Consider the following 72,089-nt stretch of genomic DNA (forward strand, 5'->3'; position numbering starts at 1 on the left):
TCAAGTTCAAAATCTATGCACTATGTTATATTGTAAAAGTCTTCACCTTCACTTAATGATTCAGGATGAAAAAGTTGCACAAAGCTACAACAGTAAAAATGTGAATGTTGTAATTAAGAATATTTAAAGGCTCAGGATGTAATGAAGCTAAGTAATTGGGTATACACAAGTGAAGCCCAAACTGAACCTGAGTCCAAATACATAATGAAAATACAAAGACAGTGTGCTGGGAGATAACGTTGGCATAAAGTCAATGATCCTTAAGACCAAAAACAGACACAAACATTTATACACAGTGTCCTTCGACTGTAGATGGACTTGGAGGCTCCTGAGCACATTTTATTGGCCCTTCAAAGCTCACCCTTTCTGACTCATTCAAGCTCTACACCAAGTCTCGCACATTTAAACCTGACTCATCTGGCACTAACCATGGCTTTTTGTTGGTATTTTCTACAGCACCAAGTTATCAACTATTTCAACCAGTGTATATCAATTATTCAAGAAAGAACTGTATTTCAGATGTTCTAGTTGGCACTATTTGGTAGTAAGTAACAGCCTCCCAAACTTAAGAAAACACTAAAGGTAGAAATGGGAGAGTTTCTGTACAGTTTGGAGGGTATCTTAGGGAACCAAGACCAGGAAAGGCACAGGCACAAAACACTGGAACACAAACTACAAAGTTACCAATAATCAAGGCAGCTGCTCTCATCTTTTTCTGCTGGGATTGTACAATCTCTCATCTTTGATTTATTCTTTCTGCTTCACATTCAGGTTCCAAGTGTAACCACCCAAGACATCAGTTTTCCAATTCCAAACTCTCAGGAGACAGCATCTAATTGGCTCAGATTTGACCAGATGTTCACTCCTAGTCTGATCATCTAAACAACATGGCCCTGAAAGTGGCAGGAAGTAATACTCAGAAAATAGGACATAAGTTGGGACAAATTTCCTAAAAGCTACCTACTCTTAACATTTCCTGTATTTCACTACTGCCTATTAATTGAAGGCTTAGACTTTTTTTTTTTTTTTTAAACAAGCTGCATTTTTTTGATGGCCTTTTCCAACTTTAGGTTGGAACTGTAAATTCTAAATGTTATCTTTCAATCAAAATGAACCTAAATATTTTTTGGCTGATTCCTAGAAATGTTGAAATAGGTAGAATCCTCTATCAGGGTATAATTTCTACGCTTGATTCTTTTCTTCATATTCCATCCTTTCTGATGAGGCAGCCCCTTCAGACACATTGTTCACTATCAATTTAGAAATCAATGCATGAACCATGTCTAAAAAATGCAAACTCCAAAACCATTGGTCCCTTCACTACAGAAAAGTGAAATCTCCAGTTTATAAACAGATGTTGGAATGTGGGGGGAAATACCATTTATTAAGTCCCTACTAAAAAGCCAGTAACTATGTTAAATGCTTACATTTTAATTCTCACAACAATTCTATAAGGGATACTATTGTTAGTTATCCCCTTTTTATGGATGATGAAAACTAGTTTTTAAGAAGATAAGAAACCTACTCAATATTACACCATCTATATAGTATGTAACTTAACATGGATTTAGGAGAGAACCAAGGTTGTTAAAAAGCTGGGGATGGGGAAAAGAAGGCTAAAGGAAATAGACTCCTATGTCACCACATCATTTTTAACACCAAAGAAGCTGTATCTTATTAAATATACGATAAAATGGTATAAATCACATTGCATGACAGCAAATCATGCAGCTTTTTAAAAACTTCAACTCCCAATTTTGATATTTTCAAAGGAAAGAAGTTATCTCTGGGTAGCTTAGAAGTTACTTAAATTCCTTCATGCTCTTATTTTTAAATATTTATCAATATAAGTTAAACTTTTCCAACAATTTCAATCCTGACTCAGCCATCTTTCTTTTCTTCACCACTAAACTTAACATCCTACACTTGCTGTCTCCACAGTCCTCAACCCAGTCTTTTACCCAAATATTCTCAACAAAGATCAGCTGGCAACACCTTATTGCAAAAATCAAGTCTTTTCTCTTTCATGACTTAACCTCTCTACCACATTTGATGTTCGTCACCATCTTAACACTTGGAGCTTCTATGTCAGCCTCCTTGAGAACTCTTCTTCCTTCACCAGTTCCTTAAGGGTGGCCATTTCCCAAGGTGCAGGCTTCAGCTGAGATAGGTCCCCATGAGTGTTGAAACATTAGAGTAAATGAATTAAATTTGCATTTTCTAAGACCTATGATCCCCAAAAGATCAAGAACCACTGGTAAAGATTAAACTGAGTCTTTTTTTTTTTTTTTTTTGGCTTTTCTAGGGCCGCACCCATGGCATATGGAGATTCCCAGGCCAGGGGTCTAAATGAAGCTGTAGCCATCGGCCTACACCACAGCCACAGCAACTCAAGATCCGAGCTGCATCTGTGATCTTCACCACAGCTCATGGCAACACCAGATCCTTAACCCACTGAGCGAGGGCAGGGACTGAACCCACAACCTCATGGTTCCTAGTTGGACTCATTAACCACTGAGCCACGAGGGAAACTCCTGAGATCATTTTCAATTTGATAGCCACTCCTCCAAACATCCCCACTCATCGCTTAAAATTTCCCCTATTGTCCGTAATGAGTCATACTGTACCTTTGCTAAAATCATTTCCTCTGCCTTAATTTCCCAAACTTCTCCATGCGGAATTCTCCCTCTTCTAAGTTTCTAGAGTACTTTGTATCTGCCACCAGCATATATTTACAATATATTTGATGACATATAAATCTGTGAACAAGGAACCCAATCAGTATTGTCTCCAACACTAAACAAAAACGAATTTTACTAAACCATCAAATCTTGTTCCCAAGAAATCAACCAATTTGTTTTGTGTTAATTACTAGACAGGACTTACTACTCATTCATGGCAAAGTTTTTAAAACACTTGTTTAGGGTATTATGACCAACACATGTATTTTAAAACCAAATGTTATTAGTAATAATAACCCCAAATTTCAAACTATATTGAATACAATTTGTAACAAACACTTTGGCATCACAAGTAGTCAGTAATAGGATCCTAACTACAATCTAGATACTCTACTACAAAGGGATGGTTGATCTAGGTAAGTGATTCTAACCCAAGTGTTTATCAGAACCACTTGAGGAGCTGTTAAAAATACACAGTTGAACAACACTGGGGTTAAGCCACATACAACATAGCTGGCCCTCTCCATGCCTTGTTCCTCCACATCTGTGGGTTCAACCAACCATGGACTACGCTGGTACTACAGTATTTACCATTGAAAATTATCCATGTGTAAGTCAACTTGTGCAGTTCAAACCTACCGCTGTTCAAGTGTCAAGTGAGAATTATGACTCTACAATTCTCCAGAATTTTAGATTTAGGTCAAGGATAAAGCTAGGCCTGTGGGTATTTTTGAATGTCCCCTGCATTTATTTTCTGGTGAAAAATACTGGCTAAGAACTATTTTCTATGAAATATGTTTGACATGCCTTCAACTTATATGTATATGTATTTTTATTATTTAAGCATTTTCATTATTCTGAAATAACTTAAGTATTTTCACTATCTTACCCAAAGTTACTTATAGGGCACCGCTTTCTGCAATATGTATACTCCTTTAAAGCTTAATGTGCCTCTTAATTCTCAGTCATTAAGTCTCAATCTACAGAAAATAAATTTCCTTACATGGTTTTTTTTTCTTTAAATTGAGGTATAGAGAATGGACACCTAGTTCACTAGATGAGTATGTTTTGATAGAGGAATTATTTGTATGTAAATATATTGAATATGCACTAACTCCAGCCTTTACAAAAATAAAAGCAATTGTCACAAACACCTATTATACTAACACTAAGAAATATTATATCCATACACAATACTAATAGATTTTATAACTAGAAAAAAAAATTACTTCAGGGTAATTCTTCAAATATTAAGTTTCCAGAGGATATTCAACATTTTTAAATACAAAAACAAGTACTTAAAATCACCTAGGTCGAGGTTGAATACTTTCATTTCTTTGTTAGGTAAAGATCCAAAATTCACTGATATATTCCAGGTGGTCAATTCAAAAAAATCTAAAAACTTATTTAAATAAACATTAAGACTACTAACTTTCTTCATGGCATTCCTATTCTAGGAACTGATAAAATTTGCTTGGAAACTCAGGGATCAAAAACTCTCTATAAACTTACCACAAATTTTCAATATTAAAAACATCTTTGCTATCACACTTGCAAGTTTTTCAGTCTCTTGACTTAATGGGTGTTTTGCTCAAGTGAGTAACCTCACATAATCTTCTTCATACATCCTAAATACTTTTTAAAACTCTAAAAATTTAAAGGAGTCTGAAGATTCAAATTTTAACCTTGTAGCTTCAAAATAAATGTACATTCCATTGATTTCTATAATTCCAAGTAATTCTTAATTCACATCACAAGCTTAAGTCTCACATTTAGAAAAACTGTGTTTTTATGTGTATCCAGAGTTATCCTATGCATTCAAGATATTTATTGACAGTGTCAGACTGGGCCTGGAAAAAAAAAACAACGGAAATCTTTAATCCCACCGTATCCTCGTAGAAAGTAACTGGATTTTTAAAAAACATCTCAAATGCTCATATTAATATTGTTGATTTTTCCTTCTTTTATGACTAAACATACATAAATTCAAAAACAAAATCTTTTCAAATAACTCTTGCCATGGTTAACAAAACTTGCCTTTTATCAAGAACCTTCATATAAACTCACATTTCTGATAAATCAAAATATTCTGCATTGCTTTAAAAGGGGAAACAAAAAACAAGGTTTGTAAAATGGCATCGATAAAATCCTTAGTGATCAACGTGAGCTAACAGTTACAAGTTTTTTTCCCAAAAGTTCTACTTAATAAGAAAAAAAAAAAAGTAATCTGCTAGAACTCTACCCTTCCTTTTTAAGTAAATATACCTCTTTATGGTAACTTCAGTATCTGAAATTAAGAATCGCCAAATAAAATGCTAAGAAAAAATAAATCACACAGATTTTCCAACCCCATATCACTGCAATTATTTTAAATGCATAGGAATACAACAAACTCAAAAGAAAAAAAAATAGTGTTTTATTAACTACCACACTGTTATAATACACTTTAAACGTACAATAAGGTAGCCTTTAAATTTGAGGTGGTCTTAAGAATAACAAATGAACAGAATTCCAAATTTCTGAAATAGGTGAACTGCTGCAGTTACAGGTATACATTTAGGAAACTTGTATAGCTCTTATAAGACCAGCAATGAAACTTTATTTTGTACATTTTTTAATAATTGAAAATATAAACAATAATTAAAAAATAAAAAGAAAATACAGCATAATAAAAAACATACATTTCTCAATTAATTGTATTGGATACATATAAATTTTAAGGAAAAAGCAAAAAAGAAAATGGTTGATATTTAAGTGCAGACTACCTAGACCAAAAACAAACAAACAAACAAAAAAAAGACTTAAAAAAATATCATAAAACCTCTAGTTTTCTATGACTAATATCCATATGGTTGGAGTATCGTCACTATGGAAGTAATTTTGTTATGTTTGCATATGTTATACTTTATTGGTAATTTACATGATGGCTTTTAAGGCCCTGGCAGACATATGGGTTTTGGAAACAAGATTGGATTTAAAAATCACTGCTAAGACGCAATACACCTTATTTTTTGGTCCTCCAATATTCAAGAAAAGGGATAATACACTATAACATTTTCTTACCACCCAAATGCCTCAACCTATACATTTTAAACTTTTTTAAACATTGGTTATATTGCCCAACTTCGTTACTGAAAGAATATTAACAAGACATTATTTTGGCAAATTAAATCTTAAACATGGCTTTTCGACAGGATTTAAAAGGTGACTATCCCTAGAGTTCCATGTTAAAATGTAGTTTTCAAAATCTTACAAGAGTAATGCTTAAAATATTGTACATAGTTAACCTAATTAAAATAATTAGCTTCAAAATGACAAATTGATAAGCTAAGTAAAGCCTACACTATGTAACATTTGCTTGGAAACTTGATTTGTCAGTTATGCATAATAAAAATTCCAGTCATCAAGAAAATTACAAAAATTTTTATCATAACATGATTTCTTTCACCCACCAACTTTTTTTTTTATCTTACAATAGATAAATACCAACATGTTCTCATTTTTACACTAAACCACACAGGATTGATGCATTTGGTTAGACTACCATTCGCATTGTTAAATTCAATTTTCTCTTTATATAACTTGGTAAAATTTCATTTCTTCTAGATTCCAAAAGTACCTACAAAACCCATGCAATTTTACCATTTTTAATATACTATGGAATATCATACAAAGTAAGGCATTTCAGTGTCATGTATAACCAAGTTACTGTCAATCCAAAAATTTTTGCACATCAATAAAAAGATATCTAAGAACTTAGGAACAATATTCTTCTCACTACTGTATAAAAATAACCACAATGAATAAGTATTTGTGTAATATTTACTCCATTGTCTCATTTCCAGAAACTGTGACAAGCTGTAAAGGTATTTCAGTGTTGGTAAGGATATCTTGATTGCTGGTGGTGGAAGTATTAACAGTTCCTATCCCTGAAACAGAACCTTGTTGAATATTTGCAAGGATAAGTGTTGTTCCTCCTGCAGTAATCAAAGTATCATCTCGTGCAGCTTCCACAGATGCCAGCACTGTACTGCTAGAGTGAATACCTTTCTTATTCTGATGTGTTTTAATATGTTTGGCAAGGTGATCACTTCTCATAAAGCGTTTTGAACATTCTGGACAAACAAATTTCTTCTCACCTGTTAAAAAAATTAAGTTACTTAGTTTTAATTCACCATAAACAGACTGATCATTTCCTGAGAAAGAAAATAAACCATCACTGACAGTTAGGGACAGGGAGCAGAGTTCAATTAGAATTGTATTAGTTTCATGAGCTTATCCCTACAAAATCTCTCATAGAATATTCCTCCTCAAAATAAATCTGTCAACTCTATTTTTAGGGGAAAAGCAATCTTCAAACTCATTAGACTATACACTGATAGATAAGAATTCAATACCTCAACTAGACTAGTTTGTTTTGAAACATCTGTCACAGGATACCAATTTTAAAATGACCATCTAGAACATACTTTCTTCTTTAAAGAAAAATACAGTTTTAAGGTATTAACATGTCAGAGCTTTGCCACTTAACCTTCAACCCTTACTATGAATTCAAGTAACTACACAGAGTACTTCTAGATTAAAACAAAGACACAAGCTTAAACTCCAATAAGGACTGAATAATCGCAACAATAATGGATATGGCTGGCTGACTCAATTTCAGCTGGAATGATCAAGAGCAAGCCTAATACATCATAATGTTTAAGATAATAAGGCTCTTTTGCCTAAATTTATTGCCCAGCATGACTAAAATGCCTTTTTAAACACAAAAGACAGAATGAACTTCTATTATGGTGAAGACCTACTATGTAAAAGGGTTACTGGAAGACAAGGCAAAGGCCAACCTAAAGGAATCCAGAAAGAATTCAATCAATAGACAAATCTAGTGTTTTCTTAATTTATTTCAAAATGTCTTCCCTATTTCTTATTTCAGCACCCTTTCTCTGAGCAGGTCCCTGTCAGACCTCATACCTGAACTATATTTCAATGACATGCTAGACTTTCCCTCTCCAATCCAACAAATCAGTGTCAAACAAATCTTCCTTAAATAACCAATTTTATTACAGTACAAAACTTCACCATGGTACTAAGCAGTACGGGAATGCAAGAGTAACTAAACAGTTTAGACTCTCCATTACCTAACTTATAAGGACTTCTATAATGTGGCTCAATCCTACTTAACAGAAATGTTTTAAATAAAATCTCATCTTCAACTCATGACAAATTGTCTCTCACTCCATCTAGTCACATACTATTCTATTCTTCTGGGAAGGCACTTCCCAAAGTTCCTCTTGAACCATGAGTCCTGAGAGATGCTAGCATGGCAAAAGGCACACTACCTCCCACAACTTAAGAGATTCACATTCAATCAAAGGTCCTAAGAGGCACTCCTTGAAGGTACTTGTATCTAATAACCTTCTTTAACACAGTGTTTCCCACACTTATTTTATCAGACCTTTCCCCTTCTACACTTATTTTATCACAAACCTTTCCCCCTTCTACATTATTTCTTTTTATATCCTGTTGATCAAATTCCACTGCAGAAAATTCTATCATAGGGCCATCTTAAGGTCTATCCCAAGCCCACTGCCCCCAAATATTTTACTATCCCAGGTAATAATGACCTCTGCCTCTGAGCATACTTTATCTAACTTTCTTATATTGTTTGTTGCTAGACACATCAAACAGGTTAAGCTTATCTGATGAGACAGAAATTAAAACAAATACAGTATATGTGTACTACAACATTATTTCATAGGTTGTTTTTTATACATTTAGATCTAGGAGACTTCAAAGTCCATACTGCCCTCTGTTTCACCATGGTTCTTTCTTCTAAGCTCCTTCAACACTGTACATGCATTAATACATTTTTCAATTCTTCAGTGCTGAGCACAGACTGATGAACGACTTGATCATTAAATGGCAGTGGGAGAAAACGAAGTGTATAAGTTACATTAAATTAGGATTCAATTTGGGGTCATTCCTAGATCCATTTCATATAACCACCACATAAGACTATGCAAAAACAATTAAATGAAAGAGGTCTGACATCAACAATGCCTTGGTTATTCCTCAAGGAAATGTCTTTTGCTTATCTCACAGACATTAAATGGAAGAAAAGGTGAATTTATCAGAGGAAAAGGAATTATTCTTTTTTCCCCTTTCTTTTTAGTTCCCAGGTTAGGGGTCAAATTGGAGCTGCAGCTGCGAGCCTACACCACAGCCACAGCAACACCAGATCCAAGCTGTATCTGTGACTTACACTGCAGCTTGAGGCAATGCCGGATCCTTAACCCACTGAGTGAGGCCAGGGATCAAAACCAGCATCCCCATGGATACTAGTCAGATTCTTAACCCACTAAGCCACAATGGGAACTCTGAATTAGTCTTTATTGTAGAGGAAGAGGAAAATAAGACACACCAAGACTAAAAGCAGACAACTAATTTAAAACGCTAACATAATTAATAATTAGTGCAAGTGTGGCTTAAGACATTCAACAATGTGAAAACAAAAACCAAAAAAAGCTAACTGAAAAAGAAAAAAGAAGTTAAGCAAAGTCTGCATAAACAAAACATTTTTTAATAAGATAAGCCATAGTAGCTTGTTCGGAATTAGTAGTTTTAAATTGGTGTAAGTTGATATAATTGGCTATATTTTAAAAGATTCAGGTCAGTAAGGTATGCTTTAAAAAATGTAAGGTAGTATGTAGTCTTATACTTCATTTTTGTCTGTTAAAAGTAAATATTAGTAACCTGTATGTGTTCTTCTGTGCCTCTGTAATTCATCACTTCGAGTAAATCTTTTACCACAGAACATCCAGTTACAAATAAAAGGGCGCTCCCCAGAATGCCAACGCAGATGAGCTCTCAGATGTGAGGTCTTCCCATAGACTTTACCACATCCTGGTATATGACAAATGTGTTGCTTCTTTTTCCCAAGATTGGTACCTCTAAAAAACACACACAGAATAATATACACTTATATGATAATATTCAAATGGACATTACCACTCATATAATAAATATTCCCCATGCTGAATTTCAAATAAAGACATTATTACCATGAGGTCAATCAGAAATGAAGATCATTTAAAATCAATTTAAATAAAAATTTATAACATTTACATACTAATTTTACTCCAAAATTAATGTGATTGCTGTCCAAATGTAAATTTGCTCAAGAAATATATAATTTAAAAGGATATTTCATACATAAGTAATGTATAATAAAGCTATTTATTATTCTGTCAGAACCATTCACAAATTCCATGCATAGGCCCAATTCAATTAAGTCAGTTACAGGGGAAACTAAACGGTCTACTCATAGTCATGATATCAGCTAATTTAAAAAGTAAATAAAGCAATAATAAATGCATAACAGGTACAATAAGGGACCTTAAGCAGACTTTAAATTAACATGATTTTAAGCATATTTTTTCATATATTTATATGGCCACACTCTGAACATAGACTGACTTGGAGAAAAAAAATCAGAAAAAAATCTAGACAAAGCTATCATCTTAGATCCCTAGCACTGTATGAAAAAACAAACAAACAAACAAAAAAACTATAGTTAAAATTCTCTTCATATTAACCATGTGAAGATAACCAAAATTATAAATCAGAGATAATAAAATACAGTTCTCCACACTACGATACTTGACATCTGATACATTTCAGTATTTGATACCAAGAATAGGGTTTAGAAGGTATGTGCTTATTAGATAGGTGAACACAGGTATCTTAGCGTAAGCAAAAAGAAAACCTTTTTGATTTCAGAAATGATATTCAAATTTTATTAAACATTACAGAAAATGTTATTACCCAACCTCAAAAAAATTAGCTAGTTACTGAATAAAAACAAATGAATTTATTAAAAAAATGACATTTTAGACTCATCAATCGTCAAAATTGTATTATATAAACTGTGCAGTTTCTTTGAGATTTAAAAAAAGGTACATTTAAGACCTCCCCCCAACTTTCCCTCCTCCCACAATCTCACAGTCCAGGTATAGTCTGCAAACCTTCCATAAGCCTGCAAATCTTCCTGTATAGAATATACCTATCGCTTTTTAAATTTTACTGGAAAAAAATGCATATTTCCCCACATTTATATTTTAATGTACTCACACTCAGTAGCATGTGAAATTGCCATAGGACAAACAGTGCTAAACGGTGCAGTGCTGGCTGTTAGATGCAATAGGTGTTCTGAACAGGGAGACATCAATGTGGACTCCAGTAGTTAGAGAAGGCTTCGTGGAGGAGGTGGGTAGGATTTAGATAGAAAGGAGGGAAGGCATTCCAGGCAGAGGAATAGCATAAGTAAAGACAAGGAGGAGTCATGCTGTTGTCTCAAGGGCAAGGACGTCATAATCTAACACAATTCTAGTTTCTGCTCCAGTCCACCCCCAATTTCTACAACTCTCTTCAAAGAGCTGAGTTGAGTGAAACAGGTTTTTCTGGCTCACCTGTGATGCCAAAGTCTTATTAACCCAAAGCCAATATTATTTCCATTTAATTTAGCTTTTTAAAAAGTTTTATTCTTAAACAGCCCTAAGAAAAAGAGCAATGTTTGAGGCTATTAGTGTGTATCAACCAATTTTACATATTGTGTTCACCATAGCAATTTCACAGAGAACCCAAGTCAGTCCACTTTACACTCATAACTTCTTGCCTCTCTTCTAAGCGTACCACTCAGGTGAATCAGTGTGCTTTTTATAAAAACTGCTTATTCTACTAACAACAAAATTTAGCTTGAGAGCATGAACAAAGCACAAGATTGTAACAAATTATAGCAACAAATCTGAGTTCTCAAAGAATCAAGAATCCAAAGGAAGATGTTTCCAAATGAATTATAAGGAAACGAGACATATTCACTGTTTGAAAATGAGACAGGCATCTAAGAAAGAAAAAAACAGATGGAGAGTGTGAAAATATATAAGAGAAAAAGCTTAATACCCAGATCCAAGTATCTATTAAAAAATTTTTTTAGGCAAGATAATATCTAGATAGGCTAGATATGAAAATTATGGCATGTGATATGAAGGAAGTAAAGAACTGAAGTGAATTTCTCAGCAAACCTCAAGTAATGAAAGATTTGCCATGTTTTCTTCTTAATTTATATAGTCACAACACTAATACCTATATATGACCTAAAAAAACTAACAAATTTAAGTTTCTGTTTTTCACTGATTAAACTTACACCCAAAATTTTAATAATTCGAAGACAGTAACAATAAATAAAGGTCACTTCTGAGTAGAGGAGTTAATAGGGAAAGTTAAGCAAATTGAGTCCTTTCTTTTGCTTGGGGTAGAAAAAAATGAAACACAAACTGAAATGCTGACATGGGAGAAATTAGATTTTGCAAAATGACTTAATTTTTAAAAAATGGACTGAGATCTAATTCACACAAAACCCTTATAATAGTAATGGCTTTAGAATTTTTACTTTATAAAATGATTTGTCTCTTCTATTAGAGTAAAAAGGTTCTTAAGGCTGGTCCTACTTAATAAATATTGGCTAAATGCTCAAATGAATACAATTTTAAAATATTTAATTATATTTTCACCTTGCTCACAAGGTAAATAAATAAAATTCCCTAAAATGCCACCTTTCACATATTCTTTTATTATTTTTTACCCAAGAATACTGCTGAGGAAAAAAGGCCAATATTCTAAAATGTTTAAAGTACCACCTACCTCACTATTACAAAATAGGATGTACTGTATGTTATGCTTCTATTAATTAGATGTAGTAATTGTCAACGACACAACTGTGCCTACAATGTATGGTTTAGTTGAATTTTGTTCAAATGAGCTTAAGAAACAATAGTTTTTCCTTAAGAACTTCAAATTGCTTACAGTAAATTATTAAAAATGAACTCACAAAATTCTAGAAAAATATGAGTATTCTTATAATCCTCAGGATAAAAAAGACTTTTAATAGAATAATAAGGCATCTCATAAATACTGAACAACTATTATTTTTGTGCTTAAAAAAAGTTTGCAAACTTTAAGTGACAGAAGTCTTTCTTTACTTATATAAATGCATTTTGCAAACCAGACAATGTATAAAACTAGGAAAAAATACCTGCACATATGACAAAGTTAAACACATAATTAACATTCACAAAAGACCAAAAAAAAAAAAAATCATGAAAGAAACTCTGAAATGGTCAAATAACACACTAAAAATGTTCAATCTCACAAGGTAAAAAAAAATATAGTAAATAAAACAATAGTGAGGTACTACTTTTCATCTGTCAGACACTAGAAGATTTTTAGAAAGGATAAAATCAATTGTTTCCAAGGGTGTGGGAAAGCAGATACTCTCATATACCACTGATGGAGTATAAATTGTCACAAACTTTTCCAGCAGATAATTCTCTTTGATCCAATAATTTCACCTCTGCCAAGTTATACTGATGAAATAATCAGACAAATGTGCAAAGATGTATGTGTAGGATTAGAATGACAACATAAACTCAAAAAAGATGTTAAATTCTTATATACTCATACAATAGAATGCTATACAGTCATAAAAAATTGATGCAGACTCTACATAGACTTTGAAATATAATCACAAAATTTTTCAAAGTAAGAACAGACATGTAAAACAGTGTGAGTAAGATGATTCTATTTTAGGGAGTTCCCATTGTGTCTCAGCGGAAACGAATCTGAATCTGAGTAGCATCCATGAGGATGCAGGTTCGATCCCTGCCCTTGCTCAGTGGGTTAAGGATCTGGCATTGCCATGAACTATGGAACAGGTCACAGAGGCGGCTCAGATCTCGCATTACTGTGGCTGTGGTGTAGGCCAGCAGCTACAGCTTTGATTGGACCCCTAACCTGGGAACTTCCATATGCTTCAGGTGTGGCCGTAAAAAGACTGAGGAAAAAAAAAAAAAAAAAAAAAAAGATGATTCTATTTAAAATATATTTAAAGTCTGGAAGGATATATAAAAAATTAGTCATCTTGAAGCAGGGTAGGAGTTTGGTATCCTTTTAATACTCTTCTATTATTTTTGCATTTGTATGAGCATGTATTAGTTTAATAAACATAAATTTAAAAAATTTTCAATTTAAAGAATAAGCAAAATATAGACAAGGCCTTGACCCTCAGATTTAACTTTCATGAACACCTTATCTTTAAAATCCCTCTTTTCCTTTCAGGAAAGTTATTGCCTAACCAGAATTCCACACTAATTTATTTAAATTGACTAAAACATTTCAAAGAATAAATAAAATTTCAAACAACTGAATAACTACCAGTAGTAAATACAAATGCCTAAGGGTCAGACAAAGAAAGAAATCCACTTGGGAGGCAGTACAGTATAGTTGAGGTTCTGGAGTGAGAAACTGGGTCCAAATTCCAGTTGTGTGTGTTCTTAAGAGTCATTTGATCTCTCTATGCCCACTTTCAAGACCATCCAGAACACAGTAAGCTCATAGTTACAATATTATTATTATGAATGGGCTAGCCAAGGTACAAATCAACTCAAAGGGCAGGTATCTATCTGATCAGGCTCTATCTGATCAAGCTCATTAATTATATTAATAGTTTGGGGAGTTTGGGGGAATCTATTTAAATAGTTCATTTCTGAAAGAAGTATGTTAAGGTCTTTTACAATGACTGGAGGGTATGGTTACAGAATGTCTTTAGAGTTCCATCAGGTTTTGCTCCATATCTTTCAAAGTTGTGAGGGAAAGGGACCATGGCTATCAAAGCTTCTTGGTGAAAATTTCACATTATTAAGAAATATATCCCTATCTATCTATTTGATATTTTCACTTAATCTTACCACGTCTGATATTAACACTAATATCTAAGTTTTTTCTTTTTTTGTCTGCCTTTTCTAGAGCCACTCCTGCGGCATATGCAAGTTCCCAGACTAGGGGTCCAATCGGAGCTGTAGCCACCGGCCTATGCGAGAGCCCCAGCAACGCGGGATCTGAGCCGTGTCTGAGACCTACACTACAGCTCACGGCAACACTGGATCCTTAACCCACTGAGCAAGGCCAGGGATCGAACCCGCAACCTTGTGGTCCCTAGTCGGATTCGTTAACCACTGAGCCAGATGGGAACTCCTCTAAGTTTTCTTTTTGTTAACATTTGCCTAATAAATCATTTCCATCCCATTATTTTCAACATTCCTGTGCCAATTTAAGATGTTCCTTAGAATCAATATAAGGCTGTGTTTTATGTTTAAGTATGATCTGAGTCTCAATCTCTTCATTATTAAGCCTAATGCATCCACATTTAATATAATTACTGATCTGTTTTGAGATTTTTTCCCTATCATCTGTTATTCTTTCTTAATATTTATCTTAAAAAAAACCCTGAACTATTAGTTGTACTTTAAAAAAAATTCCATCAAGCCTTGTTATTAATTTCTGTTGAAAATGGAAAATACTTATGCTTTATAAACTCTCCTGAACTTCTAATTTTTATATTATATAACTGTGATTCTCAGGATAAGAATCAACTTTTTAATCAGTATTTAGCCAAATCCCATTGCTGGTTTGAAAATATACTAATTTCTGATATGGGCCTGTTGCAATGGCATCTTGTTATACTTTTTTTTAACATAAAACTAAGTAACTTCAGGGTTTTTTTTTGGTTTTTTTTTTTGTTTTTTTTTAAAAAGCATTTAGGTCGGAAAATTTAGTTTCATATATTTTGTTCTCTAACTTTTTCTGCTACACTCATAGAGACAAACACATAAAATGATCATGTAATGAATAATTTCCCATAATTAAGTGACGTGCATGAAGCATTGCAAAAATCAGGATGATGATATTAACAGTCTTAAAAAAAAAAAAAAAGTATGTTTCATGTGTGCATACCTCCCACCACCTTCTTTACAGTTGGGACAGGTGCAAGCTACCCTCCGAAGTCTTTTTCCTTCTTGATGTTGTTGGTCCCCTTCTTCATCTACCACCTGTACTCTTAAATGTGTTAGATCATTGGTATTCAATGTAGAATCACCACTGAGCTGCCACTCTTCAGGATCAGGTTCTTCTTCCTTGATCCTAATATCTAAAGAAAAAAACAAATACAGATGAGAAGCAGCCCATTGGCCCAAAAAGATAGCATGAAATCTGAGCCTCTCTAAGGTGAAATGAATACTACGTAAAAGTCAAAAATCATCTGTCTGTGGAGCATAATCATTGCTCCTTGTTGTGACTTTTTCTTTTAAAACAATCTATTTTATTCTAAATGAGATTAAGCCAAAAAGGGAATAAAGCCAGCATGAGAGCTTGCTTTTTAAGATTAAGAAAAACATTTTTTTGAGCAAGCTGAGTCATAAAACAATCTGAAACTCAAATTTTAATTGTTCAAATAGTCAATGAATTCAATGGTCAACTCAGATTGGAACAAATTCTAATGCTTTAAACTTCTCTTTTACAGACTGCATCAATTATGCCTGCTTGTACTATGGGAATGCAATTATGCCTAAATGTAGGCACCATGAAATTACTACTTACAAACTTGAGCTTTAAAGTCACATTATCATTAAATATCTATAATGGCCACACTACAGTATCACTGCGGAAGGAGGTGCATAAGTAGAGTTTCTATTTTCAAGTAGTTTTACTATAACCCAGACGGGGAAACAAAATGAGCATGCCATGGTAAGGAAGTGTGGATATGGCAGGAAGCTATGTCATTGTCTCAGTATAGCCAAACATCTTTCTTTAAATCAATAATGATATAACATCATTTTCTAGGTGAAACTAAGAACTTCTTTCATCTCAGAAAACTAATTCTTTTTTTTTTTTTAAATGATACATGATTTAGAACACAGAATATAACTATCTTTGGTAAAACATAAATTCCTGCAAATTTTTATTTTGATTTATGTAAAGTAAAAACCTCAGTGGAAATTTATTAATTTAAATGTATATTAGTCACTAATAATTAAAGAAAAAAAGTCAAGTGTGTTCTAATTTCTGAGTTTATGCTAATAAAAACTAGAACGTACAACCATGAAAAATGCCTCAAACATTTTAAAACTAATTTATTTTATCAGATAAACTACAACTAAGAAAAAAGGAGGTAAATGGGAAGAAAGGTGACTCTGGCCTGGGCAACAGGGTAGATGGTGGTACCATTCACTAAGATAGGAGGTACTAGAGAGGGCTCAGGCGGAGGTAAAGAAGGGCAAAGACAGTTAATGCGTTCAAAGGTGAAGGTCATGAAGGCTGAACAGTGTGTGAGACGAACCAGCAAAAAAGCTAGACCTACACAGAAGGAGCCCACCTAGAGAAGTAGGTTAGATCACTCAAGGGCTATGAGTAAAATGAGAAGAGAAAGTGGCCTGTGAGGAATATAGACATTCAAGGAACAGGCAGAAGAGGAGCCTGATAAGGAAAGGAGTACCCAGGAAAACATGCAACATTAAAGAAAGGAAAGAAAGAGGAAGTGATCAACATCACACACTGCAGAAATATCAAAAAGGAAACTAAGTAAATGGGCATGAAGTAGAAAAGTGTTTAATAGAAAGGAGAGATAAATTTTTCAAAACATCTAGCTTGAGGGAGACAGAATCATGACAGTAGAGGCTAAAGGGGACCAAAGAAGAGAGTCTGCAGGAGGGAGTGTTTTGTTTTCTTTTTGAAGATAGGAAATTCTTGAACATGTGTACATGCTTGTGAGAAAGGTGCATTACAGAGGGAGAAGTTGAAAACACAGGAATGAAGTCCCTAAGAAGTCAGAAGGGGATGGTGATCCGGAATATTTACAAGTTTAGCTGATGGAGCACAGCCACCTCTTTCTCTATTACACGAGGGAAAAAAGATATGGGCACATTCACTCAGTAATTAGCTACTATGTGCCACAAACTGTGCTAGACTCCAGATGCAGAGAGAATTTGATGGCTAGAAATTAAGGGAAACTGGTTTCCATTTCCCCAGTGTAAGGATGAAGAATTAGATATGTATAGAATTCATCCAGATACACAACATAAATGGATATTGACCTCTTTTTCTTTATAATCAGGTGTCTACCAACATCATGTCAAAACATTTAAGTACTTGCACAAATAATGCATAGTAATAGCTTTTTTTTTTTTAACAAGTTATATAAAAGACATAACGTATGGGTATCACATATCCAGATTTGGATAATTTTAAGTCCATAAAATGAGAAATTTTATTAGAAGTTTTGAAAGCTGCTTATCTTTATACATTTGTGACAAGACAGCAAGAAAAAAGGAGACAAAATACTATCAAGAATGAATAAAATTTTCCACCGTGGCACAACGGGATCAATGGCATCCCTGGAGAGCTGGGATGCAGGTTCAATCCCCTGTCCAGTATAGTGGGTTAATGATGCGGTGTTGCCACTTCTGCGGTGTAGGCCAGAAACTCCACATGCTGCGGGCGGCCAAAAAAGGAAGGAAAAAAAAAAAAAAAAGAATAAAGAATGTACAGAGATAGAAGAAAGACCTAAAGACAACAAAGAGAACAAAACAAAACAAAACAAAAAAATACAAAAAACAACCAATGAGAGCAACAATGAAATGCAACCTGACTGAGGAGATAAAGATATTATAGGGCATGCCTGCTCTTACTGCTAATTCTCATACTGGAACCTAGAAAATATTCTCAGAGTGTGTCATGGGCATGGATACTTACAACCTAGTTCTCTTTCTTATTGAATACAAATACAACATGGCACATAGAACTCAACATGTCCAAACTGAACACACCTTGTTCACTCACCAAAACCTCTCCCTGCATCCATTTAAGTAATAATTACAAGCCACCTAAGTGCTCAAACTATCAACTTCAGATGGAGTCCTGTCAGTTCATTCCCAGCCTCTCATCACTCTTCTGCCTATCAATCCATTTCTACACGGCTTCCGGGATTTTCTTCCTAAATAAAAATCTAACGCAACACTTTCCTGATTCATTACCTGCATTAATTCTCTATTTTCTACAGTATTGAGCCCTAAATCATTAACTTGGTATTCAAAAACCTTCTCAAGAGCCTCAACCTGCTCTTCCAACTTCAGTATTAAAATACTGAAATTCTCATCATTTTCAGAACACAGTCCTTTCTCAACATCACACCCTCTTGCTTCTTGCTTGGCCTGTTTTCTAGCTCTTTCCCTTTTCATCTAACTAACCCCTACTATCCTTCAAGATTAGTTCCAATGTCATCTCCTTTATTCATGATTATAGTAGAATTAATTCTATTTGTTGACTCCTACATCCCTTTAGATAATGAATGCTTCACACCAAAGTGCTCAGAAAACACAATCAGGCTAAATGAGCAAACCCTTCCCTAAGGAGGAACTTCCAATATAGGTAATAATCTACCTAGAAAGACTTTGTCCTCTACTTTTCTATGTTCCTTCTATCTGCAAATAATACATACAGAGATTTTTTAAAAATTAAGTCAGTTCATATGGATAGGACCACAAAGTGCTCACTTAAGACAGCAAATTTATTGCCAAACAAGTGTTACATGCAATTTTTAATCATTTTTCTTGCTCATAAACATCTAGATATTCTAGATGTTATTCTAGAATCTTAATCATAAATTTAACTAATCTAGTAAATCCTAAATAATCCCCCTTTGCCAACTTGCACATAAATTTAATAGACACCTTGAAAATGAATTTTCAGTATGAGACAATTTATATTTTCCTCAGTAACTTAGTCCAGATAATATGAAGATATTTTTTACCATGCTACACTAGTATCCTATATAGCACCTAATTATTCTTAAAAATCTGTTCATAAAGCTCAGGAGAAGGGAAGTAATACCCATCAAAAAGCCCATAGTGTGAAAAGGTATTCAATACTACTAGATATCAGGAGGGTTAAAATTAAAAATCACAGTGAAATATCCTACACATATACCAACATGACTAAATTTGAAAACAGACCAGACCAATTATTCCCACAAAAAGTAGCACAGCAACTATTCTCTACGACTGCTGGTACTCTCCCACACCACTGGTGGGTGTATAAATCGGTATAACAACTTTGGAAAATGTTCTAACTGTATCTTTTCAAGAAAAACCTATGTATACTCTATAATCCAAGCAATCTCACTCCAACAGAAATGCATACATGCATGACACCAAAAGTATAAAAACCCATTCTAAACTGGATGCAACTCTCATATTATCAGTGTTGGAATAGAAAGTAAATCACGATATATTCATTCGTACAATGGAATATGTTAAAACAATGAAAATTAACAACTTATATGCAACAGGAACATCACACACAATTTTAAACAAAAGAAGACACAAAGTCTCTCATATATATCCCTATCTCTCTATATGGATAGATATTCCATTTAAATAAAGCTCAAAACAACAGAAAATACTACTATATAGTGACTGCCTACTTTCATGAGGGGTAATGACTGGGTACAGGGAGACTGCTGAGTTGCTGACAATGTCTTTTTTTCTTGATCCAGGTGACAATTTTCCCCATGTGTTCATTTTACAAAAATTCATCAAGTTATACACATGATCTGTACATTTTCTGGAATGTATACTTCAATATGACTGTTCTAAATAAAGTAATCCAAGATTACTTAGGATATGCTAAAGAAGTCAATCAATTTTTGTTGTGGTTTCATCTCTAGTTCCTATATAATCAACTAGACCCTTGCCCCACCACTGGAATTAAAAACAAAACCACAAACCAAAAGAAAAAAAAATTTAAGATGCCTATGCTCCAAAAAATTAAGTCCATAATTTGAAGTTTAGACTATAATGTTATTTCACTCAACAGATATGTGAGTGACTACAATATGCTAGTCACTGTTCTAGGTTCTAAGGATAAAAGTTAACAAGAGTTAGGCTCATGCCTTTATCAAGTTAGGCTCCATTTTAGTTGGAGAACAGAGAACAAATGTACAAGTATATATGGCCCATCCTTAAACAATGCAGGGCAGGGGTTAGGAGTGTCATCCATCTGTTTAACTTAACAGTTGCCCTTCCATATACATCGGCAGATTCAACCAAATAGTACTGTTGTATTTACTATTGAAAAAAACTGCATGTAATGGATCCAAGCAGTTCAAACTGTGTTGTTTAAGGGTCAACTGTACATGATATTTCAGGTGGCAATAACTATTATGGGGAAAAGCAGTATAAGGCCAGATAGGAAGTGAAAGGAGAGAAGTACTTGCTGCTTTAAATAGAGTGGTCAGAAAAAGCTTTGCCAATATGGTGACATTTGACCCTCAAAGAGGAACATGAAGGTGGGGCAGAAGTAGAAGAAGATGGATGTACACTTGGTTTGTTGAGAGAAATAAAAGGAAGCCTGTGTGGATAGAATGAAATGAATGAGTAAGAAGAGTAGAAAGTGATAAGATAGCAGAGAAAAAAACGTAATGGTGGGATAAGATCATGAATATGTTATACATTGTGCATTACTTTGTAGGCCATTTAAAAAAAATTATTCAGTGAGTGAAGCCACTGAGAGTAGACTAGTGATTTAATGGCCTAAACTAGCTGTTAATGAGGAAGTAGTGAGAAATGGTCAGTCAGTAGATATATTGTAGGTACCATCAAAGACACTAACAGATTTGATAACAGGGTTATCACATGTGAGGTGTGAGAACAAGGTGTTAAAGAAAACTCCAAGGTTTTAGTCCTAAGCTACTAGAAAGATGGAGGTGCCATTAACTAAAACACACAGTAGATTGAGGTGGAAAACATTATGGGAAAGGGGTGCCAATCAAGGGTCTATTTTTGGATATTAAAGTTTTGAGATACCTACGAAACAGGTCAGATAGAAGTACGGTCTACAGAGAGTTCCCATCGTGGCACAGTGGTTAACAAATCCGACTAGGAACCATGAGGTTGTGGGTTCAGTCCCTGCCCTTGCTCAATGGGTTAACGATCCGGTGTTGCCGTGAGCTGTGGTGTAGGTTGCAGACGCGGCTCGGATCCCGCGTTGCTGTGGCTCTGGAGTAGGCCGGTGGCTACAGCTCCGATTCGACCCCTAGCCTGGGAACCTCCATATGCCGCAAGAGCGGCCCAAGAAATAGCTAAAAAGACAAAAAAAAAAAAAAAAAAAAAAAAAGAAGTATGGCCTACAGTATTCTCAACACATGCAGTTTGCTACTGAGAGTCACCTGGAGTGGTACATATACAGAAAAAAACCTTGGGGTGCCTCAAACCTAACAAGCAGAGATAAAAAAAGAAAAGAAAAAAAACCAATTAGTAAATTTGGTGTCTAGAAGCAAAGACAATTATTTCAAGAAGAACAAAATCATAGGTGTCAAATGCTTGTTAGTCAAGTAATATGAAGATTGAGAAATGACTTCTGAATTTAAAAACGTAATCATTGGTGATCCTGATAAGAGTTGTTTTAATAAAAAAGAATTGAGGGTACAACCCTGCCCAGAGTGGATTAAAGAGAATGGAAGGAGACGAACTGGAAACAAGTATATACAACTCTGTCAAGGAGTTTTGCTGGGAAAGCAAGTATTATTAAAAACGGCAGTGAAGTTCCATGGAGTTCCCATCGTGGCGCAGTGGTTAACGAATCCGACTAGGAACCATGAGGTGGTGAGTTCGGTCCCTGCCCTTGCTTAGTGGGTTGATGATCCGGCGTTGCTGTGACCTGTGGTGTGGGTTGCAGACGCGGCTCGGATCCCGCATTACTGTGGCTCTGGCGTAGGCCAGTGGCTACAGCTCCGATTCGACCCCTAGCCTGGGAAACTCCATATGCCGCGGGAGCGGCCCAAAGAAATAGCAAAAAGACAAAAAAAAAAAAATGGCAGTGAAGTTCCAAAACTAGCCTACAAAGGTAGAGTTAGTATATAAGACTACCTGAAGTAGTGTAAACTCACCTTTATTTTCAGCAGCACTATCTATACAATATACGCTAATATAGAAAATGAATATGCTAATTTAAATGACTTTTGGTACTTAATGAAAAGCAAGTTTGCTGTGTGTGTGTCCTTTAGTCTTTTTCTAGGGCCGCACCCACGGCATATGGAGGTTTCCAGGCTAGGGGAAGGAGCCACAGCACCTAGGGATCCAAGCCGCATCTGTGACCTACACCACAGCTCACAGCAATGGCGGATCCTTGACCCACTGAGGCCAGGGATCAAACCTGAAACCTCATGGGTTCCTTCCCAAGTTTGTAGTTAGGGTTTGGGTTTTTTTTTTTTTTTTTTTGCTTTTCAGGGCTGCACCTACAGCATATGGAACTTCCCAGGCTAGGGGTCGAATCAGAGCTGCAGTTGCTGGCCTACACCACAGTCACAGCAATGCAGGATCTTTAACCCACTAGGTGAGGCCAGGGATCAAACCTTCACCCTCATAGATACTCGTCACATTTGTAACCCACTGAGCCACAATGGAAACTCCCAGGAAAAACAAGTTTAAATGCAAGAAAAAAATGTAAGCAGTAGAAACAGAAATTCTCAAGTACATTTGCATGTACATGTAAGAACTTTATAAACTAACAGCACTGGTTTATGATGTCTATTCTTTACCTCAAAATGTTTAAATTCCCTTTTCATCTGGTCTGATACATGATTGACAATATCTATGTCCCATAATTATGGTCGTTTTCTAGGCCTACCCCAATAAAACAAGTCTGTGAAAGGGATATACAAATGCAAAATTTTTTCCCAATTTCTTACATACCTGGGTAAGAACTGAAGAAAAGGAGAGATAAACAAGGGACTTCAAATGATGAAAAAATAAAAATACAAACACACCCCATACAGTATGGTCACAAAGGTAGGGCTAATTTTCTTGTATAACCAATGAAAAAACACAAAATTAAGAAAGATACAGTTAACAGGTTTTTGGTAAATTTAAGTAGAGAAATACCAAAAAAGCAGAGAGTGGCATACAAAAGTGTGATGGTGAGGGTGTAGGTGGATCCAATATCACATAGCTACTAGTGACCTCAAAGAGTCTGGCTGTTTTTGTGGATTAGGAAAAGGATGAAGCCAGTGGGCTGCAAGTCGTCCTGACTGCTTGACATTGTAGTAAAGTTACAAACATGTACTTCATGAATATGTTTATTAAGCATATACATGGATTACTATTCTGACAATTACATATTATAAAACAAATAGATACATAAAATAAATAATTGTATTACTGACAGCTCAGTATTAGATAATATGTCCCAACAAAATATTTAGATTAGATTCAGTATAATCAATAGCAGATAGAAACTGTCTACCATTTTCAGCGATACTTGCATTTCTCTCCTATTCAATCCATGGTTTCTTTATGAATATTAAAGCCACTTGTCCACTTTGAAGGTTATTCAGTTAAAACCAGGAAATACAAATCAATTTAATCCAATCATATCCAAGCATATATAAATAAACAGCAATATGCAACAGCATGCTAAAAGCACACAAAAAGTGTGCAGTAAGCAGGCATAGCATATGTAACACAAACACAGCTGACATGGAATTAGTGAAGGTACAAATCTCTATAATCAATATTAGTTAAGCATTAGCAACTAGGCATGCCTAGATTTCTATTAAAAATATTACAAGAAAATGCTAAATGTTTTTTCCTAAGACTAATTGCTAATTATTTGTCAATAGAGCTAATAGAATATTTAAGATAAATTCTGTACTGGTTTATCAAGTCTGAAACACACATATTTAATTTAAATAACTAACACTGGATAAATACGAATTACAGTACTGTTGATAAAATGAGACATTTTCCTTTATCAATAGTGTATCATTAGGATTTTCTTGTTCTTATTAAAGGCTTTCACCTTCTCTGCCTTTAAGTTTTATTAAAGTACTGTTGAAATTATTTCATTTGATTCTGAAAGTTTATTTACATTTTCTCTTTAATCAGTTTCACCTGCCATAAAAATCACTAAACAGAACCACAAGATAATCCTACAAGATCTCATTTATTATTTAGATCTTCACATTCATAACTATTTAGATTCCTATGGACATTTCAGAGATAAGACTTTTTTTCCTGATTTTTCTTTGAAGGGGATAGTTTTAAACTACAGACATGGATTCCTAAAAATATAACTTTGCTAGTCTGATCAAAAGAGTTAACACTTTAGGGGAAGATTTTGAAACCAAATTTTATTTATTAAGTATAAACTTTATAAATATAAAATCTTTGCTTTAACATGGAGCAATCTCTTTCCCACACACCCTATCTCTTTAGATTTGGATCATCGCTTGTCTAAGACTGCTCGCTTCCCCTGATTTACATTTAATCTTTGATTTTATCTCCACTAATCTTTTACAAATCCAACCCCCTTCTATTTTTTTTTTTAAAGCAGTTTCTCAAATTATTTTGAAAGCTCTTTTACTCACTTGGAGATTATACATTAATAGGATTATCATTCCTAGTAAATCCAAACAACTCAAGCTTTTATAAGATACACACACATAGATATAAACATAACTGGAAATGACTGATTTTCTAATATGCCCTATAAAGTAAAAGACCTCATTTTACAGACAAATATATAAGACAGACTTTGGCCGGCAATTAATACACTATAAACAGTGTTAATATTAACTTTAATCTGAAGTACTAGATAAGGCACTGTTAAAGGAACAGTGTTCTACTCTATTGGATGATGATGATGATAACATATACATAAGATTTTCTTGTTGGACACTATTGCAAGCACTTAACATACATTAACTTACTTCAAACTCCCAACTACTCTAAGCTTTTAGTAGTATTTTTTTTCCTGCTTTCTAGATGAGAAAACAAAGAAGTTAGTAGTTTACCTTAAGTCACAGAGCTGAAAATGGATGGATGGACATTAAGACAAAGTGTACCAAATAATTCTTAGAAAAATAATACGAATTTTAAACAGAGGATTGAGAAAATCAAGGGACTCTTTTGTTTTGTTTAAAGGGAATGTTTGGTGTTACAGCTTAAGAACCCAACATAAGTCTCCTGTGAGGATGCAGGAGGAAGCACAGGTTCGATTCCCAGCAGAAGCAGTAGGTTAAATGATCCGGCATTGCTGCAGCTGCAACATAGGTCACAGCTGCAACTGAGTTTCAGTCCCTGGCCCAGGAACTTCCATATGCTGTGGGTACAGCCATAAACAAACAAATAAAATATCTCCTAAATTAAAATTCTTCAGGGCATGAGTCATTTCAGATGGTAGTTTACCAAATAACTACAGGTTGCCATACTTTGAATAGAAATCGCTCCAGAATTAATTATACATTGACCTACTTTCTTTAACAGGAATCTCAGTCTACTCATAGCTCAAATTCACTATTAAAAATAATTTATGGTATTAAACAAGCCCCAGAACACTATACTAAAAACATATAGAATTGTTTTATTTATTTCTTATATCTACTTGGAATTTCATTTGTTTGTGTGCTTTCTTCCCAACCCTGCAGATAACAACTCTTCTATCCCCAACCTCCCAGGCCACCACAGACATTGTTCATTCTACTGTGTATCTTCCAAGCCAGTTTTAAACTTGGAAATCATCCAGGAATGTTAAAACTGATTAGGTAAAAAAAAAAGAACCTAACACTTTCCCTAAAAAACCTAAACCCCAAAACAATAATGATGACCACAGTGGATATACCTGCTCCAGCATCGGGATTTTCAAACTATAGTTCCTTAACGGTCACATCAGCAGAAAAGATGACTATATACAGAGTCTCAGGTTCTCATATTAATCAGAACAAGCCCATAAGATCAGTTTTAAATACTGGGGTTCTACCTAAGGCTTCATTTGAGTTCTACTCCACCACTAAACTAAAACTGGTGTTGCTGCCATGGACACTAAAGTTAGAAAAAAAAATAAAGGTTTGGGCTTTTTCCCCTATCCCTGAATTAAAAAAAAAAAAAATTTCATTTATCTTCTTTATATGGCTGTACCTGTGACATATGGAAGTTCCCAGACTAAGGATCAGAGCTACAGCTGAGGACCTACAGCACAGCCACAGTAACACCAGATCCGAGCCACATCTGCAATCTCTACGGCATGCCAGATCCTTAACCCACTGAGCGAGGCACCAGGGATCAAACCTGCATCCTCATAGGAGACTACTTTGGGTTCTTAACCTGCTGAGCTGTAATGGGAATTCCAAATATTCCCTTTAAACAAAAGATTCCCTTGATTTCCTCAATCCTCTGTTTAAAATGCATATTATTTTTCTAAGAATTATTCACTACACTTTCTATGGAGTCAACATTCTTGATCTGAGGTGCTACTACCAGAAGCAGAAAAAAATGCTTTAAGTGATCCAGTAAACCATTTCCACATTACAGCTTTGAACAATTATTTCTAGTTAAAATGTTACAAGTTTCTTTGTTTTCTATTTTTTCCTGTGTCTTCTACATAACTGATTTCCCACATTACCTACAAATATAAGATGGTACTCGTCCAAGTGTGGGCTTGGCTATTATAAGGAATATAAGCTAAAAAGGTGTATCTTGGCAGTTTAAGAATCTGTACATTTTCTTTTGCTCTCAAATTTCAATATCGCCAATTCAAACATTTACTGAGCACCTGAGACAAAATTATAAATTACCAAACACATCAATAAGAACTAGTGAAGTAGTGCTACAGTAACAAACCATCCCAAAAATCTCAGTAGCCTGACATAAAAAAAGTTTACTTCTCATTAATTTTATGTGTCCAATTCTGGTTGGCAGGGGAGACTCCTTATCACAGTGCCTTAGGACTCCACTTGACACATGCTTCCAAGACTGTCTTGCCAAGGAAGGTAAACAGTAAGGTGGTAAATCACATTCTGCCCTTAAATTTCCATTCACATTTTATTGACCACAATAAGTCACACAGCCATGCCAGATTTCAAAAATGACACGAAAGGGCAATCTTATATGCGCTTAGAAGGGAAATGGTCTATTTATGAAGAATCATGACTCCAAAGTCCCTGTGCTAGTCAAATATTCAATTTATTCTTCCTTTCACATTCAGATACACCTGTTCCCTCTGTGCAGAAGATAACCCTAAAATCCCAGCTAGTAACAGCATCAAACTCAAAGGTCCAGATGCGGCCCTTCTTCAGAGACCTATTTATTAAAACGTTATCTACCTCTCTTCCTAACACAATACACAGTGATAAAGATAAGTATAAACAGGAAAAGAACAAAAGACACAACACTCAAAAGTTCATAGCAATTCATAACAGGTAACGTTATGCTGAACAGATAATGTAAGTGCTCTCTGCTCTGGGGGCAGGAAATCCTCTGGCTCATCACTGGGAGGAGTTTCTCAGTACAGTGTTTCTTGTCTCTTTTGGTTCTACCTTCTAAGGTTTTTCCTTATCTGCTCTCCTCCTCTATTGCAAGTGAGGTGGGCACAGGGTGTGCACCTCCCTAGCTAAGTAGAATTCTCAACCTGCTGGTAAAAGGTTAGGGGTAACAACCAACTCAAGCAGTAACACTTTTTCACTTTTCATGCTGGTTTCTTTGGCTGCACAACTCCGTGAAAAACTGAAAGTCTTATCTGTTTGATTCTAGCCATTTCAAGTGCGAGTATCTAGAAACACAGAATTTTTCTAGATATGTCTTTTACACTTTCTACAGTGCTTTCTTGCTACATGAGACTGTTTGTTTGCTATTTCTCTCTACTTAATTGTGGGTGCCTTGCAATTACCTGGCTTCATTAGGGAATCCATACCTGCAGTCTCTTTTCCCTAACCCAACTGAATGGCACCATCCCCTTACACAGACCTTTACTCTGAGCCACCTTAATCCATTCAGACATTTTAACAATGACAGTGATGGTTATAACCTTGGTTGCCATAAAACAGTCTTAATTATCTGCTCAAAATGCCTGTTACATCTCTTACTAACTGAAAGTGGGAAGCTGCAATTAGAGATCCTCATATTAAGTGAAGTAAGTCAGAAAGAGAAAGACAGTTACCATATATTATCACTTATATGTGGACCTAAAATATGGCACAAATGAACCTATCTACACAACAGAAACAGACTCACAGACATAAAGAACAGACCTGTGGTTGCCAAGGGGCAGGAAGGAGAGGAGGGGTGGACTGGGAATTCAGGGTTAGTACATGCAAAGTATTAGATGTAGAATGGATGGGCAATGAGGTCCTACTGTACGGCAAAGGGAACTATGTCCACAATCTCTTGGGACAGAACATGATGTGGGATGATATGAGAAAAAGAATGACTGGGTCACTCTGCTGTACAACAGAATATGGCACAACATTTTAAATCAACTATAATTTTAAAAAGAAGGAAAAAAATATCCTGAATGTACCAGCAAGGATCCTGGTACTCAGGCTTGAACCCACTGATCTACATGATTCCAGAATTTCCATTATTAATCATGCATTCTGACATATGAAATGAACATGAATTGCATGTTCAAGTATTTGTAAATATTTAAAAAGTCATAATTTCATCTCTTTTGTACAACATAGCTGAGAAGAAAGGAAAAAAAGAAACTGAGATGGAAGTGTTTTGCCAGTCCTAAATTCCCCAAGTTTCTGGATCTATTGCTTTTTATTCCTACTTGCAAACCAGCCAATCATGTCTCAGCCCATCTGTTTCTTATATCTCATCAAATGGAGCCAACAGCAGCTAAAATACAATTTGTTTTCCAAACTCGTTATCTAAAGCTATAAATGCATGAGGTACACTACTGGCCTTCCAAGTTATTGCAGGCAGGTTTTAATAAATGGTTCTCTGCACTGCATCTTCCCACCCTCTAATATCAGTTTCCTTGCTGCCTGATCCCTGACCAATGCCACATTTGACAGTTTTTGTTAGAGCATCCTACTGCTCCTAACAACTTTAATAACTGCCCAAGAGAAATATAATTCAAGTCACATGTGCAATTTTAAAATCTGTAGCTGCCACATTAAAAAGGCAAAAAGAAACAGTGAAGTTGATTTTAATATATTTCATGTAACCCAATACACCCAAAATAACTCTATTTCAACCTGCAAGCAATATGGAAATTGAGATATTTTACATTTTTTCATACTAAATCTTTGAAATCCAGTTTGTATTTTACACTTAATCACATCTCAATTCAGTCTAGCTACATTTCAAGTGCTTAACAGTATCATGGAGCGAGCATCTGCCATTATTAGACCATGCAGGGCAAAATAAAGTTGCAACAGCCAGAAGCCCCTGAAATCTCAGTGGTTTAAAATAAAGGCTTATTTTTTTATTCATGTCCATCACAGTGTACTGCATGCTTTCCTCACTTAAGAACCAAGACTAGTAGAACAGTAAGAATGGCAGAGTTCATCGGCCAAAGCAAGCCACACTGCTATACCCAACTTGGCTGTGCCCAGAAAGAAATCCAGAAATATTAGGTAAATAGCACTAATGACTATTACATTTAATTTTTAAATCATAATTTAGAACTTTCAAATTATGTCTTTGAGGAATTGTATCTTTAAAGTTTTCCTTTTTTCCCAATAGATACCTACTTCAAAAAGCAAATAAAACAATAAAGTGGTAAACTACTACTACTTTATCTAGTTAAAAAGAATTCTAGGACAAATGCAGTTTCTTTGCTATTAAACATAATTTTCTCAATAAAGTCTCTGAAGATTCAGTAAAAGCAATTTAAAAGACGTAACTAGACCTCAAATACTATTCCTTTTACTTCATTTTGGCAAACCAGTACTTCAAATTCTCTTAAACTTCTTTTAATAAGCCTTTCCAAGTGACTACTGCTGCTGAAATAAGGCAGAAGGAAAATTAAATTGAAGGGGAAAAGCCACATTTATTCCTCAAAAGTAGATGAGAGGAAAATAAAGAAGGAAATAATGTTCATCAAAACTAAAGATATTTTCACTACTTTTTCCAAAAAGATTTCCTTATTGCCTTTATAAGTTAATGTTCTGCCACTTAACACTGCAACATAAAAATCAATTGTTTATTCATCCAAAATAAAGGTATTACTTCAAAGCTTAAAGCTTTCACAGGTTTAAACTCCTTCCTTCTAAAAATAAACGCTTACACCCTATCAACACACTGAACAAAAGTTAATTATTTCGGAAGCAAACAGGTAAAATTTACATCATATGTTATCACACAAATTTGCTATGTTTATTCTGTATCTATTACTGATATTTTATTTATTTACTCTCCAAAAAAAGCACAGAGATATAGAAAGATGAATTAAGAAATGACTGAACTTCAAAAAGAAACAAACATGTTAATTACAACTACAGAAGAGACAGGTTCTATTAAAAAAGCAGTAATTTAAAGGAGGCAGGAAACAATTAAGACTATGGGATAGGAGTTCCCATCATGGCTCAGTGGTTAATGAATCCGACTAGGAACTATGAGACTGCGGGTGGGTTAAGGATCTGGCATTGCCATGAGCTGTGGTGTAGGCTGTAGACATGGCTCAGATCCTGCACTGCTGTGGCTGTGGTGTAGGCTGGCAGCTACAGCTCCGATTCGACCCCTAGCCTGGGAACCTACATATACCGCGGGAGCAGCCCTAGGATGGCAAAAAGACAAAAAAAAAAAAAAAAAAAAAAAAAAAAGACTATGGGATAAGGCAGCATCTGAGCTAAGCACTGAAAGCTGCCAACTCAAAGCTTACTCCTCTGCTCCCTGTAACAGTAGTTCAGTGTCAGTATACCATTTACCACATTACATTAGACTCTTCTACATGACTGCCTAACCCAATGGTTCTCAAAGAAAAGGGGGAATTTTGCCCTGCGGCAAGACGTTTGGCAATGTCTGAAGACATTTTTTTATATCAGGAATGAAGGGTTGGAGTGTAACTTGCATCTGGTGAGGGATACTGCTCAACATCCTAAAATGGAGAGGACAGCACCCACAACAAAGAATTATCATATCTAAAATATCAATAATGTGGAGACTGAGGATCCCCAGTCTAATCCTTAGAGTATGAATAAAATTCTGATGCAAGAACTATCTTATCCTTGTATGCCCAGCATTGGCCATAGCAGGAACTCTATGCATATTGGTAGACTCAATAAACCTCAATTTAAAGGCAATGGAATACAATTTTATATGTCAAATATACCTCAATACAGTTGAAATTTAAAAAATAAAAGCAATGGAAGAGCCAGTGAAGGTTTTAAAGAAGTCAACAACATGACCCGTGTTTAGGGAGAATAACTGATGTAAAGGATACACTAGAACAACTTCTAAGATCTTCTAAAATCAAAGATACATATAATCCCTAGACATATATCTATTCTTCAAATACACATACTTTCCCTAAGGAAAAAAAGTATATATTTGTATAAGGATAATGATTGAAGATTAAAAATAAATAACCATCAATAAAGATCTTATTAAATGACAAAATACTTGTGCAACAGTACAGTGTTACTGACATTGCTAAGAATGAGAGAGCTCTATACTTATAATATTAAGAGATCCAACATAAACATTTTTAATGCGAAGAATGAGTACAGTTTCAGCGAATGGCAGAGAATATACAGGTATGGTAATGTATGTAAATGTATGCTTCCACCAGAGATATTCCATACAGTTAAAAAAAAAAAACAAAAAACCAAACAAAACAGTAACAATGGCTACCTCTAGGGAGAGGAACTGGGGGGTTAAGATAAGGAGAGCAACTCTTCAATGATTATTCTTTTATATATTTTCTGAATGTATGCCTTACAGGGGTATTGCTTATTCAAGAAATAAATTTTTTAAAAAGATTTTTGACACGCACTAGAAAGAGGAAAGATTAGTGGCATGGATAATAAATTATTACAACAGTAGCCTAGGTGAAGAGTGAAAGCCAGACTAATGAAATGAGAATGGCCAGGAAGAACAGATCACAAAAACATGGCACAGATAAAACCAAAAGGACTTGGAACTTTCTACCGCACATAAAATAAAACTGGATACAAAATCTGTCCTGGGAACCAATAAAATGACCAAGCAGTTTAAAGACTGGCTTTAATAGTTATTCTATTAGGTTAAAAATAATATGGAACTATAGAACAATGTGTCAAAGAAAGCATACTAATGAAAATCACACATTAATTACATGGTTTCAATTCTGCTGCATTCATCAATATTCTAATTTCCATCATTACTACTACATCCTGGGGGTAAATTTGGTTAATAATAAATTATACGATCTCAGAAAAAAATATTTAAAAACAAACACTGAGCAGCCGTTTGTTGAAGTTGCATCTAATCAGCTGAATTAGCTTGACTTCTCTGATTCCATGGTTTAAATCAAGTAGATAGATAATACTACTTTAATATATACCAGTATTATATGTATCATATATAACAATAATACTGTTATATTTACCAATGTTGAATAGGTATTTGAGACTTCTGTAAGTACCATCCTCAAGGGATTACTCATAGCTCTGTGAGCACTAACTTTCCAGAGTACTAAGAAAATAACAAGTATGACCACAAACATAATTAAAATGATTTAACTTAAAAGGCACAAAATGTGTTCTAGATATTTTCCTAGTCATAAGAATTATAATGTGAAATTCCCAATTTTTGCACAAACTGTTGAACTGCATCAGATGACGGCTGCTCAGTTTGTAAATCAATACAAACTAAGCTCAAAAACTATGGTTCAAAGTTTCTACATTATTTTTATTAAAAAAATATCCAGTAAGAACTTATATGAACTAAAACTCACCACTGACCAAACAATGCAAATGAATGGAGAAAATACCTGTGGTGTGTGACAAAAGACTAATGTCCTTAACATATAAACAGGTCTTAAAAAAATAAAAAAGTCTTACAAATTAGTATGGGGGGGGCGGAAATAAGCAAAACAAACAAACATTAAAGGGAACTGATCAAACACAAATAGCCAATAAACACACAAAAATGTTCAAGTTCCCCAATAACAAATGAATGTATTAGTCTATTTATACTACCCCAAAATTTTGCCACTTGATAAAATTATATCCCAGTACAAAAAAACCCATGCTTGCATACAATGCTGTTGAAAGAACATTTCTGTAGTATATATAAAAGTCTTAAATATTTCTGCATAATGACATAATCAGTAGTGTGAGCAAAGACTTCTACATAACGGGAAAAAATGAGAAATAACCTGAACATGTAACTATTGTTTAGGACTAGTTAAGTCATGAAATATTTGCACAAAATTACTTACCAATGAAAACAAATAAACATGTCCTAGAAAACTGATGATGTGGAAAAATGCACACAATATACTATTTGGAAAAAAAGTTACAAAGCTGTTGTTATATATGACTCCATTTCATAAAGATACTTAAGAGTATATAATATGCACAGGAAAAGGACTGGAAGATTATATAGCAGAATACTAGCAGATAATTCACTAATTTTACTGGCTAAGGGACTGCTAATATTTTTTTTTCCTGTTTCCTTGTCAGGGCTGTCCTGAATTTCTACATCTGCTATTACTCTTTTTCTTTGCTACATGTCTCCTTTCCTATTTTCTGTTGGATTGACCATTTTCTACCTCCTGCTCTAGTTTAAGAAGTTAAAAACGGCATTTTTGGAATAGACAGAGCACAGCAGACTTTCAAGGCAGTAAAAATATTCTGTATGATACCATAATGTTGGATATACATCATTATACATTGATCCAACCTCAGAGAATGTATAGCACCAAGAGTGAACCATTATGTAAACTATGGACTTTGATGTATCAATATAGGTTCACCAGTTATAACAAATGCACCACAATGGTGAAAGATGCTGAAATGGGGGAAGCTTTGCATATGTAGGAACAGAAGGTATATGAGAAATCTTTGTACCTTCTCTTCATTGTTGCTGTGAACTTAAAACTGCTCTAAAAAATAAAGTCTTAATTTAAAAATATATATAAAGTTGTATTTTTGTTCTCTTGATAATTACTTATATCCAAATTATACACAGATGTAAAGGCTAAAGCCATTCTCCATATAAATGATCCTCCTAAATATGACAAGAACACTAAGAGTTCTGTGGTTCAGTGGGTTAAGGATCCAGTGTTGTCACTGCAGTGGCTTGGATTGCTGCTGTGGCTCAAGTTTGATCCCTTGCCCAAGAACTTCTGCATGCCACAGATGCAGCCAAAAAAAAAAAGACAGGAACCTTTACCCAGAAACCAACCCCCACCCATCCCACACCTCTATTTCTTGTTTTCACACTTAGCATTCCATGTCTTAACAATATAAGTATTAAAAAAATAAATATTAACTACCAAGGATAATGACTGCCAAGTATTTAAAACACAACTGATAAAAAATGAGTTCACAAATAAATAAATAAAAGAACCCCTAATGGCAGCTAAGACACCAACTCAATCTGAAAACAGATGAATAAAAGGAGTGGATTTAATTGCTTACCCTCCCTTTCTTATACAAACTGTGATTTGGGGGTAACCAAATAGCTAACAAGAGAAGACTCTTTTCAGAAGAGGATTGAGAATATTAGAAAAATCACCGTTTTGCAAACCTTAATGAAATAATGAATCCAAATGACAACGGAAAGCTGCTAAAACCATTATTTGAAAAGCTGAGACTTGGAAGCACATAAACCAGTAAAAGACAGTCCTTGTTTGAATCCCAATTTGATTAATTCTAAAAAGACTTTTTTTTTCTAAAAAGATGTTTTTTAATCATCTGAGCAGAACTAAACATCACAGGATAATAGGTAATATTAAGAAATTACTATAAATTTAGGGTACTATAAACATTGATACTGTGGTTGTTTCTTAAAATCCTTATTTATTACTGCAGTAGTTTTCAAACTTCTGATATTACTATCACTTTAAGTCTTAAAAATCACTGAAGACTTCAAATCATTTTCGTTTATGTGAGTTACACCTATTTGCCAGAGGAGAAGGCTAAAGAATGGTTGACTATGAAATGGCATATGGAAATGGGAAGGAGTGATAAAATAACACTATCTTTTTTTTTGGGGGGGGGTGCTTTTTAGGGCCAAACCCACAGCTAAGGGTCAAATCGGACCTACAATTGCTGGCCTATGTCACAGCCATAGCAACGTGGGATCTGACTGCAACCTACACCACAGCTCACAGCAATGCCAGGTCCTTAACCCACTGAACGAGGCCAGGGATTGAACCTGCGTCCTCATGGATACTAGCTGGGTTCATTTCTGCTGCACCACAAGGGGAACTCCCAAAATAACACTATATCTTGACTATGGTGGTGACTGTACAACTGTGTACAGTTTTTAAAACTGCAGGAACTGAGCACTAAAATTTTACAGTGAACTTTACTGCACGTAAATGTCTTTATAAAAAATGGGGAAAAACTTTTTTTTAACAATTTGAGGATTTCAAAGGGCCTTTGTTCACATAAGTATATCAATATTTACTATATTAGGAATCAAAAGTGGAAAAATTTTAAAGGTGTATTTATTAATTTTAAAGTAACAAACATATTGTTAACATAAGTAACACCTTTATGAAAAATATAATTTTTTTAAATTAGTAAGAATAGTTTGACATTTTTGCAAATACCTTTAATATCTGGCTTCTTAGAAAATAGCTAGATCATACCAAGTAAAATAAGTCAGACAAAGACAAATATACAATTATCATTAATGTGTGGAGTCTAAAAAAAATGCTATAGAAGTTCCTGCTGTGGCGCAACAAGATTGGCAGTGTCTCTGCAGTACCAGGATGCAGGTTCAATCCCCAGCCCAGCACAGTGGGTTAAAAGCATCTGGTGTTGCCACAGCATAGGTAACAACCATAGCTTGGATCTGATCCCTGGCCAGGGAAGTCCACATGCTTCGGAGAAGCCAAAAAAAAAATTTTTTTTTTAATTTAAAAAATAGTACAGGAGTTCCCGTCGTGGCTCAGTGGTTAACGAACCTGACCAGTAGCCATGAGGACAAGGGTTCAATCCCTGGCCTCGCCCAGTGGGTTAAGGACCTGGTGTTGCCATGAGCTGTGGTGTGGGTTGCAGATGCAGCTCGGATCCCTCAATGCTGTGGCTGTGGCGTTGGCCAGCGGCTACAGCTCTGATTCTACCCCTAGCCTAGGAACCCCCGTATGCCACAAGTGCAGTCCTAAAAAGACAAAAGATAAAAAAAAAAAAAACAAAAACAGTACAAGTAAACTTATTTACAAAACAGAAATAGACTCAGAGACATAGAAAACAAACTTATATGGTTACCCTAGGGGAAGGGTGGGATTAACACATACATACTACTGTATATAAAACAGATACACAATAAGGACCTACTGTATGGCACAGGAAACTATAGTCAGTATCTTGTAATAACCTGTTATGGAAAAAAATATGAAAAAGAATATATATGTATAACCAAATCACTTCACTGTACATCTGAAATACAGTATTACAAATTAACTATACTTCAATTTAAAAAAAAAAATAGAATTCCCATCATGACTCAGTAGAAATGAATCTGACTAGCATCCATGAGGACCCAGGTTCAATCCCTGGCCTCGCTCAGAGAGTTAAGAATATGGTGTTGCTGTGAGCTCTGGTGGAGGCCAGAGGCTATGGCTGATTCGACCCCTAGCCTGGGAACCTCCATATGTCATGGGTGTGGCCCCATGAAGACAAAAAACAAAAAAAACAAAACCCAAATAACAGCTAGACCTTCATATCAGCTTCTGTGTTCAATTTGTTGTTACCATATATTACACAGTCTCTGAAAAACCCCACTCTGTATCAACTCTGAGGCAAAACTGAAATAAGCACACAGTATCTTGATATTATTATGAAAGTAACTGACTTCATGGACCACTATGAAAAGCATCTCTGGGACTCCCAGGCCACACATTGATAATCACTCCATTAGCATTTCTGAGCAAAATTATACGTCTGGAATGTACTTTAAAATACTCCAGCAAGAATAAGTTAATTTTTTACCCACTGTAATTACTATTATGTCATTTCCTCTAGATTCATTTTTCTACTTAATCCTTCAGTAGTTAGTTTCGTAAGGGTCTTTGAGTAATGAGCTCATAGTCCTTGATTATTTTATTTTGGGCCACATCGGCTGCAAGTGAAAGTTCCTGGGCTAGGCATCGAAGTTACACCACAGCAGTGACAATGCTGGATCCTAAACTGCTAGGCCACCAGGGAACTCTAGTGCTTGATTAAGTTAAGTGTCTTCATTATACTCTCACTCTTGAGTAGGATTTTAACTGCATATAGAATTCTTGGATGCTGGTTATTTTCTCTCAGTACTATGAAAATATTACTACATGATCTTCTGGTGTGTGCGTGGCTAATGAGAAGTTTATAGGTCTATAATTTCTTTGTTAGCAATCTGTCTTTTCTGTCTTAAAATTTAAGATTATCTTTCTCTATAATTTTAGTTTAAGATGGGGTGGACTTGTTTATCTTACTTAATACTTGAAGCAAAATTTTCATCTGCAGACTACACATCTTCAACACAAGAAAATTCTCAGCCATTATCTCATCAAATACTGTTTCTCTTGCCATTCACTCTATTCTCTTTTTCTGAAATTCCTAACTGGTGACAATCTATCCTTCAAGTCTCCTGACTGCTTGTTCATTATCTCTAAGCTTTTTCTGGGCAAATTCCTTAGTATTTTAGTATTCACTCATTTTTTTCTATGTCCCAGCCTAAATGTTCTCCTGTTTGACCCATTTTTTTCTATTTCACCTAGTCTAAGGCGATGCTAACAAGACACCCTACTCACTACCAGTAAAAGAGAAAAAGCACTGTAAGTTAAACACTGATGTGCCATGGATTGTAAGATATATTCAGATCTCAGAAATGTTAAACAATGTGGGTCTTAGAATCAATGACATGTTTCTTATTTGTAGGACTTCTGGCTGCTTTTACACATTTATGTTGTTTCACGACTTTCTAAAGATGCTACAGCTTCCTTTATCTCACTGACATATATAAATATACTGACTTTAAAGCCTTTAACAGATTTTTAAATTACCTTTTTTTTAACCAGACATAATCTCTTGATTGTTGATTTTATTGGCTTATTTTATTGTTGATTTATTTGCCTTCATCTTATATTTAGGAATTTTTGATTTTCAGGTTTATATTGAATACAATTTTCTCCCTATGCATTATACCTCCACACCTTGCATTTTTCCAAGTGTCTCCACCAAGTCTCTCTTACCCTAATGTAGACCCAGGTCTTTTACTGGCATTAGAGGCAATACTGGTGATATCATAAATCTAGACACCAAGCTAATAGCTCAATACTTCAGACTGGTTCAGAAGCTGATTACAAGAGTGTGTTGATGTCCTTTGTCCCCTTCTCATCTAAGTGTACAGCCTCATTTCAAAGGTGAAAGATTTATATGATCTGAAGAGAAACTAGAGTATTATACAGACTCATTTAAGCTGTGCCTTGGAGTAACAGAGTTCAAGCCCCCCACCTACCCCCCGCTTTTTAGGGTTGCACTCTCGATATACCAAGATTCCCAGGCTAGGGGTTGAATCAGAGCTACAGCTGGCAGCCTACACCACACCCACAGCAATGTCAGATCCAAGCCAAGTCTGCAACCCACACCACAGCTCACAGCAATGCCGGATCCTTAACCCAATGAGCGAGGTCAAGGATCGAACCTGGAACAACCTCATGGTTCCTAGTTGGATTCGTTTCCCCTGTGCCAAAACACTCCCAAACTTTTTTAAGCTCTCCTCTACAAAAAGGAGCCCTACTCTAGGCCCTAATTTGAAGGAGTAAATTTGAATCTCAGCTTTCTCCTGTGGGGTCTATCTATATTAATAGATAATTAAATAGCATATAATTCTGACCTAAATACTTACCAGGTATGTTCATCCTACCAAAATAAAAAAAGTAAGGAGTTCCTTGCTGGCCTAGTGGTTATGGAACTGGAATAATCACTGCTGTGGCTCTGGTCACTGCTGTGATGCAGGTTCAATCCCTGGCCTGGGAAATTCCATTTGCCATGGGCTTAGCCAAAAAATAAAGACATAAATTTAAAAATTAAAAAGTAATTACAAATTAAGAAAAAACTGTACAAGCAGTATAATTATGATAATATTTTAAAATGTATAAGACATAAAGTTTTAAATATGCCCAGCCTTTAAAGCACAAGTCAAAATGTGACAGAGGACTTAAATTTGAGAAACCTAGATATGTCTTTGCTTGAATTTGGATGCAATTTGCTGACTAGAAAAAATGTTGGAAAGATAATGTAAATTCATGCTTTGTCACCTCTCACTCAGTTTCAAATACACAGCAAACAGGTGACAAAGTAAAAATTAAACTTTGAAAACAGCATGCATTTCTCAGTGAGCAAAGAAAAGAAATAAAAGGAGTTAAGTAGGGTTGCAGCTTGAGGCCTAATGAGCTCTATGTTCCCAAAAAAATGGGGTTTGGTTTCTAAAGAGTAAGAGGCACTAAACATACCCCTCATGAGGAGTCCTTATTCACGTCTTAAAACAGGCTGGAATAGAGGTCATTTTTGTTAGAAGGGAGCTTAAAAAAAAATGTCAAAGAAATTCCCAAGCCCTGGTTAAAACAAAAACAAAAAACTGTGCAGTCTCATTTATTTGGGAAATGCGTTACATTATTTCCATGCTCACCAAAAATAAAAACACAAACCAATGGTGTCAAAGTTTTAAGCATTTTATCTGGGCATACTATGCTCTAACAGAGACAAAAATTTTTTACTCTGATTTTCACATAAGAAAACACATCCCAAAATAATTTCTCCTTGCCAATTAAAAAGAGGGTACACGAAGGGACAGTTTTCTTATTACCTAATTATCCCCAAATTACAAATCTGGTTTTATTTCTCAATATGCTACTGTGTACCATGTAGGGTTTTTATTCTCATTCTCTTTTAACTTTTATTTTCCCATGTTCTTTCCCCATTTCTTTAAAAATTGTGGAAAAATTCAAATTTAAGGGCCTCTGGAGTGCTTCTTTATTTTACTCTTCCTTGCCAACATTCAATAAACTAAATGATGTTCCTAGAAATTCAAATTTATATTTAATTCAAACAGTTTTGCTATCTTGATAGTATTTGGGAAATAAATTACTACTGAGCACCTGGTGCTTTATATCATTCTAATTTCATGACCAACATAAACTCACAAAGTCACAAACTCTCTAGCGGTGTTTTTCTTATACAGATCTCCATAACCTTAACTTTATGCAGGCTTTAAAATATGGTATCTAAAAACTACTCGCTGGGAGTTCCCATCGTGGCTCAGCGGTTAACAAACTCAACTAGCACCCATGAAGACAAAGGTTCAATCCCTGGCCTCACTCAGTCGGTTAAGGATCCAGCGTTGCCATCAGCTGTGGTGTAGGTCGCAGATGTAGGTCTAATCCTGAGTTGCTGTGGCTGTGGTGTAGGCCAGAGGCTACAGCTCTGACTGGACTCCTAGCCTGGGAACCTCCATATGTCACAGGTGCCGCCCTAAAAAGACAAAAACAAAAACAAAAAACAACCAAAGGAAAAAAACCTACTTGCTATTTTTCAGAAGTCTTCATTCCACCAGCATTCTCAAGTATTCTCAAACTTTCTGGTCTCAGGACTCCTTCTAAACTCTTAAATATTACTAAGGTCCTAAAAAGCTTTTGTTCATGTGGGGTATACATTTTGATATTTACTGTATTAGGAATTAGAATAGAAATCTTTAATTTTTTAATTCATTTGAAAGTAATAAATCCATTACATGTTAACACGAACTAACATTTTATGAAAAACAACTATTTTCTAAAACACACACATAAAAGTTTAATGAGAAGACATGTTTTACATTTTTATAAATCTCTTTAATATCTACGTTAAAAGAAGACAACTGGAGTTTCATATTTGCTTCTGCAATCTTTTGCAATATGTGGTTGGGCTGAAGCACATGAAGAGTGGCTAGTCTCACAAAGATAGGTGGCTGGAAAAGGAAGAAGTAATCTGATACTCTTTCAGCCAATTATGGGTATTCCTGATACTATACCAAACCCGATAAGTGGTAGTTTCTTAAAGGTCAGTTGCAATGTAGAATCTGAAACCATACTGGTAAATTTTCCATATGCTTGTTGTTGGTCTATCTCAAACCCTGAATGGATCTTTTACCCCTGTATGATTTTGTAACAATGAATGGGTCATCTGAATAGTACTGGTTTACTGGCTTATCATAAATATCTTCCAAATGTTGGCATATTTCATTATAATACAGTATCCAAAAAATCCCATTTATTAATATATGAATATCACTGTCAGAAAAATACTTTTCTGATGAGACACTGGATTATTATTATTAACAAATATTATAAACAAACTATCAAGTTTGATAATTAACAAGTTTTCAAGCTCTGAGTAGTAGACTGAAGTTTTCCAAAATTCTAATTTTCAGTGGAATTCCCAAATTTTATCATTGGTAGAAAATAGGGTTTTTTTCCCCTTTAAGAAACAGGTTCACTTAATTCATTTTTTTTAAGAAACTATCTGTCACTTATATGAGTCTCTCAATAACCATAGTTTGTGAGTCAGTCTCTCAAGTAAAACACGTTTCATGAAAATAGCATCTAGTTCAGTTTGCAACTCACACAATTACTCAAGTGAAAATGTATATTTTTTCAAAGACAATCATCTTTTTTTGGAACACAGTATAAGTGCTTTATTAAAGTATACTTCCCATTTTGTCACAAAGAATATTACAAAGACATGCTGCAAGAACTGCAAATCAGAAACACAAAAATACTTCACACCCATTATTAGAATGGCTAAAATAAAAAGGGAGAACAATGCTAAGTGTTGGCAGGGATGTAAAAAAACTGAACCCTTTTGCTTGAGAATGTAAAATGATAAAGTCACTTTGGAAATACAGTTTGGCAAGTCCTCAAAATGTTAAACATACAACGCAGTAATTCCACTAAGTATATACCCAAAAGAAACAAAAGCATGTCTACACCAAAAAACTGTACAAAATGTTCACAGCAGTATTCTTAATAGCTAAAAAATGGAAATGTCCATCAATGGATATATGAGTAAAATATGGTATATCCATACAGTGGAACATTATTCAACCACAAAAAGGAATGAAGCACTGATAAAGACAACAATACAGCCTTTATCAATACAACCTGAAAATACGCTAAATGAAAAGTCAGACACAGAAAACTACATAGTGCATAATTCCACTGATATGAAGTAACAGGCAAATCCAAAGAGACAGAAAGTAGATTAGTGGCTGCTGGGGACAAGGGGGAGGGAGAAATGCGGCGTGACTGCTAACAGGTATGGGGTTTGGGGAAGATGCTGAAAATGCTGTAAAATTAGAGTGGTGATGGTTGCACAAGTCTGTGACTGTATTAAAAACCACTAAATTGTATACTTTAAAGGGTGAGTTTTATGGTATGTGAACTGCATTTCAATAAAGCTATTATTTTAAAAAGGACATGCAGCATTCAAGGGTCAAGATTTAGTAAAAATAACTATTTTGACAGGTTAATCAAAGTCATTCTTCAGTGAAGCTAGCAGTTTTAACTGTTAAGTGCATAGTCATAAAGAATACAACAACTAACATAGTTTGGAATCACAGCTTTGATTTGTGCTAAGACACAGCAGTTTTAACCACCATCAGTGAAAATGCCAACACAACTAAAAAAGCAAATAATTTTAATATTATTATGAAAAAGCAGTCTGACATCAAGAATCTCAGAGGGACTCACATACCACACTTTTAGAAATGCTGCTCTAAACTACAGCTTCAGAAGGCTCAAATGCAATTAAAAGCTTTCCAAGCACATATCTGAGGCTTCAGGACAACTCCAATTTTCTGAGTATATATCACAAATTTATCAAAAGAAAAAAGGCAATACCATGACTCCAATAAATTAAACCCAAGTGTCCCAATTTAAGAGTTTGGAATCACTTACTCAGTGGAAGGTATGTACAAGCACAATCTCCACAAAAACCCAAATAACAAAGTAGAAGAGTGAAAGTAGGATTTAATGTTCAATGAAACATTCAATAAATCATTACCTAAACAAAACACATTATAAGGTAATGATGATACCATCTCTTTTAAAACTATACTATTTAATTTAACAAAGAGCAAATTTCTGAAGTTTCTACTCATCCTATCAATAATAACATATCCAATACAGCAAAGTTTAAGGCCCACTTCACCTTGTAAGAATAAACCGTCAGAGAATTGAAGAATTTTAGGTCAGAAAGGTACTCTAGATTTAGTTACCTAGTTCAACAACCCCATTTTACATGATGAGAAAACTGAGTTAACACGAGAAAAAGTGACAGCCAAAACCACACAGCTAGCTAATGGGTGAGACAGCATAAATGGGAACTACTCCCAGTACCATATTTTCACTGAGCCAACCTGATTGCCCAACCAAATATAATGCACAAAACATTTAATTTACATCACACCAAGGTCAGCCAAGACACCTTACCTGCCAAATAAAAATTCTGTGATGTCTGACAATACCATTCGGATGTGAAAAATATATATATATAATTGAGTGATGAAAAACTACAAATTGGCATAATAGAAAAATGAATCCTAGACTTGAAAAATAACAAACTTTCAATGAAGAACAATGTGGAACACATTTTGATGTTGACTCTTCATACTGACATAGGGAAATGTATTATCACCTTTAAAAGGAAGCCAGATGCTGATGGACACCTAAGGCAAAAACTTTCCCTAAATATTAGCAAGTTACAGAACTTATCTATGGCATGACATGACTTAAGACTCACCTGCAGGACTGTCAGCATTCTCTCCTGGGTGTAGCTGTATACCAGTAGAATCTATAGAGTTTACTGTAACTGTCTGTAGATTTGGCAACTGACCAGTGCTTAGACTAACTGGAGTTGAAGTCAAGGCTCCACCTGCTGCAACTTGACCAAGCGTGAGTGTCTGAACAGGCGTCAAAGTTATTTGTTGGGCAGCAGTATTCTGTATTTGCAAATTCTGCAAGTTCTGGACCCCTTGCACTTGAAATGTCTGCCAGGTTATCTGTCCAGAAGGGGTCACTGTCTGTGCCTGAATTAAAAAGGTTCCAGGATTCAGCTGCAACTGAAGATTTTGCAAAGCTTGTTGTGATATATTTTGACCACCGGCTTGCACACCATGGATTGTCTGTGGTGTAATACCTTGCACAATTTGGGCTTGACTGGTTGGCTGCTGAGACTCTTGAAGTTGTAGATGTTGTACAACAGGCTGTGCTGTAGAAACCTGAATATTCTGAGCCTGTGTCTCTTCAGAAACAGGCGACTGGATATAATTTCCCTGAAGATCTGAAGAATGGACTTGCCCACTAGTAGTAGTCAAGCTATTTGTATTTTGTTGTAATATACCTGTACTATCTATAGTAACAGGCAACTGTGATGAAGAGGACGTTGGCACAAATAAATCTGTATCAGTATTAGTTTCATTAATATCAGGAGAAACCCGCTCACCAGTCCTTTCTGAATTGTCTGAACTATCCATAGCTTGTCCTGTGTTTATCAAATGTCCATCAGCATTAATGCCTGCAGTCATTGTCTGAGAACTGCCCGAAAGTCCCAAAGAATCTAGATCAACACTATTGATTGGTACAAAGGTAATATTTCCCGGAAGACCAAGAGGCACATTAGCAACTACTTGGGTTTGGCCAGGAAAAGATGAACCACCAATTGCAACTCCCTGAACCTGGACTTGACCAGTCTGTGGTATGAGATTCTGGATATTAGCAGGAGGTGTTCCAGAGGCAAGCAAGGTTTGATTAGAGCCAGGAATGATCTGAATTTGACCACTTTCTTGATTTATACCCCCATTATCTGAAGAGCCTGTGAAACCAATCTGAACCTGCTGACCATCTGATGACTGAATCTGTGGTATTACTTGATATTGAACATTGGACACTGTACCATTTGATGAATCTGATCCTGGTGCAACTGAAAATATTTGCTGATTCTGCAAATTCTGAAGGGGAAGGACATACTGCCCACTGGAAGTAGCAGCACTTGGAATCTGTACTAGATTACCGGCTTCATCTTTTATAGTTGTAGGTGTGGCTGACAAAACCTCCCATCGGTTTGGTGCTCCTCCTAACTGTGTAGAAGCCAAATCACCTGTCTGGATGAAGAAAACAAAAAATGTTACATGATATGTATTTGTGGTATATTTAATTCAATCCTCAAAACTCTAAAAACGAATATAAACCCTACCATCTGAAAATAAAAGTTTTCTCAAAAACATAAGTTCAAATAAAGAAGTACTGAATAAACTATAATTATCATGTAAAATGTTATTAATTACTGCAAAGATAACCCACGTTATTTAAGCAGGAAAAAAGTTCAATTAGATTTTCCTTTATGACTACAAACTTATTTTCTAATCCCTCACCTATGATCTCTAATGCTATACAGTTAAAAATAAATAAAGTCAAAGTAGCTAAAAAAAGTCACCAACAGTTCAAACCAAACATACCTCAAACACTGAATAGAGTTCAAAAAGTAAAAAACCCACTGAAAACATCACTAAATCAGATGCATTGTATTTACTTAAAAGAAACATTAGTGCAACTGAGTTATTTAGAAAAAGTTAAGATTTGTATATTATTGCTATCAACTTTAAATCAATTAATGCTACTCTTTCATAGCCTTTATTAATATACTCCAGAGTAAATTCATGGTGAGGGTGACTCCACTACTGAGCCATCAAATTCTTTACTTGCGCCCATAACTACTTAAAAAAAAAAAAGTTCTTAAAAAATTTTAATGAGGGAAGGTTACTTGCCTGTGATACGTTGAAAGGTTTTTCTAGGAGTTCCCGTCATGGCTCAGTGGTTAGCGAATCCAACTAGGAACCATGAGGTTGCCAGTTCAATCCCTGGCCTTGCTCAGTGGGTTAAGGATCTGGCGTTGCCGTGAGCTGTGGTGTAGGTTGCAGACGAGGCTCAGATCCCGCGTTGCTGTGGCTCTGGAGTAGGCTGGTGGCTACAGCTCTGATTCCACCCCTAGCCTGGGAACCTCCATATGCCACGGGAGCGGCCCAAGAAACAACAAAAAGACAAAAAAAAAAAAAAAAAAAAAAAAAAAAGGTTTTTCTAGAATCTAAAAGCTAGAAGATATAAACTGTTGCTTTGCCTACTATTTCTATTCAAGTTTACAGGAGAATATTAGACACATATATTTTGCATTCTGTAATCTACTAGAATCTAAGGTATTAATCCCATATTTTATGGATTAGACAAGACTGGAAATACCAATATAGGAAAATAGAAAGCAATAAAACCCAACATATCAATGTCAAAGGGTACATTTTTTAAGGGACTAATAACAGTAACTTCTAACATTTGAGCCATTCTTTTATATGCCATTTTTTTATACAGTACCACCACAAGGGGTTGGTTCTAAGATTACATCATCTATTCTTTATGACAATTCTATGAGACATTAAGTAGTTGTTGTGATTATCCTCATATCACAGATGAGAAAACTGAGACAAAATCACATACCTATCAATGGCCAAAACGGGATTTAAAACTAAGGCAGTCTAACTCCAGAATCCAGGCCTTTAAATACTATACCAAACTTGTCTCCACTAAGACCAGGGGGAAGATATGGGGAATGAGATCCTATATGAATTACCACCAAAATAATGCCATTCTTAACCACTTCCTTCTAGATCTATACATGATTTTCTAATCTCCACATACCACTCAACAATGAAAACATGAGCATATACAGCCCGGAATTTTCAATCTAGGATCCATGCTTAGGGTTCAAGGGATCTTTGAATCCTCTAAAATAGCATACCACCTTTTTGAGAAAGTTCAAATGCAAGGGCAGGGGGTGGGGGATGGGTGTTTTACCTAGGGTTTCATCATATCCTCAAAGGGGTTGAGAATTTTTAAAAAAGGATTTTTTAATTGCATTTTATTGCATTTTCTGCAACCATTAAAAAAAGGTTAAGACAAATACTGTTCTCTCAACATAAATCATTCTCAAAATTTAATACAAATACTGTACAGCGGAAAGAACTTAAAAATTTCTTAAAGAGACTCACGACCTAATTCTCATGTAGACACAGTTGAAGAGAATATATTTCAAAGGATGAACTACAGTTTAATGACTCAATTTACAACATTTGAATATATCTGCCAAGATGAAATAAGCATACAGGTAAGCCCATGAGATATACAATCTATCTTCAAATGGTTCACAATCTAGCCAAGCAGACATACACATTCATGTTACTACTATGTGAATAGTGGTGTACACTAGGCATATAACCAAAACATTTTTTGGGAAACAAAGAAAAGAGATTCCACATTAAGAGATTTTTAAGGCAATCCTGAATAAAAATTAAGATTTCATTGACAGGCAGCTAGGAAACTGAGAAAGGCATTAATAAGGTATAGAAATAATAGTCACAGACAGAAAGAAACTCTGAAGAATAATATGTAGTTCGGAGTTCAAGAGAAGATCTAGAAAGACTCATATTCATAGAAAAAAGCAATGGGGAAAAGGACTAGACATTCTTATCAGGGCCTGTAGTAAATGGCTTCATAGGTTCTACTAAGGAGTTTGGACTTTATCCTCCAGATAGTGACTGGAAGCCATAAAAGGTTTTAAGGCAAGTGATTGGTGCAATCAGATCTGTGTTTTATATAGATAAACTAAGACCTAGTGAAGGAGACAGAAAGGTGGAAGACAATAAAGGCAGAGAAACCATGGGACACAGTACAAATTTCTAAGCCTGAACTAAAATAATGATCTATTTTTTTAAAGATAAACACTTAAACCTATCAAACTTAAATTGTTAAAATGAAGCACCAGACATTAAAGTTGCTTATCATTTTTCAACTTCTACATGGTATAGCAAGCTTATATCATCTTTCCCAATATTAGAGTATTAATTCATGTTTCATTTCAGCCTCTTGACATTTTAAATAAACCAAAGATATTTAAATCTATGCTTCATACTGAAGTCTGCACTAAAATACGGTATTTCAAATCCAATTCTTATCTTTACAGGGTTACTGCTCGCCTTTGGAGAATCGATCTTGAATTTTTTCTCACCAGCATTAAACTTACAATGTTTCTACCTATAACAAAGAATATAATATAAATATCTCAGTTTCATAAGTTAGTCTCACAACACAGCTATCCCTAGGTATCCCCAGAGGATTGATTTGATTCCCAAGGATACCAAAATCCCCTATGCTCATTCTCTTATATAAAATGATGTAACAACAGGTAGCCCTCCAGGATGCAGAACACACAGATAAAGAGGGACAACTATATTGGCATTTTGTCCCTTTTTCATCCTTAAAATAAAATATCAAATTTACGGCATCTAAAGTTTTTTTTTTTAACAAAATCGTAACAAGAACAGATATTCAACCTATTAGTGAACAGTTTTCCAGTTCACAAAATTCCCTGAAAATAAACCAACTACTTTATTTACTAAGACAAGTCTGAGTAAATACCACCCAAACACTCCCTTCTCCAGAAGCTAAATAAAAATAAACTACAGTACCAGTTTTCCTAACAATACTGGCCATTAATTGAAGGGAAATCCCCAAACCTAAGACAAAATGATGTATTTGAACTTTTTTGAGTAAACTTAAGTGAAAAGCATATACAAAAAATATTTATGAACACTGAAACAGAAGAGTACTAGATTTTCATGATTTAAGCTAAGACTATAAATGCTTGGAGGAGGGAAATACATTAATACTAGAATGGAAAAAACTCATAACTAGGATCAAGCCCTAGCTAGAACTGTAGACTTACATGTGATTTAGAACAGGACTCAATTTCCCTATGGGAAAAATATTACCTTGCATGATCATACGTACCTAAAGAAAGTGTTAAGCTTTATAAAGTATAAAGTACTACACAGTCCTAAAGTATCCTAATGATGACTAAGATTATGAGGACAGATTTGAAAACATCCAATTGTGCCCAGCACAATGATCAATAAATATTGATTGAATGAATAAAAGTATTTTACTTTAAAATCACTGCAAAGAAAATAACAGAAAAAAATGGATCAATAAAACTGACCTTGAGATATTAAAATCTTCTATGAAAAACTCTATACCAATTTTAAACCAATTCTTTCAAAACTACAAAGCCTACTAAGACCATTCATTTGTAAGAAAAATTTCATCAGCAGCATTCCAGCAAAAGAGATAAATTAGAAAATTATCTGAGACCAAAACAGTTGTAAAAATGTCTGATGTTAAGCTACTGGAAACTCTACAGACAAAGGGAGCGAAACATACAAACACATAACTAGTATTTGGTTTGGGTTCAAGATAACCCTCTACATTAAGCTTACACACTAAAAGAAAAATCCACCAGTGTTTCTGTCAGTAATTCTAACATCCTAATTGACAAAACACCAATTAACATGGACACTGGTATTATTGTAAAAAGTTATAATTGAAGGCAGCCAAGTTTCCCTCTATATACAAACACATAATCACACAGTAAAAGAAAAAGACCACAACCAAGAGTAACCATGGGATGCTGCTACTGCAATTTATTACAAGGGCATTCTCCACTGCAATCACACATAAAAGAAGGGCAGGGGCAAAGAGATACTTTTCTAAGATATTACTTATAGAAAGGAAAAAAAAAAAATTCATACTGATTTATTAGAGATTATTAACCTCTCAGTTCCCACAAATGGCTTTATGAAAGCCAGAAATAGGCAAGGAAAGAGTGTAACTGGAAACAAGTGTAAAGCTAAGATGGAAACAAACTAAGACCCATTCTTAAGCAAGTACTCAAGTTTCTTAAAATCTTCAAAGAAACAGTAAAGAACACCATCTGAAAATAAAAACAATTACCCAATGAATTTCTTACAATGACAATGTTGGTCTTATTTTAAGCAATAGCCGCAATAACCTTTTTGGAAATAAGCTATTATTCACTTTGTAGCTCACCAATATTTATGTAATAAGCGAACACTAAATTTACAAGTTAAAATGAAATCAGGCAATGCTTTTCATATTCACTTGTACAGTTTACTATACTAAAGTACAAATGAATTAAACAAATTAATAATCCACAGGCTCACGCAAATGTAAACTGGATAAGGTGATATTGCATTATGGGTCTACTTTTTCTATTTCCTGATGTATTACTAAAACTAACCACATAACTTTTAATAACAAAGCACAGAAAAAGTCTTGCCATCAAAACAACTTTGAGTCCATACTGTGGGACAAAGCAGGTGAGACTGCTTTATGATTAGACCTATTCAGCACTGTACTGAGGGTAACCAAACATTATCTTGGCCAGAATTCAGGATCAATGCACATCACATTATAACAAAATATAAACTGAAAATATTTAAAGCAAATCTGAAGTACAGCTGATTGGCTTTCAATGCCCTATTAACTCTAAAATACCAAACTAAACTAGAATAAAGTTGCATTTTCCACTTGATTTTAAACATAATACTGTATACAATGCGGTATCCCAAACTGAATCCTGGGATAGAAAATGGACATTAATGGAAAAACTGGTGAAATCAGAATAAAGTCTGTAGTTTAGTTAATAACACTATCATAGTTAATGTGCTAGTTTTGACAAATGTACCATAGTTAGAGTAACACTAGGGGAGGCTGGGTGAAGGGTCTAAGGTAAACTCTCAGTTCTACCATTAAAATTTTTCCATAAATGTGAAATTAATCCCAAATAAAATTTTTTAAAAACACAGCTAAAAAAAAGCTCTCCCTTTATCTCTCGTAATTCCCAGTAATTTGAGTAATTACTGTAAGATTATCTAAGCATGTCTTTTAAGTGGGGAATAAAAAGCCTATGAAATCACTGAAGTTCATTTTCTGAGGTGTCCATATCTACATTTTTTGAACTGAAAAAATAATTTTCTCACTTACTAAAGGCAAACAAACTCAAACTAGTTTTACTAATTATACACAGTGAAAAATCTTATGCATAGGTACCAAACAAGCAAAGAAAAAATGCTCTGATTCTGGTTCATGTTCATCTGGCGGGAAATGAGATGTCAGTAGATTTGGCAGTTCGGAGGAGGAGCTGAAGGGCTGCAAACAACTTCCCTACAAGTATATGGATGGCTACAGTAGGCTAAGGATGGAGAAACTATTCTATTCCTTGGGCTGAGACTCACATATACATATTTTTTACCCCTAACTTCCTCCTTTACTTCTCCCCTCCCCCATTCACTGAACTGATATCTAAACTTGGTAAGTTGCAGTTACAAAAAGTTTTTTGTTCTATTCAAAATATTTAAAAAGATAAATAGAAACAATCTGCTTTGCAATTTTACTCATGCCATAAGGTTTTTTTTTTTTTTTTAACGTAAACTATCTGTTTTAGTATGGTGGGGCTTATAGGAATATAGTTCATAAAAAAAGGTTTACCAAACCATAAACTTGTTTAAAAAGTAACAGCTTCTCACAATCATAATTTTATGCCTTCTGCTTACAAAAGAACAAAGCCTAAAACCACACTTTTAAGTCATTATTCACATTCCTCTACAGTAAAATTCCAAGCACTAAAATCACAAATACAATATTTAATAAAAAGCTGAACATTAGTTCACTTTTAATGCCTCCTAATACTAAGAATTTCCTGCAGACTATACCAAATATCAAACTTTTTTTGGATGCAGTGACAATTCAAAATAACACTACACAACCAAATTCCTAGAACTCACTTCAAACCTCAAAAAAAAAAACCCCAAATGATGGGGGTTTCAATTATTTTAATATCTGAACACATCTACATGTTTAACTCAACAGCAAAGATTCAAATTCAAATAAAATTTACAATAGTCTTAAAAACTGTTTCTAATCTGTATTAAGCCCTCATGTAACACTAGCCAGCTTCTCCCCCTGCCTCAACCTAAAAACCCTACAAAAAGAATCCCACCATAGCCCATCAGACGCAATCACGATAAAATGAAAATACAGTTTTGCCAACCAAATTCAACTGTAAGTATGGTATGCATGAGCATACATGTAAATATAATTCCTTAGATGTACTTTTGTTTCTAACACTGGTATTCACATTCCATTTCAAAAACCAAAGTACTACCTAAGTAACTTCGCCGATTTCAACGGTCACTTACTCCATTTATGAAAAAGTATTGCAAATTTAAGCCGTCTGCAAAGACTAAAATGGCCAAACAGAAAGGCCATTTAAAAAGCACTCAAAAAGTGTTCGAGTTCACCCCCGTATACAAAAAGGCGACTGAAAGAGTAAACCTTCATTCCTTTTTTTTTTTTAAACCATTTAACATTTAACTGAGTAAGATCTACTAACTTCTGGCAGAAAAAGCCCTGGGTTCAAAAAATATTAGAAACTAAAGACACCGCCTGGGTAGTTGATACTATCTATGGCCGATAGGCTGTGCTTGAAAATTTTGCGGTGTTCGGCGAAGGAGTTTGCAGCACTGATATGAACTGCTCAAACATCCATTTTGGAGTCCTCTACCCCCACCCTCTCAGACTTCATTTTGTAGTGAATTTGGCTGGAGGTGCCGCAATGACAATTCCGAGAAAGCCTGAGCTGGCTTCTGATCCGAAGAGGCACGCGAAAGAGCAGGAAAGGGTGCCCTGGCCGCGCGACGGGCGTCTCGGGGAAGGCGCGGGCGCCGGGGAGGCCTTGCGGGCGGGCGGGCGCGCCGCGGGCCCGGGATGGCGGGCGCCGGGCCTCGGCGGGGGCGGGCCGCGCGCGCGAGACTTACCGCTCCGGCGGCGGCTGCGGCGGCGGCGGGGGCCCCGGCTGCGGCTGCCGCCTCCTCCTCGTCGTCGCCGGGCGATGGCGGCCCTATCTTGCTGCAGGTAGCGGCCAGCAGAGCAAGCGGTGACGGCTGAGTGTCCTACCCCCGATGGGCGGGTTCAGAGAGGGAGACAGGGGGAGGGGGTGGCGGTTAGGGCCGGGCCGCCGCTCGCACAGGAAGTGCGACTCGGGCCTCGCAGGCAGCGCCCGGGCGAGCGCCAGCCCGCGCTCTCCTCCTCCTCCTCCTCGACCCCGGCTCGCGCCCTCCCGCTCGCACGCACACCGGCTCCACCGTCCTCGGGAAGGCGGGCGGCGGGCTGCGCGCCGGGCCTCCACCTTCCACCCGGAACCCACCCCCGAGAGGGCGCACACACTCACACACATACACACGCGCACACACACGCACTCACACAAAAAGGCGGCGGGCGGGGGAGCGCGGGCGGGGTCGGAGCGTTGGCGCCTCGGGCGGGCAGCTCCCGGGGCGGGGGGAGGGGAGGAGAGAGGCGCGGAGGGAGGGGAGAGGCGAGGGGAGGAGAAAGCGGCGCGAGGGGGGAGCCCGGCCGGGGCTAAGCCGCTCCTCACCTGGGCTGCAGCCGCCGCCGCCGCCGCCGCCGCCGCCACCACCGCGCCGTTTCCGTGCTGCTGCTGCTGCTGCTGCTGCTGCAGATACTCGCCGTGGCCGCCGCCGCCGCTGTCCACGTCCAAGGCAGCCATTTCCTCTTGTTTCACTGGCTTTTCGGGAGCTGCAGGCACAGCGCGGGGGGGGGGGTATTGGGGGGGTGGGGAGGAAGGCGGGTGGAGGAGAGGGAGGGGGCCCGCGGGCCGAGGCGAAATTATTCCGAAAGCCCGGACCGAGTCCCCTTCCCCTCCCCCACCCGCCCCCCGGCGGCGGCGACGGCGGCGGCGGCGGCGGCTCCCTCCTCCCCTCCTGCTGCTGCCCCCGCCCGCCGCTGCCTGTAACCCTCCTCCTCCTCCTCTTTCCCTCCTCCTCCTCCCCGCGCTGCCCCTGCCCCCTCTCCTCTCCTCTCCTCCCCTTTCCCTTCGCGCCGCTCGCTCTCACTCGCGCTCGCTCCTCTCGCACCGTCAGTCACTCACACGCCCGCCCGCCCGCCGCCCGCGCCCGCACACAGGGGGATGCGCTCCCGGCGGGCCGGGCCGCCCGCCCCGGGCCCGGCGGAGACACGGCATTGCTGGGGCTTGAGGGTTGGACGGTAGCTGGCGGGGAGGGAGGCGGAGGGGAGTGCGGCTTTCTGCCTCTCACAGACACTCGGTCGCACACAGGGGGCCGGGAGCCGGTGGCGGCGGCCCCGGGCTGGCTCTAGTCGGCGGCAGCGGCGGCGGCGGCAGCAGCAAGGGTTGCTCTCTCGGCTTTACGTACCGGTCATAGTGTGTTTAGGGCACCTCAGGCGGGGCTCCCCGCCGCCTTACACATGGTGAGGAGCGAAGGCGGCGGCGGCGGGAGAGGATGCGGGAAGCGGCGGCGGACACGGCCGGAGCGGTCCGGGGATTTTTTTTTCCTATTTTGATTGACTGTGCGGGAAACACAAAAGGTGGAGCCTCCAGCCCAAAAGGGGGGAAGAGGGTGACAGCCCGCCCGGAAGTTCCGCCCCTCTTCTCCGCGCTTATTCGCCACCACGGTCTCCGTAGTCATTGCTCATTGGCCCGGACGCTCGTCCGTCACTTGGCCAGGCATCGCGCTTCCTGTTTGCCCCCGGGTGGAAGGGGAGAGACAATGAGCGGCCGTGGCGGCGTAGGTTCCGGAGAGCGGCTGCCGCTCGTCTGTTACCCCGCTGTGCCCGCCTCGTTCGCCGGCTGCCGCTGCCAGGCCGAGGCGCAGGCCTTTTCTACCTTGCAGGCGCTCGCAGCAGGCCCCGGCAAGCCGTAGGGGAACTGAGATGGGGAGGAAATCCGTCCCCGGAGGCTCTGGCTCCTCTCGATGCTTCCTCCATCCCGGCGGCAGCCGGATCTCCCCAGGGCCTCGCGCTCTCGGAGCCGCCACTTCCCTGCGCTGCCAGGAGGCCGCCGCCGCTCAGCCCCGGGGCTGCTGCTGCGGCCGCTGCTGCTACTGAGCAAACCAGGCCCGCCCCGCGAGCCCGGGGGGAGGGAGCTGGTATTGGGGGAGACACCCCCTCCGAGGCTGGAGGAGGATTTTCTCTCTGACACATTCAGCTCTTAGATTCACAATCGAGCCATCCCCCGTAGCCCCTGTTTCCAAACCGTCTCCCACTTTTACGTACCCTTGGAAGCAGACATTTCAAACAAAACAAAAAGACCTCAATTCACCTCACAGATAGGAGAGCTTTCATTCTGGCCAGTGGTACCAAAACAAAGTATGTTTCTTTTAATACATTGTGTGTATATTCAAACAACCTTTTTTTAATTCAGTCACAATTATTTTGCTGCACAAACGTGTTGTTTTCCCTGCTTCTTAATCATCTTGGTAACAAGTGAAATACCTAAAAAAGCCCATCAACAATTGCCAACATGAATAGTGAATCTAAGCAAAGTGTTTTCTTGGTTTTTTTTTTTTTCTTGGAACATTTTAGTTATACTTTAAATTCTCATTTCACTTACTGGATTAGGTTAACACACCTTTGCTCTTTGGCATTCTTGATATATTGCTGTCATGGGGGGTATGCTCAAGTTTTCTCTGTGTGTGTGTGTGTGTGTGTGTTTTGCTGGCTAAGAGACTCTGCCTGTTACCTTTAGATCTAATTGCCAAGAAAGAGGTTAAGTTCAAGAGGCGGAAATGCTGTCCAGCATACCCTTTTTTGTTAGAAATCTGACTCCAACAAGAATTAGTGTTTCAATTGTGATTGTTATATTTGTTTGATAAAGTTGTGCTGGAGGCTGGAACTGTGAAGTCCAAGGACTTGAACTAGATTTTGTGTGCACTGAAAAGAATTCTTAACCCATTTATGAGACAGGATTTGCTTCTCAGTTCTTATATTTTCGTCCTATGCTCGTAGGATCAGACACATTTTATGATTACTGGGCAGTTAATTGTGCAAAAGATAGAACTTTCAGGGAAATGACCTAAAAACCACAAACATGCAAAAACAAGACAAAATTCTGAATCCAAGAATGGAGTTGATCTCCAATAGTAAGAACTTTTAGTCTCATACAAGTAGAAGCATCACTTTTAAAAGTAAATAGTAGGAATTCTCTTGTGGCATTGCAGGTTAAGGTTTAGGTGTTGTCACTGCATGCTTGGGTCACTGCTATAGCACAGTTTTGATCAACTGCCCAGGATCTTCCACATGCCGTGGGCAGGGCAAAAAAAAAAAAAAAAAGTAAATAGAATAAACCCTGTACCATTTTACATTTAAATTCTAAAGGAAAATTAAAGTATCATAGAATAAGCTGATGTTGGGGGAAAAAATAGAGAAAGGAGAATGGGAGTCTTGAAGGGTAGGACAAGTGAAAAAAATGGAGTGGGAGAGAGAGGGATGTCACAGTATTCTCTCTACTTACATGGATATTTGGATAGAGGGTAGTTCTTTTCCTGGAAGAGATATTTCAGATATTTTCAGGTGTTTTTCTAGGAGTGAGGATGTGTTTTATGAGTCTAAACGTACTACCTCCATGCTGCTTTTACAAAATCTTAGTCCAGCCACCCATAGAAAGCAAAGTACATGGCCAGGGGAATTCATTTCTTCATTGATCCCAACTGACAAATGAGAAATCATTTTCAGGAGTTCCCATTGTGACTCAGCGGTAACGAACCCAACTAGTATCCATAGGGACGTGGGTTCGATCCCTGGCCTTGCTCAGTGGGTTAAAGATCCCGTGTTGCCATGAGCTGTGGTATAGATCACAGACGGGACCAGATCCCCTGTGGCTGTGGCTCCAGTTCCACTCCTAGTCTGGGAACTTCCATATGCCACAGGTCTGGCCCTAAAAAGACCAAAAAAAAAAAAAAAAAAAAAAAAAATCAGGAGTTCTCATTTCGGCTCAGTGGAAACGAATCCAGCTAGTATCCATAAGGATGCAGGTTCCATCCCTGGCCGTGATCAGTGGGTTAAGGAGCCAGCATTGCTGTGAGCTGTGGTATAGTTCTAAGAGGCAGCTTGGATCCCGCATTGCTGTGGCTGTGGGTAGGTCGGCAGCTGTAGCTACGATTAGACCCCTAGCCTGGGAACATCTGTATGCCTATGGTGCGGCCCCAAAAAGCACACACACAAAAAAAGTTTTTTTAAACTTTTTTGGTTCATAGACCATTTTGACAAGATGCAAAAACACTTCATCTAATCTTCCTTAAAAAAAAAAAAAAAAAAAAGAAAGAAACCTACCAGAGCTAACATTTCTGCTTTTAGTGCAATGCTTTTAAAAGAGAGCGATAGCTAAAGTACATAATCAGTTTCAGAGGACCTACTCAGACACACTGAAAAGAGTTAATTGTTGTGGAATATCTTAAAAAGGCAGGAAATGAAGGTAGTCTCGGGAAAGATCATCTTGTCTAACCCAGGAGTGTAGTCAAATCTCGAAATACGGTTTATTTTCATTAAAAGGTATTTGTTTTCTTGGTAGAAGACAGCCTCTCGATGGCACCAACTGCTCCGTGACTTGGGAACTCAGAAATTGCAGTTGCTTATCAGGAAGGGAAGCACTGTGCTGGATATTATTTATACTTTCTCCTTTCTAAAGATGATTTGAGGAAGCTCAAAGCTGGCCACTCTTTACATCACAGGAGGAGATTTGGATGTAGCTTTATTTTCCCTTGCTCTCAATTTCCTCACTTATTTTTTTAATCTTAGGTATGTTTTCATAAGTTTTCTTAAATCTTTTGGAAACTGTGGTGAATATTGAAGGGCCTCAAAGACTTCTATAGATCCACTGGCATGAACTCTTTCAGACCCATCTTCAAGCTCCTTTTGTCCATCCAAAGACAAGAGGCCACTAAATAATGCTCGATTCGCATCTACAAGAGCCTAGTCATTCTGTATTAAAAACAGCAACTAGAGTTGCTGTTGTGGCTCAGTGGTAATGAACCCGACTGGTATCCATGAGGACGAGTGTTCAATCCCCAATCCCTGGCCTCGCTCAGTGAGTTAAGCATCTGGCATTGCTGTGAACTCTGGTGTAGGTTGCAGACAATGGCTCAGATGGGCCTTGCTGTGGCTGTGCTGAAGGCTAACAGCTGCAGCTCTGATTTGACCCCAGCCTGGGAACTTCCATGTGCTTCGGTGTGGCCCTAAAAAGACAATCAATCAATCAATCAATAAGTAAATAAAGATAAAAACAGCAACAGCCCTGGTTAACTGTACCACGCCTGAAGAGCTCTGCCCTTTTCCTTCACAGTCTCTGCTGCCTTCTTCCCTCCTGGACATTTATTAAGTGAACAATACAAAATTGCCAATATTCAACCATTTTTATCTAAAAAGGTGGCAACTGTGTATAGTTCCACCTAAATCAATGTCTATTTAACATAACCTCTGTTGCTATGATTATGACCTTTCTTTTACCCACCTCTGAATCTCTTTAACCTGTGAATTCTGGATTTCAAGAATCTTCAAATTTGTTCTACTTACATAATCACTATCATATTTCAGAAGCATTCTAGCTGACACTGACTAGGTATACTTAACCTCCTTCATATTTCACATCTTCCCTTTCTCAAAAATATACCTCAAAAGCCATATCTCTTATCTTTACTTAACCTACAAAAAGGAAGAGATAACATTTTTGGACTTTTGATATATGCCCGCTCCTTTGCATTTTCAATCCTCACAGCCCTAAGAGGTAAGTATCATATGTTCATCATTTTATAGATGAGAAAACTGAGGCTAGCAAGGTTATGATACTTGCACAGTGTCACTTTCAAAAAAATGGCAGAGCAAGCTTCAAACCCGTGTGTCAGACTCACCAATCAACATATCAAGTCTTAAATGATCAGTCAAAGAGACACCTACAATAAAGAAAAGAGAAAGAAAACATAATAGATACATATGTATAAGGAAGATCATTTTTAAAGTAAATCTTCTTAGAATGTGAACTCCTTGTGTTAGGGGTCATATATTTTGAATGCTCTAACCAATACTGAACATGCTGTGGTTGTTTAATTAATGTTAAGCAGAAAGACTGTCAAGACAATTATCTTGTGGGAAAATGAATGATGAATTTAAAAATTACAATTAACCAATAAATGCTGTATGATAAAATTTCTTTGACCTTATAATAGTTCACCTCTTTCAAGATCACCTTTCCCAAATGAGTTAGACCCTCATTTTCATTCAAGCTTCACACTAAAGATATCACCATGATACAAAAGCACTGATGTTTTTATAATTCGAGGAATCCCATTCTCTTTATCCAGGCTATTGACATCCCTGGGTATTATAAATTTTCTAATTATCCGTAACACTTTTGAAGTCATCTTCACGACAGTCCAGGAAGCTTAGTCTACTGACATATTTCTGAGTTGTTGCAATCTTCTGAGAAAAGATAGGTTATGTATTTCTACCTTGTTAATAATCTGTCTTAGAAGAATATAGAATGCTAGAAAGTATCTTGTTAATTATCTTTTCTAGAATAATATAAAATGCTAGAAATTCTCTTGGCTATGAATTAGTAAACTTATGAGATAGCTTTACTTTATTTTTTTATTTATTTTTGTCTTTTTGCCATTTCTAGGGCCACTCCCGTGGCATATGGAGATTTCCCAGGCTAGAGGTCTAATCAGAGCTGTAGCCGCTGGCCTATGCAGTGGGGGAACCAAGCCACGTCTTCGACCTACACCACAGCTCACGGCAATGCCAGATCCTTAACCCGCTGAGCAAGGCCAGGGATCAAACCTGCGACCTCATGGTTCCTAGTCGGATTCGTTAACCACTGAGCCACGATGGGAACTCCTAGCTTTACTTTAAAATAATATTTGTAAATATGCTTTAATAATACTTTACCTAAAAATAAATAAACTGATGCCATTAAGGTGTGGTATCTTTAAATGATGAGCAATAATCTTCAACATGAATTTTATTCATACTATATTTCATGCTTAAGTCTCTATCTAAAATTCTAATAGAATTTTTTTCTGGTCTTCAATCCTATAAACGAAACATATCTTATCAACTATTCTCAAAACAGCCAACCATGCCCATGGCCTACTTAGAAGAGGTAAGAGAAGGGAAAAAAATGAATGAAGTGGCAGAAAGTTGGATGGAAATTCTATTCCTTGAGAAATAGAATTTTTTCAGTTACCCCCAGAATGGCTAAATGCTGCACCATGCCATTACTCCATTTCGATTGAAGAGATGGAGTAAAAAAATAAAAGCAATTATACACACACACACATATATTTATTATATAAATGTGTGTGTATGTGCACACATATAGAATAACACACAATGGTTAATGAAGTGTGGTGTATTCATTAAATAACATTTAAAATAAGTGAAAAGAGATGATTCATCATGGATAAATCTCCAAAATAACAGCAAAAAAGTTATAGCACGATAAACAGTATACCACCTTTTATATAAAGTTTAAAAACATACCAATTTATATTCTTTACTATGTGTGGATACACACATGTGGAATAAAACTATAAATCTTGCATGGCAATGATAAATGCTAAAATTTACATGGTGATTGGTATGGAGAAGAGGATGGGATCTGAATGGATTTTCAAGGGGCTTTAAGTTTTGCTTAAGCTGGGCTGAGTATATTATCATTATGATGTTCTCTATTACTTCCCTGTTTGCCTGAAATATTTCATAATCATTTTAAACAAACAAAAAGAATAAATTAATAAATGAGTCTATGGCAGAGGTAGTAAGATAAGCATGCCCAAGCAGCTGACTGACTAAAGGAGTGGAGGGAAGGGAGAGAATGATTCACATATGACTAAGTTTTCCAACTTTAGTAACTAGAAAGATGAGCTGGAATAAGGAATATAAAAAATGGGAATGGGTTGAAATGGACAATCATGAGTGTGGTTTTAGATGTGTTGAGTTGGAGGTGCTGGCAGGGTATTCCTGAGATACCCAGCAGACTATTGTAAACTTGAAACCATAGCTAAAAAGAAAAGCAAATGCAGGGCAGGGATTTAGGAGCCTATGAAATACCAGCAAAACATATATATATTGCTCTCTGCCCCCCCCACACACACCCCTTACCCCCATTCCTGGCACAGAGCTCCTAAAACTTTTGTGATTCCCTAAGCGATAAAAGCACCAGGGTGCATCCTTTGTTCAAATATTTGGTCTGTGACCCTGAATCTTAACACAGAGTTCCTAAATCCCTTGGAATTTCCTGGATGATAGAAGAACAAAAGAAGTATCTTTTGTTCTAATGAGATGATTTTAGGTGGTCTCCTGGATGAGGGCTGATCACTATAAAGACCAAGCCATGGTTAGAAACAGAACTTTCAGCCCCACCGCATCCTCTGGAGAGCGGTTGGAAAATGAGTTAATAATCCGTCATGGCTACGTGACGAAGCTGCCATAAGAACCCCTAAAGTATGAGGTTCAGAGAGCTTTCGGGTTGCCAGGTGCTGGGAAGGTAGCATGCCAGGAGAGGGGATGGGAGTACCTCACCCCTTCCCTGGACCTCTCTCTCTATAGCTCTTCATCTAGTTGCTCATTTATATCTTTATGGTAAATGTGTTTTCCCTGGGGTCTGTGAAACATTCAAGCAAATTATCAAACCCAAGGTGCATATTATGGGAACCCCGATTTGTAGCCATTCGGTCAGTACTGGGAAACTACCTACGAGCTTCGACTGGTGTCTGAAGTGAGGCAGGCTATGGGGCTGAGCCTTTCACCTGTGGGAGCTGACACTAATTCCAGAGAGACAGTGTCAGAGCCGAGTTGTAGGACACTCAGCTGATGGTGGAGAATTGGTTGATGTGGGACTAAACACACACACTTGGTGACGAGAAGTGAAGTGTTCTGAAGATTGTGAATGTGAGAATAAAAAGAGAAACAGGGAGTTTCTCCCAGACAAAACCCTTAGCATCTTCACTGGCCTCTGTCCATGCTCCAAACATAAACAAGTCTCCCATCCTTAAAACCCTCCACTGATTCTGCCGTTTTCTCTAACTGTTGTCTTGCTATCTCAAAGGACTCCAATGGCTTCCTTATGGCCAAATCCATGGATGGCCCCTAGTCCGATTTCATTCTTTTTCAGCATTTGACACTGTAAGCTCTCCTCTGCTCTCTGTTTTTTTCTCAAATGAGAATTTCTCTCTATCTCTGCAATACTGTCCAATAAAACTATGATGAGGGAAACATTCTGTTCACACTGTCATTACAGTAGCCACTATCCACATAAGGCTAGTGAGCACTTGAAATGCGGCTCTTGTGACTCAGAAACTGAGTTTTAAATGGTATTTAATTTTAATTAATCTAAATTTAGATGGCTGAGTGTGGCTAGTGACTACCATGCTGGACAGTGCAGGTTTAGGGTTTCTTTTCCTCCTTCTAGGCCCTATAAAAGGAACATTGCTCCTGACTCAGTTTTTGATTCCCTGAGCTTTTCTTTACAAGCTCCTTCTCTGGCAGCTCAACCATTCCGGCAACTTCAGCCATATATAAATTTCAATGTCACATCTTCTCTTTCATTGTCTCCTGTCACCTGAATTCCAGTTCCATATCCTCAAGCACTGTAAACTCCTCTGGAATGTCTCACTTTTACCTCAGACTCAGAATGTTCAAAGCTGAACCCGTAACTTTCTCTACAGAACCAGCTCTCTTCTCTCTTGTGACATTCCTCTCTCTGGCAGCAGTGTCCTTTTCGTTTTCTTAGATGCCCCTACATGAAATTGCCTTTGACGCATTTCTCCCTTTCCTCTCCCACTGGCAGCCAGTTACCAGGAGCTAATACATTTTCCCACAGAATCTCTGTCAGCTACCCTTTCACCGACACCACAACATTCATTGAATCCTACTCTGTAAGATACTGCATGACCCCTACTTGCAAGAAGCAGATAATCCATTTAAAGACAAAATAGAAATGTACAAAAACTCAGAAGAGAAATAACAAAGTCTAAAGTCCACTAGATGCATTGCCAAAGGAGTATCCTCCAAACTCAGAAATCACTGAGGGTTAGTCAGCTCCTTCTGATCAAGATCAAAGCATGTTTTGCCCTGTCTGGACTTCTGCAACTCTAGATGGTACATCTGCCACCTTCTTCTCTGTATCTGCCACCAAATGAACCTTCCTTTACCTCATAAAGTGTTAGTGAGTCCCATGATCTAATGCATACAAAAGTCTCTTTGGAAAGCCCTCACTGCCCCGTATTTATTCACTCCACCACCAGGACTGTTCTTCCCTCTCCCCAGTGCACATGCAAATTCTAACAAGCCTTTAAGCCTCAGTTCAAGCCCTAACCTCATTCCATAAAGCCATTGCTTCCAGCAGTTAGTAATTCCCTCGCTTTTAACTTTCTGTTACACTAAGAGTATGTACCCTTAATATCACACTTAATTCATGACAGCGTTTTCACCACGGTTTAAATCATACGTATTTTGTGCCCAAGCATGATGTCTCATCCTTCTTCTGTGGCTCGTAAGCAGTGATTCTCCAGGAAGAGGAATATGATTTGAAAAGGAAATGGCTGTGTGTCCCATGGGGACTTTTTTTTTAATCTATAACATCATTAACTTTTTGAATTTCAGAGATTAAAGGAACATGTTATATTTCTATGCTTTATCAAAAGAGATATGTTTAATATAAGTTCAAGAGAAAAGTCTGTTGAGAAAACAGAAGATACTCAACAAACATCTGTTGAATGGTTCACTGATTTTAATAAGCCATAAATTTGGATTCTGTTAGGATTAAGGTTTCAGGCATCTTATTTTGATGGAGAAACTTCCAGTAGTATGACCTGCTGATTGTAAAGGGGCTACAAAACTGGTATTCACCAGCCAAACAAATCATCAAATACCTGTGAGGAAATCTTTAAAGTTTTTATTATATATCCTTGATATATATAAAATATGTGCAATGTATAGTAATTATAAAGCATAATAAATAATACATTAGGTGACTCTACCACCTAATTTAAAATATTTCTGGTATTAACAGACTACCCAGAATGCAAGTGTTCTTTCATGCTTGACAGCAAGTGTCATTATTTTTGCTCTAATTTTATATATTCTAGTGAGTTATTTTCATAGGCTAGTACATTAAAATATACTTAATATTTTATTTAAAATATTCATATTTAAATTCTATAGTCAATATTCCTCTTAGTCATAGCATTTAAATTAATTTCTTTTTAGCATGCTTATTTACTTACCTAATGAGTTTTCACTCTTTTACTCTTTTTTTGAACATTGTGACTTCATATTACTGTGGGATAATCTTTCTACTTCATATTTCCTCTACCTTGAATTGAATAAGCCACTCATCTGCTTATGTTCCTAGTCTACTCAAGTCATTTCATTCCTTCTTTGTATTGACTGTCCCTCCCTCTGGTTTTGTAGAACAAGCTTACTGCATGTTCCTTCTTCTAAGTCACTGACATATAAAATGAATAAAATTGGTCCTAATATTGATCCCTAGAGCTTTGCAATCCATCCATTCCAAACTATTCCACACTTTGATATCAAAGGCAATGTTTAATCTTCTTAAGTAGTTCATCCCTCTACCATACTTCTCTAACTTCTAGATTAGTTGTTTTTATAGTATTCTTTTCATGGTGCTTTATCCCAGGTTAATTGGTTCATGGATTCTCTCAGCAGATATTTGTCATTAGACCCAGAGGTTATCTCACATAACTGAATCATGTTAGATGTGAATCCATGCTGACTTTTAAAATTAAATCATAACTTTCTTATACTTTCAATCTTTGATTTCCTACCAAATCTGCCAATGTCTTATCCTCCATGAAATTTAAACTTAATAATTCTGAATCTTGAACTCAGGAGAAAAGGAATATTTAGGAAATGAGCAATAATTTAATGAGAGTTTTATTTATTGTAACTGGTACAGACATAGTGTATAAGTATTTCAAGTCACCTTTAACTTTACTGATAAATTCAAACATCTATTAAGAATCAAGAAAAGTATTTGATTATAATTGTAAGAAATCTGGTACAGTAGTCAAAAATTCACAGAATTATGCCTGAAAAGGGTGCTTTACTATATATAAATTATATCTTGATTTTTTTTTAATGGAAGAAAAAAAAGAATTTTCAATTTAAAAAATCTAGTTGAGTACCGAAAGGGAAAGACTCCATAAGACCAGCACAGGGACCTGTACATAGAGAGGTCCATTAACTAATCATGGAAACTTTTTTGAGGAGGAGGTGAAAACATATGAACAAAGGTTTAGGAATGAATATTTTGAAAGTAGGTAAAAATCCATGGATAAAGCAATGGAAAGGAAAGAAGCACCAACATTCAAGAGCTTATTTAATGTATGCTAAAAATGAATGCATAAAAAGGCAAAATGAGTAACCCCACAGAGTTTGCTGCAAACATCTATCTCTGAAAATGTAGCAGCAAGGCTCCCTCCCAGGCACACTGAGAGGGTTGGTCAACCTGCAGTGTTAACATCTTACATTACCATGGTACAGTCATCAGAATTAAAACGCCAACATTGCTGATGACTACCAACTAAACTCCAAACTTCATTTGGATTTCACCTGCTTTTCCCACTAATGTTTCTCTGTTCCAGGCCCTAACTCAGGATACCACACCATGTTCAGTCGCCCTGTCTTTGTGTCCTCTGGCCTGTGACAGTTTCTCGGTCTTTCCTTGCTTCTTGTGACCTTGACTCTTTTGAGGAGTATTTTGTAGAATGCTGCTCTCAATTTGGGTTTTTCTGATTTTTTTTTTTTTTTCATGTTTAGACTGGTGTTATGGGCTTTGGGGCCCTAATTTATTTTGCAAATGTCAGTGCTTATTTTCATGGTTACATTAATCATTGCAGATTTTAATTTCCTCAGAACATCATTTTAACTTTTTAAAGGGGATTAAATCACTTGTCCAAGAGTCAGAGTGAATTTTTAATTCTAGATAGAGTTCTCACATTACCATTCCACAAAGAGCAAAGTCGAATTGTTTCGAATTCAAAAAAAGTCTTATTTAAACCTTGAAAATGACAGAGCTCATTGCCCAAGTTACCTTTGAAGCTGTGAGGCTTCTCCACTGGCACCATCCTCAGAGGGTAAAAATACATTAGCATTTTAGCATTTGGCTAAATAAATAATGCTATGAAGGTTTATTTTTCCATTTATGAAAAGAAAATACATTCTGGAGTTCCCATTGTGACGCAGTGGTTAACGAATCCGACTAGGAACCATGAGGTTGCAGGTTCGGTCCCTGCCCTTGCTCAGTGGGTTAACGATCCGGCGTTGCCGTGAGCTGTGGTGTAGGTTGCAGACGCGGCTCGGATCACGCGTTGCTGTGGCTCTGGCGTAGGCTGGTGGCTACAGCTCCGATTCGACCCCTAGCCTGGGAACCTCCATATGCCGCGGGAGCGGCCCAAGAAATAGCAACAACAACAACAAAAGACAAAAGACAAAAAAAAAAAAAGAAAATACATTCTCTGATGAAAATTTAGAAAACAGAAATGATGACAAGGAAGAAAATTAAATTAATTGCAATTCTACTATCCTAGAAAAACCATTGGTTATAACTGTTAACCTTCTTTTATATCCTTTTAGTCTTTTTTCTATCAGATTTTCTTTTGTAAAAATTGGATTATACTATTGTATGCTAATTTTAATTAACTTTAAAATGTGATATATTATGAATATCCTTTTATACAATTAAACATCTATGACAACATTTTTAATACCTACATATTTCATAGTATGTATTATTTAATATCCTTGTAGCTAAAAAGCTACACAGATCCATGAAAATTTCCTAAAGTTAAATTCTTTTGTGTGTGTGTGTGTCTTTTTAGGGCCACACCAATAGCACATGGAAACTCCCAGGTTATGGGTCGAATCGGAGCTGTAGTTGGTGGCCTGCACCACAGCAACATGGGATTCAAGCCACTGCTCACAGCAACACCATATCCTCAATCCACTGAGAGAGGCCAGGGATTGAACCCGAGTCCTCATGGATTCTGGTCAGGTTCATTACCACTGAACCATGACGGGAACTCCTCAAGTTAAATTCTTAAGTGGACTTGCTATATCAATGGGTCACGTAATTTTCTGATGTGCACTGCCAAATTGACCTCCAGAGTCGTTATACCAATTTATATATTCGCAAGCAACTTATAAAAGTAAGTACCCATTTCTCCACGGACACACCAACTCAGTCTTTTGTGTTTTTTTTTTTTTTAATTTTTTTTTTCCTTTTTGAGGCTGCACTGGCGGCATGTGGAAGTTCCCCAGCTAGGGTTTGAATCAGAGCTACAGCTGCAATCCTATGCCACAGTAACACCAGATCTTAACAGCATCTGCAACCCACACCACAGCTGGAGGCAATGCTGAATCCTTAACCCACTGAGTGAGGCCAGGGAGTGAACCCACATCCTCTCCGAAACTATGCTGAGTTCTTAACCTTCTGAGCCACAATGGGAACTCCTCAGTTTTTATTTTTAATCTTTGCCAATTTGATAATCAAAAATACAGCATTTTTTTGTTTAAGTTGCATTTCCTTGATTACTAGTGAGGGTGGGCATTTTTATATGGTTAGTATCATTTGTATTTCTTATACTGTGCATTATTGGTTTAAACTCTTTATCCAATTTTCTATGAAAACATTCACCATTTTCTTATTGATTTGAAAGTACACTTTCCAATACATTAAACTTCTCTTGTATATGTTTCAAATATTCAAATATGTTTCAAAATCTATTTTTCCCAGTTTTCAATTTAATGTTTTAAAGACAATTTTAATGATATTTTGATATTCAGAGATAGGAAATGTTCTTATTTCTTTTCTGCCTTTGATAGCTGGTTCTGGTTTTTGGTTTGGTTTGGGTTTTTTTATATTTTATGTGTGTGGGTTTTTTTTGGTCTTCATGTCTTTTCTAGGGCTGCTCCCGAGGCATATGGAGGTTCCCAGGTAGGGGTCTAAATGGATCTGTAGCTGCCGGCCTACGCCAGAGCCATAGCAACACGGGATCCAAGCCATGTCTGTGACCCACACCACAGCTCAAGGCAACGCCAGATCCTTATCCCACTGAGCAAGGCCAGGGATTGAACCCACAACCTCATGGTTCCTAGTCAGATTCGTTAACCACTGAACCACGACAGGAACTCCATGTGTGTGTTTTTTTGGTCTATGCCCACAGCATGCAAAAATTCCCCAGCCAGGGATCAAACCTGCTCCACAGCAGTGACCTTAGCCACAGCAGTGACAACACTGGATCCTTTACCTGCTGAGCCATCAGGGAACTCCTTTTTTTAAAAAATATTGAGCTCATTCCTAAATCCTGCTTGTTCCTATTCAGGGCACCCCAGGTGAGTCTAGGCATCCTATAGCACAGCAGTTTCAGCACAGGTTGATGTGTTCCCTTCCTTAATGAGGCAATGCCCTGAGTCCTCACAGCCCCAGGCTTTAGGAGAGAAAAAAGAAGTGCAAGCAAATTTAAAAGCACACTGCCCTGAAGGGGAAAAAAAGACAAAAACGAAACACAAAACACTGCCCTGAAAACAGACAAATTCAGGCTGCCACCAATTTCCAAGAAAATAAATTCCAAAGATAGTAATAACTTTCAGTTAAAAATAAAAAACCCACCTCGCAAGACAATTCCGCTCCCAAATATCAAAATCATCTCTTTTGGTAGCATCAGTACTGTGTATAGTAGAGCTTCCCAGCTCACTGTTTGTGAGCACCCCTGCTTTCAAGTCTTTCCCTGGGGTTCCCTGCATCCCTCTGCACAGAAAGAGAGGCCAGGCTCTGAAGTCAGGCTCAGGGAGACCATGAGTTCTCTTCCTGCTTCCCCTTCTCCTTGCCTAAAGTCATGACAATTTCAAGGCACATATCAGGACTGAAAGTTATTAGAAAGAGCCAGAAAGATTTAAAAGCCTTCTTCTCCACCCCCACTTTCTTTAATGAAAACATTTGACAGCAAATGCTTTACATTAAATTTAAGCCAAGAAAATAAATAGAAAAGAAAAACATAAGGCAAAAAGAAGGCCTGGCCCACAGACAGCAGACATAGTCACTGTTGTGCTATAAATCAAGGAGCCTGGGGAAGGCCTCCTCCTCATACATTCCCAGGAATACCTCCCTACCACAGACTCACCATAAATTGTTCCTTTCTGAGATGCCTAACCCAATACCCACAGAGAGTGGATGTTTGTGAGTAATTGTTGGAAATGCAATAATTCGGGGCAAGTACTGGGGTATATGCACTGGGTGTTTATCCTCAAGTCTTCAGAGACACAGACTTCCCTCCAGGATAAGGGGGTCCCACTGTACCTCCAGAGTAAAGTTCTGTCTGATTTGCCTTTTCCAGTTGAGAAGGGGATCTTGATGGGGACAAGAGCCCATGTGGCTTTGATTAAAGTGGGAGGAGGAACCAGGAGAGGGGTGCTGCCAGGGCCTTAAGCACATGCTTCCTCTGCCCACCGGGTAATCCAGCTGTGGTCTCGAGGGAGATGCCACACCGATGTTAAAAGGCACAAAAACTAGGAACGGGGATGTGGTTTTCACCCCCAACCTACTCACTACTCCCAGAAGCCTATCTTAATTCTGAAGCTGCAGATCAGAACAACTCAACATTCAGCCACCAAGCCCGGGTCACATCCCTGACTCTGAAAGGCTCCAGCCCAGCTTCTGCTCAAGGAACCTGTAATATTTTAACACTTGTAAACTGCCCACTTCTAGAGTTTCTTTGTTGGTGACCTTATTTTGCCATCTAGCTTCAATATTAACTCAGCATAGAAGGAGAGTGGAGGGATGTCCTGGCTTGAGCCTAAGCTGGGCACAGAGCCAGGATTCAGATTCGTCTGGGCACGTCTGACAGGCTTGCCAGGCAGGCAGGAGTCTCTCAGCATAAGAGATGCAGGAGGCTTACAGATAATAACATCCTAAGGCAGTGGGTGTGGAGGGGCACATCACAGGTATCAGAATCACCATGGAAACGTTAAAAAATATGTACACCCTACACAAATGCATTCCCCATTCTGATTGTGTGTTGTGTGTACATGGGTACATACGAGCAAGGAGCACTGCTTTGACGCCAAAATTGGCCCTCAGAGTTACACAGGTCAGCCTGCACCGGGAGCCCTGAGGACTCCAGAGAACACAAGGTGGCTTCTGTACCTAAGCGCTCCTGACACACTGGCAGTGTGACTCTGCTATGTAGCTCTGAAAACTGATGGCTTCCACGCTTCAGGGAATGTCTGCCTCAGGAATCTTTAAACCAGAGACCACAGACTTCTGGAGTCAAGAAGAGGCGGCAAGGGTCCACGAACTCCTAAAAACTGCAAGCAACCAACTGGGTATATATGTTTATTTTTCTGGAAATAGGTTTCTCAGATCCTGAAATGGTTAAGAATTGGCAAGTGCCAAAAAAATTGGGGGGCTGGATAAGCAATGAGATCCTGCTGTATAGCACTGGGAACTATATCTAATCATTTATGATGGAGCAAGAAAGATAATGTAAGAATAACGAATGTATATATGTATGTGTGACTGGGTCACCTTGCTGTACAGTAGAAAATTGACAGAGCACTGTAAATCAGTTGTCATGGAAAACAATTAAAATCATTAAAATAAAAAAATAAAAAATTGGGGGGCAAGCAGGTTTTGTAAGGTTGGAAGAATGCCACTATAGTAGATTTGGACCAAAGACAGGAATATACTGTTCTTTTAGTTACTGTGACTTATTTTTACCTTGAGGCATCGCTGACCTAGTGAAATATTGAAAATGTGAAATCTCACCTATGCTCCAAGCTCACCTCAAATACCGCCACCTCCTCTGCAGCCAAAAAATATTGCTCCCTTGCCTAAGCCTTGTTTGTACACCTCTCGGAACTCTGAGCAGTTTTTGCCTCGCATTTTAGATGGGCATGTGCACACATCCTGTCTCTTCTGCAAACATTACCTTTGAGAGTGGGAATCATGTCTTACCCATCTTCTTGTGGTTACCGTGTCCAACATAGCATATTTACTTAGTTATCACTGGATAAGGGAATGAGCAGATCACAAATCCATCCTATCTGCCAGACCTTTTACTCTCTCTACTTAAAGCACCTAGCCCTATTTTCTTGGAGTTCCCGTCGTGGCGCAGTGGTTAACGAATCCGACTAGGAGCCATGAGTGCGGGTTCGATTCCTGGCCTTGCTCAGTGGGTTAAGGATCCGGCATTGCGCTTTGCCGTGAGCTGTGGTGTAGGCCGGCGGCTACAGCTCCAATTAGACCCCTAGCCTGTGAACCTCCATATGCCATGGCAGCGGCCCTAGAAAAGGCAAAAAAACAAAAAAACAAAACAAAACAAAAAAAGCACCTAGCCCTATTTTCTGGTAAATTGTGCATTTTGAATATATTCCTTAGAATTTATATTGTCATAGTTAATTGACTTACTTCTTTACACCTCACACATTGACCTGCCTTATCTGTTTACTTGGCTGTAAGTTGCTTAGAAGGCAAGGATCATGTATAACTCAAACTAGGTAAACCCACCTGCCTCTTGGGAGGAACACACGGGGCTAACCCGTGTGTTCAGTGTCCTGGCCAGCACAGCCACAAGGAAATCTTTTCATAAGAAGGCACCAACTCAGAGAGAACAGAGGTTGGCAGAAAAGAGAAACAGCAACTATTAGCAGGAACTAAACAGCAGAGCAAAATCATCAGGTTGTGGAACTGAATTCTAAAGAGGAGATAAACCA

General features: G+C 37.2%; 1 protein-coding gene across 2 annotated transcripts; it reads right to left on the reverse strand.

Moving 5' to 3' along the window:
• Positions 5,075-59,228, reverse strand: SP3 (Sp3 transcription factor). Of its 2 annotated transcripts, none has more exons than XM_021075841.1 (7): positions 59,204-59,228; positions 53,920-54,080; positions 53,303-53,437; positions 44,326-45,685; positions 15,528-15,720; positions 9,435-9,631; positions 5,075-6,820 (listed from the first exon to the last, which is right to left on the reverse strand). In XM_021075841.1, the coding sequence occupies exons 1-7, from the start codon at positions 59,211-59,213 to the stop codon at positions 6,504-6,506; spliced, it is 2,373 nt and encodes a 790-aa protein (XP_020931500.1). In that variant the 5' UTR covers positions 59,214-59,228; the 3' UTR covers positions 5,075-6,503. The 2 variants fall into 2 exon arrangements, with proteins under 2 accessions (XP_020931500.1, XP_020931501.1); XM_021075842.1 differs by lacking the exon at positions 59,204-59,228 and adding an exon at positions 54,716-55,403.

The sequence above is a fragment of the Sus scrofa genome, chromosome 15 (assembly GCF_000003025.6).
Source record: "Sus scrofa isolate TJ Tabasco breed Duroc chromosome 15, Sscrofa11.1, whole genome shotgun sequence".
Classification (NCBI taxonomy): Eukaryota; Metazoa; Chordata; class Mammalia; order Artiodactyla; family Suidae; genus Sus; species Sus scrofa.

What these genes read in the sequence shown, in the direction of transcription:
- SP3 (XM_021075841.1), bottom strand. An exon ending in GAATGCTGACAGTCCTGCAG is followed by an intron (nt 15,721 to 44,325) that starts GTGAGTCTTAAG and finishes TTTTTTCTTTAG; the next exon opens with ATATTAGGATCAAGGAAGAA. An exon ending in TGTAAAGAAGGTGGTGGGAG is followed by an intron (nt 9,632 to 15,527) that starts GTATGCACACAT and finishes TGTGTTTTTTAG; the next exon opens with AGGTACCAATCTTGGGAAAA.